The sequence below is a fragment of the Anabrus simplex genome, chromosome 3 (genome assembly GCF_040414725.1).
Source record: "Anabrus simplex isolate iqAnaSimp1 chromosome 3, ASM4041472v1, whole genome shotgun sequence".
Classification (NCBI taxonomy): domain Eukaryota; kingdom Metazoa; phylum Arthropoda; class Insecta; order Orthoptera; family Tettigoniidae; genus Anabrus; species Anabrus simplex.
In genome coordinates this window covers 95172317-95244405 of record NC_090267.1, presented here as the reverse complement: position 1 = coordinate 95244405, position 72089 = coordinate 95172317, and the positions used below count along the sequence as shown (strand labels likewise).

General features: G+C 41.4%; 1 long non-coding RNA gene and 1 other non-coding gene across 2 annotated transcripts; one reads left to right on the top strand and one right to left on the bottom strand.

Annotated features, from left to right (window-relative positions):
- Positions 1 to 44723: 44723 nt before the first annotated feature.
- Positions 44724 to 44797, top strand: TRNAT-AGU (transfer RNA threonine (anticodon AGU)). The gene has a single exon. It is a non-coding gene; the product is annotated as a tRNA-Thr (tRNA).
- Positions 44798 to 47229: 2432 nt separating this feature from the next.
- Positions 47230 to 53375, bottom strand: LOC136867056 (uncharacterized). Its single transcript, XR_010859610.2, has 3 exons — positions 53296 to 53375; positions 47483 to 47667; positions 47230 to 47390 (listed from the first exon to the last, which is right to left on the bottom strand). It is a non-coding gene; the product is annotated as an uncharacterized lncRNA (long non-coding RNA).
- Between the last annotated feature and the right edge of the window lie 18714 nt (positions 53376 to 72089).

The following is a 72089-nucleotide window of genomic DNA, read 5'->3' as shown; positions in this document are numbered from 1 at the left end:
CACAGGTATCAAACTAGACATGCAGATGACTTAGCCTTGTATCACATCCACTCTTCAAAATATGGGAAGAACAGTTGTAAATTCTCAGCAATTCAAGCATACAACAAACTTCCTGCTGACGTAAAAATTGCCCCTACTTTAATAACTTTCAAACGAAAGGCAAAGAAAAATTTATGGAACAGATACTTCATAGGTGAAATATAAATATGAAATGTTTAAAAAAACACTCGCCCTGCTTTGTCAACCTGTTGCATTGTTAGTCACTTGTAGTACTAAGTAGTTTAAGTATCTTAGTATAATTAAGGAACTATAGAATGGTATTTTTATTTTTATTTTTTACACTTTCTGTATTGATGTGTCTACTTTTACTGTTTAAATCACCTGATTATATCATTGTAAGTATTCAGAGTTTGTAGATCCGCCATTGAATTCCTCTGTATGAGCCTTTGGCTCGTTGGAATTAATTATTGAAATAAATATCATCATCATGAATTCAAGGCTCTTTATATTCTCCCACATCAGTGGCAAGGGTCACCAAATCACAAGTAAGAATTAGAGTAAACCTGAGTGATAATCAATAAACTTCATTGTTTAGAAATGATCAGCAGAACTATTCACACAGCCATATAGTTTGTCTCCGCCAAGACACTAACTTGCTCAAGAACTTGCTCAAAGAAGTGGAAAACTGCAAGAATGCCTCTTTCATTGCAACAAACTCTCAACCTTCCATTTATCACTAAAATTCATGTGACTGCCAATTATGTTTACCATCATGTTATTTTTACCTGACTTTTTTGCTAAACTCAATTTCCTTGCAAGTTCCTTTACTCTCTCTTTACTTCCACAACCGTTCCTCAGTTTCTTTCTAACCTGCACCTCCTTCATAATCTCTTTATATCTCTGTTAAAATTGGGTCTTTTGCATTCTTTACCACCTTTAATTACTTTAAATCCATCCCATAGGCTGTTAAGCTTCTTAACTCCCTTGTCCTTACCTACCTGTGTGGTGTTAGGTGATACAGAGTGAGAATGCATGCAAGTGAGGAATGATTTCATCTCTCTGATGCATGTAGCCCAGTCGTGTGTGACATTGTGAACTGAGTGTACTGTGCAGTAGGGTAGTCTGAAGGGAGTCAAGGTAGACAGTTTCTGTCCAAAGGACAATAAGTAGGTAGTGTTAACACCGGTATCTCTCATTAATTGCCGTCATAATTTGAATACCATGAAAAAAATAGCAATATTTTATTTCAAATTACAGTTTCTTCATTCCTAATTTCCTAATGTTCTTCATTCTTCTCAAGAATTTGAAACAAATATTTTAAGCCATACCATAGTCAATGGGAATAAACATTTATGAAGCTATGGATAAGTCTATGTTCTCTGCTCCATAATGTACTGCAACTGCTGTGCTTTCACAAGTCTCCGTTAAGGAAAATCATTTTGCTCGTTGTCTCTTTTGTCCTCTTGTCACAGTATAAAAATCATGTGCATGCCACTTTCGCCTCACTCCTCCTTGCCAGTATGATTCCCAGCCGTGATTCAGTCTGGCAGACATATGTAACCACGGAGCTTTGAACATATCTAGAAACAAGGCCTGCATTAGAAATAGTAGATTCTACTGTTGCACAACTAAAGAGAAGATTTGGAAGATTGAGTAACCTATGTTTTGTTGAGCTGCTTGATCACACGAAATTGAACTGTATATAAGAAAGAATTTCCTGAAGAGTAACTCAAGAAGTTAAGCACTGTATTTCTCAGAATACAGTATTTATTACCTCTACTTTGAAGAATGAATTGATTAATATTTATAATGGTGGTGATAAGACTCTCTCTGATCCTAAATAGCTTACTTACATAAGTGAAAATCAATTGAACCATTTTTTGAGCAAACAGTTAAGTTTGTCATTTACTCAGAAAAGATTATGGTATCAAGGAAAGAGTTATAGATGAAATGAAATGAAATGTCGTATGGCTTTTAGTGCCGGGATATCCCAGAACGGGTTCGGCTCGCCAGGTGCAGGTCTTTCTATTTGATGCCTGTAGGCGACCTGCGCGTCGTGATGGGGGAAGAAATGATGATGAAGACAATACATACACCCAGCCCCCGGGCCATTGGAATTAACCAATTAAGGTTAAAATCCCCGACCCGGCCGGGAATCGAACCCGGGACCCTCTGAACCGAAGGCCAGTACGCTGACCGTTCAGCCAACGAGTCGGACGAGTTATAGATAAATTTGCTCAAATGAAATCACACAGAAAGGAGCTAATCTGCAAGAAAATTAGTTAACAGTGTTATGTAATGTATTTAATAAGTAATTAGTGCACATATTAATTTGTTTACATAATATTTATATTTAAATAATGTTCCTGGAGTGAGTCTCCATGGCTCAGATGGCAGCGTGTCGGCCTCTCACCGCTGGATACCGTGGTTCAAATCCTGGTCACTCCATGTGAGATTTGTGCTGGACAAAGCGGAGGCGAGACAGGTTTTTCTCCGGGTACTCCGGTTTTCCCTGTCATCTTTCTTTCCAGCAACATTCTCCATTCTCATTTCATATCATCTATCAGTCATTAATAAATCACTTTAGGAGTGACGACCCCATCGTACTAATAGCCTATATATGACTCATTCATTACATCCCTGACCCGGTCAATGACTGGAAAACAGGTTGTAGGTTTTCATTTTCATTTTCAATGATCCTGGAATTGATTATGTAAATTCCTCCAAAGAAAGGATGAGGTGCTGTAAATTTAAGGCTCTCAGGTGCAACATACTGTGAATGTTCAGTGATCAAGTAAACAAACAATGTTATGATAACATTCTGTAAAGAAACAAAATTTGAAGTTGACAACATTGACAGAATGAGTGCAACATTCAATGTTGCTATATAGAAACATAAGGCAATGGCCCATGATAATCTGTATTGTCTTTTAAATGTAACTGGAATCAATGCCCTGATCACAGTAGCCTATATTCATTGGTAATGAGCAAACGAAAACAGGAGAATGTTTTTGAAACAACTATCATGGAAGTTAATAACAAAAGAAGAAGGGACAAACTGCAAGAATGCCTCTTCAAATCAAATCAAAATCAAAATCTCTTTATTTGCAAATGAGGTGTCTACCTCGGTGGCAAATGGTACATTAAAATACATTATTGTCAAACACTAAATATTAAATTAACAAGAGAAGAAAATTTTCTTATAATACAATATTATACAATTTACGCTAACAATTTTTTCTATAAAACAGCTCATCCTTAATAAATTTATGTTGTTTACAAAATTCTACTTATAATATATCCTGTACTACTTACAAATATAGTCAACTGATATACAGTATGTGGAATTACTTCAAATGACACTGTACAACTGGTATAAGATTAAAATTTACATTGCATTTATTTACTTTTTTTTTTTACCCATTCTGGAACCTAAGTAGCATAACGACCTGCTGTGTCTTAACCAGAGCCCCTTTTGCCACCACTTTTCAGAGTTCCTGAAGGGCCTTCACAACTACCGTAGTGGTCCCAGGGCCCTCAAAGTCCCCACTGTACTTCACCCCTACAGGCAGCCCCCTACTTTGGCTGTCCAAACTCCTTAGACCAGGGGATGGAATTAATTTATTCACACACATTTTTTTATTTACATTAACCTGCACTGGTTGAATGCCCTCTAACATTTCATTTATTTTCTCTGTTGCTGTTTATTCTCTTCTTGAATATCTGTACAGATTTAGGAAAAGGATCAAACACTACCCCTGGTAAACTGTTCCACTCCTTCACACCCTTCCCAATGAATGAAAATTTACCCCAATCGCTTCTGCTAAAATTCCTTCTAATTTTATATTTGTGGTCTGTCCTGCCAATATAATTATTTTCCAACTGAAGCCTCTCACGGATATCTCCCCATGCTTCTTCTCCTGTATAGGCTCTATTTAATCCTGTAAGTCTAGTTTTCTCCCTTCTCTTACTTAAAGTTTCCCACCCTAGTTCCTTTAACATTTCTGATACACTACTCTTTCTCCTGAAATCCCCTGTTACAAATCTTGCTGCTTTCCTCTGCACACTATCTATTTCTTTTATTAGGTATTCTTGGTGAGGATCCCAAACACTGTTTGCATATTCCAATAATGGACGAACCATACTTAGGTAACTTTTCTTTTTTAATTGTTTGTTGCATCCTTTAAGTAGCCTCATTATGACATGTAATGATCTGTATGCTTTCCCAACAATGTCATCCACATGACCCTTCCAGTGCAAATTACTTTCAAATCTTACACCTAAGTATTTGCAGTTGCCATCTTTTGGGATAACTACCCCATCCAAAGTATATTCAAATTCAATTTTAAAACTCCTGTTTGTAAATGTTGTAACAGTTGATTTGCCTCCATTAACCTTCATATTATTCTCTTCAACCCATTGTTGGATACTCTCAAGGTCCCTTTGTAATTCTGAACAGTCCTCAATGGTATTTATTTCTCTATAAACAATTATATCATCTGCATACAATCTTATTTTTGATGTTATATTATTCCCTGGATCATTTACGTATATTAAGAAAAGTAACGGACCAATTATACTACCCTGTGCAATTCCCTTCCAAACTTTCTCTTCCTGCGATACGTTATTTCCTACTTTGACTTTCTGAACCCTTGAATTTAGAAATGTTTTTACCCAACATGTAACCCTCCTATTCCTTCCAATTTCTTTAATAATATTCCATGTTCCACTCTATCAAAGGCTTTGGAAAGATCTATGGCTATGCAATCTAACTGGCCTCCTGAATCCAATTGATCTGATATGTCCTGCTGAAATCCCACCAGTTGTGCCTCACAAGAATTTTTTTTTCTAAATCTATGATAAATGGAAATTCTAAATTCCCATGGAGGGAATTAGATATTTTTCCGCCAATAGAGCATATCAAAAATCAGATCAAAAATTAGATGTATGGCTTTTCAGGCGTTTGCTCTATTAACCAGCATTTCGTCTTAGGTCTGACACTAGACTCGTCAGAGTGGGATGTGTCAGACCCTACCTACTGATGCTGGGGTGTATGGAGGTGAACTTATCAGAAGCCTATTTATGAGGCACAGTCTGATAACTGCATACGGGAGATAAAACTCCACAATGGAATTAATGACCGCCTAGCAATTCCAAATGGAAATTCTAAATTCCCATGGAGGGAATTAGATATTTTTCCACCAATAGAGCATATCAAAAATCAGATCAAAAATTAGATGTATGGCTTTTCAGGCGTTTGCTCTATTAACCAGCATTTCGTCTTAGGTCTGACACTAGACTCATCAGAGTGGGATGTGTCAGACCCTACCCACTGATGCTGGGGTGTATGCAGGTGAACATCATCATCATCATCATAAGGTTGGTTCATTCCCACTCCTCAAGAGAGGAGGGGGCGGGCCACCAGCTCAACTAAGGAGCTCTTTGGCCGTCGGATGAGAAGGAATAAGAAGAAACAAAAACCTCACAGGAAGTATGTGTCGTACATACTGAAAAGAAGGTTCGGGAGGTGGGCGCAAGGGCACGGTCACAACAAGACAGATCCAGGGCAGACCCGCAAAAACACCCCGCACAAGCCAACCCCCACAAAATACCAGAGAAGAAGGGACAGAGATTTATTTAGACAGCTACGCAGTGTAATTCGGGCCCGCATTCAGAAAAGCAGAATACATAGAATTACAGAAGCATGTTACATAGAGGAAGCGTGTGCAACAGTTGCGGTTGGTATGGAGGTGGAGGAAGGGTTCGGGTAATGTTGTAGGAGAAGATAATAGAGTGTGGTGGTAATGTTCGTGATGGAGGTGGCAAGGAGTCGGAGAAGGTCAAAAGTAGGGAATGGCGAAAGGGAAAACTGTGGTTGTGAGCCAAGAAGGGGAATGTTTGGCGGCGGTGGGGTGGGTGGCGACGAGGGCGTAGGAGAAGGGGGAGACATGAAACGGGTAGATCCAGCAAGCCGTGGTTGGGAGCGAGAATGCTCTACTTGATGGATTCGTCCTCGAAAACGGACGCCGTTAGATGCGAAATACCCGTCGGACAGGGACGCCCTCCTGTTGTAGTTCATGTAGGATATCCTGGTCAAGGACGTCGGGTGCAATCCCACGGATGACACAGCTCGGTGAGAAGAACGGTTGAGAGGCTGGCGTAGTGGCGTCTTCATTTCCTAGGGAGACGTTCGGAGCTGTGATAGTAACATCCAGGGGAGTAGCAGGAGACGATTGGGAAGTAGTTAGGGTCGAAGTGCAGGAGGTCGTGGCTGTGGACATGATAGGAGAGGGGTGACTGTACGTAACAGTAGAGGTAGAAGTAGACGTAACATAGGAAGTTGAGGAAGACTGGGAAGGATGAACAGAAGCAGTGACAGTAGTGACGGTAGTAGTGACAGGAGTAGTGGAAGACAAGGAAGAGCAAACGGAGGTAGTGGTAGGCGGTGCAGTGGAGGGAAATTGACATTGACATATTTGAAACAATTAAACTAATTATGTGATAGTTCTTTTCACAGTCTTCAGGATCCTGAGATCATAATGTTACCTCATTAGTCAGACAACTCACTGAACACAATACAGTTTTACAAATCATCTTCATCTTCATCTTCATTTTCAATTTCAAAAGATCTCGACCTGCAAGCACTAGCACAAACAATAATGAGCTAATTCACAGCAAATCAAATGCATTAGAGATAAACATAAACAATTTACAAATTTACTTGCATTGTATCTATGAATCTATGAGATGAAGCAGGCAGCAGCTCATAACATTTGTATTGAATTAAGGTCACAACACTACTGGATGTCACCACTTCGGAGACAGGAGGAGAGATGGGCTTCTAGCCTCAAGCAAGCTCAAGTTACAGCAAATAATCACTGCCGTGTATCTCTCAGATAACATGTGAATAATGCAGTGTTAATAAGAAATTAAAATGAAGGTCCACCTATTCAGTACAATTTAATACTGTATGATGTCATATAATTACTTATATACTGGAACCAGTTTTGACCCCATTATGGAATCTTCAGCCATTTATATACTAAAATTGACAATATATAGTGCAGATGTCCAAGTAAATACAACCAAATTAATGGTTAAAAATATTTTGTACATTACTGAAAATTATTTTGCATATTAGGCAAAAGAATACTCTCAGTCTATGATATCATAATTAGCTAATTAAAATCCACTAGTCAAATTTGTTTAAAGTGATTTCCTGATAAGTAAGCACATGTACATGTACAATTAAAATATTAACATTGGAGCTGAGCTGTTACACTGGTACATGAAGTTAAAATAACCATCTTGTGTTCTTAATTGATGAAAGTTTGTTGTGCTGTGTAACATATTTCAGTGAGAGTTGTGTCAAATGTCACAGCAGCTGTGGTTGAACAAGTGTTCATAAGATGAATGCACTTGAGATGGTACAATTAAATAGTTTGATGGAAGGGACCTTGCAAAACCAAAAGAACTTAAGTCGAAGTCGAAATTGACGAGGGTATGTGTGCATCGTTTGACATCATGAAGGAACCTATTTGCTCAGCACAAACTTTATTGATAAACAGCTCGTGTTTACTGTAAGCTGTTTCCAAACATGAAAGAGAGAACGTGAAAATGAAGTACCTGTTAAAATGTTGCAAAAAATGAATTATTTCTTTAAAAGTGAATGTGAATTTTCCTTGCCAGGTTCCATTAGCAATAGTGTTACATATAATAGTAAAACCATGTTCGGTATGTTGATTGAAAATTTAAGTGAAAATGCTGCATAAAAGTCAGGGGAATTAATGTAATGTTTAGTGATATTTCAGCACAGAGTGATTTTGAAATCTGTGTTAGTGACTTATCACAACAGAATGATTTTGAAACTGATGGTACAAAATTTCTCCCATAAGTCCAACCCCCCATCCATGCTGTGGGAGTTGGGTAACATCATCAAGTAGGGAATAGCCTGTGGGGTGAAGTACAGTGGGAACTGCATGTGCCCCGAGACTGTTACAGTAGCTGTGAAACTCCTACAGTTCCAAGAAATGTGATTTCTTCACATTGGAAGACGGATTTTGAAGATAGGATAGGTGGGCTTCCAATTTGGCATTGATCAGACATTTAATTTCTTCATTATTTTCATCAAACCAGTCCTGTCTTTTTTCCTCACAAAAACAATTGTTTCCTCAGCTGACTCATTGATGACCTTCTGAAGCGTGGCCCATTCCTGATTTGTACTATCACTGCTGTTTGTTTGAGATTGTATTTATGTAATCTGTAGCAATGGATTCAATTTGAAGTTTAGAAGTATCGAATTTCTTTCTGGGCAGATTGTGGATGGATCTTTTTGGTTTGCGACAGATTGAGATTCTCAACCTGTGAAAAAGGAGCTTATGACCTGTCCAGCAGTCATCTACGTTTCTTTCAGTGCTTGTAACAAGGACATCTTTTTAATCACATTGCCTGGTGATGATACAATCAAGGATGCAGCTGTGCTTTGAGCGAGGATGCATCCAAGTGGTCTTGTAGCAATTAGGCAAGTAGAACTGAGTATTAGTAATGAAGAGTTCATGTTCAACACATAAACCAAGGAGCAGTAGACCATTGGCATTACAGTTGCCAAGTCCATGTTTTCCCATCCATTGCTCCATAATTGGTGATCTTTACCAGCTCTGGCATTGAAATCACCAAGTAGTAAGAGTTTGTCTCTTGGTGGTACTTTGATTATGGTAGTGCTCAGCTGGTTGTAGAATTGGCCTTTAGCTTCTACATCATCATCCAAGATGGGAACATATGCAAAGATCAGTGCCATAGATTTGGCTCCAGAGCATGGGATTCAGAGAGTCATAATTCTTTCACTGACTGCAGTTGGAGTTAGCTGATAATCATTCACCGATATGGTCTTCACAGCGAATCCCACACCATGAATGCAGTGTTCTCCCTCATCTTTTCCCTTCCAGAAGATTGTGTAGCCTGAGCTGAACTCTGTAAGTTTATCTTCGCTGGACAGTCTGGTTTCACTTAAGGCAGCAATATCAATGTTCATTCGTCCAAGCTCAAGGGTGACAAGCGCTGTTTTTCTCTCAGATCTGTTATTATCTTTCAAATCAAGTAAGGTTTGAACATTCCATGTTCCTATAATCAAAGTTTTGGTAATCTTTGTTTTTTGACCGCATAAGGGGTGACCCACCGGGTGCAGCCTCCCAGCCAGCTGAGAGTGTGACTACCGATGTTTGGCCCATATTTTCTAGGGCCTTCCCCATTCAGGGTGGGCAGTGGTGATCCTAAATAGGCCTGCCCAAACACAGATGAAAGACCGATTTCCTGAGTAGTCACGGGGTCTCAGAAAGACGACCATCACACGTCTGCTGCCAACGTGCAGATCCGAACTAGAGGCTTCCATTTTCACCCGAAAACCTGCCTCCACCATCCTTATCCCATCACCATTAGACTTGAGTTGAAGGGAGTGACAGCAGCAAAATGTGCCACAAGCGGGATTTTGTTAAGGTGGATCACAGCTTGCAAGGAAGTGACCCACACACTATGATCTCGGAACTATATACTGCGGCACAAATCAAATGCGACATGCAGGTTCTAGTACCATGACTGCAATGGACTGCTACAGACTCGAAATACCATTGAGTTGAGCCTTCACAGCCAGTTCATCTGGCATGACCTCCACGACCGATGAGAACCACGAAAAGGAGGTTCCTCCATCCGTTTTGTCGTTGGGCCTAAGACACAGATGATGGGTTCCAGTGTCATTTCCTACATTGAGGGGACCATCACCCCACCTAAAGGGGCTCATCTGCCCGAAGCCAATGGCCCCTATGGGGGATTAAACGTAAGGAACTTCATCTTATTTGCCCGTATTGAACTGAGATCACAAATGAATTAAAATCTTGTAGGTTCCACTTTTTCAATACAAAATACAATGTTGTTAGATGGTTTTTTACAACATATATTTTATTTCAGGACTAGTTTCGGTGCTCATTTAGACACCATCATCAGCTGCATAATAAGTAAAGAAAAACTTGGTGATACAACAATGTACAACAACATATTGATATAATTAACTCACAGTTCCAACTAAGTTTCTATATATCAATAAATTTTAGCAATTTATTGAACACAACAAGTTTTTATCTAATAAATGGCTAGCAACGCATCTGTGAAATGAACAATATAGGACTGGATTCAACTCCAGTTTTTTAATTTTAAGTTTGTATATGAACTTGATGTTTACGAGTGCACAGAATAATAGCCATCACTGAATATTGAAGACAACTCATCACCCAGAGATGAGATTTTATAATTTTGACTCACAAGGGTTATCTTGTTGTAAATTAGAGGTTTCAAACTTAACATAAAATAGATATTAAGGAGTTGTTGTTGTACATTGTTATATCGCCAAGTTTTTCTTTACTTATTATGCACCCCTATGGGGGGTCGAGTTATTTACCGCCGCTCGACACTCGGCGTTAGCTCTTTTTACAGCTGGTTGCCAAGCCAGCTAACTCTCCTCCTTTCCCATTCCGGACTTGGCACTGGACAATGGTGGAGTACTATACGTACTATATACCTATCCTGACGTATGCAGAAGAAACGTGGGTAACGAGGCTGAGACGTGACTAGGATACAGGCAAGTGAAATGAAATTTCTGAGAAGCAGGACAGGAGTGACATGAATGTATAAGATGAGGAATGAGAAGGTTAGAGATATAGTAAAAGAAGAGCCACTACAGAACAGGATAGAGGCATATAGACTTAGATGGTATGGGCACATGAAGAGAATGACAGAGGAAAGGATACCGAGTAGGATGCATGAAATGGAGATAACAGGAAAATGACCAAGAGGAAGACCAAGAGACAGGTGGATAAAAGGAGTACAAGAGTTTGTACAGGGAACAGTGATATGGGAGAAGTGGTGGGAAGGCAACAGGAGGCAGACCTGCCCAACAGCTGGAAACTACATATGATGATGATGATAATGATGATGATGAGTGCAAAAAATATAATTGACACTCATTGAGGTCAGTACAGTGGTAAGTTAGACAATATTTGAAAATAAAAATTCATGACCTTTCAACTGTAAAAGAGCTGGCCAAACTTCTGATAGTAGTAAACTTTGTCATTGCTTATAGTGTCTCTGATTTGTGCACTGTGTTCCAACTTTATCTCAGTTTACCGGTCACAACAGCATCTGCTGAGTGACTGTTCAGCAAACTAAAACTTATAAAAACATACCTGGCTTTACTCTCCATTGAAAATTATGAAACCAGCAGTATTAAAGTGGAAAATGAGTTTTTGTCAATGAAACAATGACATTTCAGAAAATTATGATGAATGCCAGTTCTGGTGGGTTTCAGATAATTATAATATATCTCTAGTATAAGGATGCTGTGATTAATGTAGAAAACATCATTCTTGCAGCATTTGAGGAAGCTGAGGATAGGGGACCAAAATATAATGTTGCAGGTGGGCCCATTCTGTTTTACTGGATAGAACTCAGGACAGTCTGTATTTGGTACTTTTATTATTTGAAAGGTCAGAACCCTTCTGTTTAAACAAAACTTTATTGCAACCAATGACCATAAAATGAAATTACTGTAAACTACATCAATAATTCATGTAAGTCTCTTAGTGCTTAGGTTAATAAACAGAATTTCATTATTGTGGTTTTGTCTTTTGGAGCAGTTTGCAATATGGTAACTATCATAGCTCTTCCCACACATTTCACAAACATAATAGGCCTATGTATGAGACATTTGAAACACTTTGTTGGAACACACTCAGTGGTAGAAAACCATGAGTTGCACACCTAGTGATTATACATCATAGTTCATAATCTGCCTTCATCCAGTCCATAGTAATATTGGTGTAGAATATTTCATATTTCTTCCCTTTCAGCTCTGGTTGAATGGGTGGCTACATTTCTGAAAAATAGAACTTAGAGCAGATAAAATGTTGTCTGATTCTGTAATGATTAAGTGGGAAAGTCCCACAGAGCAGTATTATTGGACATTTTATATTTTCTTATGTCAGGTCAGGATCATCCTGCTACTGTATGTGACAGTAGATGGTACTGCTCACGACTATCTGGCCGAGGGTCTGGTGGCCTGTACCAAACGAGGCAAACTAAGAGTGAACCAATAACTGTAGGCAGAGGAGTTTTCCCTAGCAGGATTCGCTGAAACCTACGTTTAGGAAATTGCACACAAATGTATCACCTTGCAACTTGCAATTTATTGCCTTGCAGATTTAATAGGGGACTATCAAAGGCTAAGTGAGATATCCCTGACAGAAAAACTCACCTTGTGTTAGGCCCAGCAAGCCTGCAAGGGAAGGTAATTATCAAATTACTTTCAACAGTAAAATGAGTCTTGGATGTAAACAAAAATCTAGACATAGACCTTCTATGTATAATTCTGGTAAGGATGATGGTTCAAAGATATTAACATTAAAAGTTCCACCTTTACAATACTTACAAAAGTTGTTGTTATTAAAGAGAAGTTATAGGTGCATGTTTCATCCCTCTTGGGGATATCCTCAGCCTAGCGAAGAATGAAAGTTGATTATTTGTAGGAAGGGGCATTAGGAACTGAAATAACTTACCAAGGGAGATGTTCAATACATTTCCTATTTCTTTGCAATCATTTAAGAAAAGGCTAGGGAAACAACAGATAGGGAATCTTCCATCTGGGTGACTGCCCTAAATGCAGATCAGTAGTAATGGATTGATTGATTAATAGACAGGTTTGATGCAGCTCTCCATGCCACCCTATTCTGCACTAACCTTTTCATTTCTATGTAACTACTACACCCTATATCTTCTCTAATCTGCTAGTCATATTCATACCCTGGCCTGCTCCTATCGTTCTTACTGCCTACACTTCTCTCAAAAACCAACTGAACAATTCCTGGGTGTCTTGAGATTTGTTCTATCTCGTCAAATTTCTCCTTTAATTTATGAAGCAAAGTTTTTTGGCACCTTGTATACACAGGGTATTTCATATAAACCCAGACCGAATGCACAGTGTATGTACTCTGGGCCACAGCAGCTGCAGTATGGGAGGCGCGCACATAGTTCTCGACCTTGCAAGCAGCTTGCACGTATTTGACCTGACAAGAATGAGTCGCCAGTCTGAATCTCAGCTGTTAACATGGCGAGACAGTTATCATTGCAGCACCGTATTTTCGTATGTAAAAGTTCTGGTTTCATCTTAATGGTCATGTGGACAGTCATAACTCTCGCTATTGGTGTGCAGGAAATCCTAATGATGTTTATTAAGTCCCCCATTATGATAGGAATATTGGTGTTTGGTGTGCTGATAGTCCAAGACGAATAATTGGGCCTATTTTTTTCATGATGACAGTAAATGCAGAGATGTACCAAGATGACATTTTAATGCCATTCTTCCATCAGTTAACGGAAGAAGAAAAATTGTGTGGGTGGTTTCAACAAGTTTCAGCCCTTGCTCATACAGCAGAAGATTCCCTTCTTATTCTTTCAATCTTGAAAGTGTTTGCAAACAGAGTGATCAGTGCTGGTCTATTTCCCCCTCATTCTCCAGACCTAATAGTCTGTGATTGTTACTTGTGGGGTAAACTGAAAGAGAAAGTATATTGAACAAATCCTAACACACTGGAGGAGCTGAAAGGAACCATTACATTACAGCAGTGGTAAACCTCACTCGCCTCAGCCAGAATGTGGTTACCAGATACAATACCTGTATAACCCAGGAAGGACAACACTTGCAGCATCTTTTATAAGGTGAGATTTCATATAAGATAGTATACATGCTTAAATCAGGGCAGCCACATGCGACATAAGTTCGGCTGAGGCAGCTGCTGTAGTGCCGAGTACAAGCACCGTGCGTTCAGTCTGAGTTTATAAGAGAGACCCTGTATATATATTTTTTTAACTTTTGCATATTTTTTTCAAATCTGTCTGTCTGTTAGGTCCTCAGCTCCTCAGATAGCACCACCAAAGTTTGTGCGGTTAAAAAAAAACTGCAGAAACCACTAGTAGCACTAAAATGAGGCATACTAGACAAGATGAGGAGTGAGGTAGTTTGCCATTGCTTTCCTCACTGCGCCTGAAAGTGCTATTGCAACACAACTGACGCTATGAGCAACATCTTTCATAACAATCATACACACTGCTCATGCTCCGAATGTCATCACTCAGCACTACTCATACCCCAGCAGCTTCCATTATTGTCACAACCATGGATGAGACTGGGACTATGGTGGAATCTATACTTTCTGGCCTGTGCCAAAAGATTTGTTTCAAATAGGAAGCAATATCTTTACAGTCCTTCCCTCTCCTTCCCCCTCTCTAGATTGTTCTTTAATTTTATCAAAAAGTCCCACACGAGTAAGTGTTTGTTGAATATACATTGAATATAGGTATAAGCTATCTTCTTCTTCTCAATTTATTGAGGTCGGTACTTAACGTAGATTTAGCCCCATTTTACAGCCAGATGCCCTCCGTGATGGCAATCCTATGTGGAGGAAATTATTCACTACAGCGTGTTTCTGTGGTACTTGGTAGTGTGACGTGGTGAATGAAGATGAAGCGAAGTGTATTAAGGCGAGCATGAACACCCAGTCCCCGAGCCAAAGAAATGAACCGTATGCAGCCGAAATCCCCGTCTCAGCTGAATGCAGGGTCCTCTGAACCAAAGGTCAGGATTCTGACCATTTATCCAAGGAACCGTACATGCATAAGTGACATCACTTTACACAATTGTAATACATGAGGAAAGGGTCAAGACTGACAGCATCAAAACAAAATTATTTAATGTACATATCTAATTTGACTCCTTATTATTTGTATCCGTTTTTAATTCTTACCTGAACTTTTTGAAGACTTTCGTGTGGAGCATGGCATTGTATTGACATGAAACATATGCAATAACTAGCTCAGAAAGAAAGAGAATACAAGCTTTTGAAACATGGTCTTACAGAAGAATGCTGAAGGTGAGATGGATAGATCGAATCATAAATGAAGGGATGTGTATGTATGGTCCTCAGCCCTAAGGCTGGTTGGATCCTCAACAGCTCTGCCATCAGCTGTCATAGATGGCCTAGGCATCATTGAAGATCTGTACTAGGGAAATTAAGAGGGAGGTAGTTTCCCGTTGCTTTCCTCACTGAGCCAGAAGTTGCTATTTCATATCAGTCTGCCAATCCCACTGAAATGCATGCATCATCCATCCCTAGAGCAACATTGTGACACCATTCATAGCGGGAACTGGCTGCATAAGGAATGGTACTACTAGCATTGCTCATACCTCAGTCACTTTCACATTGTCAAAGCCAAGGATAAGATTGAGACATTGCTCTAGCTTATACCAGAAGACATAGTCCACTGTAAACACTAGGTCCCACCACCAAAAATACTGAGTCAAATTGGTGAGAGGAGATCGATTTGGCTAAATTTGACGAGAAGTAGAATGATAGGGCACATTTTAAGACACCCAGGATTTGTTCAGTTGGTTTTTGAGGGAAGTGTAGGTGGTAAGAACGGTAGAGGTAGACCATGGTATGAATATGACAGGCATATGTAGGATGCAGCAGTTACGTAGAAGTGAAAAGTTTAGCGCAGGATAGGGTGGAATTTAGAGCTGCATAAAACCAGTCTATGTACTGATGACTCAAACAACAACAACAACAACTCAATTTTAACTTACGATTACTACTACTACGAAACGTTTTCATTCCTCCCCTGAAGGGGGAGGTGGGCCTCTTAGACGGTGACGCCGTCTCTCAGACCGGGAGATTTGTTACGGTGAAGATGTGCGGAGAAGGTGAGGGGGTGGGCGGCCGTGGCCTACACTACGAACTGTCCCGGCATTCGCCTTAGTGCAGGAGAATGGAAAACCACGGAAAACCCTTCTCAGGACAGCCGACGGGTGGGGCAAGGCGTAAAGTCCAGCACTGTGCCCCAGGCCCGTCTCCCGAATGCAGAGGCGTAGAGCCACGGTAGAGCCGTGACCACCTTTCCTCTGCTCGGTTGGCCGGTCAGAGTAAAGAGCTGTTGGACCACGGACAAGCCGTAGCCTCTTAAGGGACGAAATCCAAGGGCCGAAACCCACTCTGCATCTACCGACGCTTACGATTGAAAATTAAAAAATGAAAACCTACAACCTGTTTTCCAGTCTTTGACCAGGTCAGGGATGTAATGAATGCATCATATACAGGCTGTTAGTACGATGGGGTCGCCACTCCCAAAGTGATTAATTAATGACTGATAGATGCTATGAAATGATAATGGAGAGTGTTGCTGGAATGAAAGATGACAGGGAAAACCGGAGTAAAACCTGTCCTGCCTCCGCTTTGTCCAGCACAAATCTCACATGGAGTGGCCGGGATTTGAACCACGGTATCCAGCGGTGAGAGGCCGACGCGCTGCCGTCTTAGCCACGGAGGCTCCTACGCTTACGATTATTCTTTTATTATTATTACAAATACATGTTTAGGTAATTCATTATAAAGTTTTAACAATATAATAGGAATCAGTAGAGGGATATAATATGTAACATATATTAAATGAAGACCGGTTTCAATTCACGTTGGAATCATCATCAGTTCAAAACAAATGATGATTAATTCATTAAAATTTCAGCCACAGATGCCCAAGAGAGATCCGGTTTACTCTGTCTGCCATCTAGTAGACCTAGAGTCGAAATTGACGAGCAAACAGCCAGATGGCGTCAAATTGAAATGTCTGCACACGGGTGCTGAGGCCATACGATTATTATTATCTATTATTTAATAAATGTTGTCCGCCTCTGTGGTGTAGTGGTTAGCGTGATTAGCTGCCACCCCCGGAGGCCCGGGTTCGATTCCCGGCTCTGCCACGAAATTTGAAAAGTTGTACGAGGGCTGGAACGGGGTCCACTCAGCCTCGGGAGGTCAACTGAGTAGAGGTGGGTTCGATTCCCACCTCAGCCATCCTGGAAGTGGTTTTCCGTGGTTTCCCACTTCTCCTCCAGGCGAATGCCGGGATGGTACCTAACATAAGGCCACGGCCGCTTCCTTCCCTCTTCCTTGCCTATCCCTTCCAATCTTCCCATCCCTCCACAAGGCCCCTGTTCAGCATAGCAGGTGAGCCCGCCTGGGCGAAGTACTGGTCATACTCCCCAGTTGTATACCCCGACCAAGAGTCTGAAGCTCCAGGACACTGCCCTTGAGGCGGTAGAGGTGGGATCCCTCGCTAAGTCCGAGGGAAAAACCGAACCTGGAGGGTAAACAGATGATGATGATGATGATGATGATTTAATAAATATTACATATTGTCGTATATAAAGTGTTGAGACATCCCTTATATAACTCAAACGTCAACACGGAAATAAAAGTTATAAATTATGAAGTGTTAACAAGCTATAGAAAATACTGTTTGATCCTTGTCTGGTTTTCTGGGGTGAAAGTGTAGGGCTTATTCTATAGTGTTCGTTGTTAATGGACACGGCATTTTATCTATTTTATCTTCTACTTATCTTCTTCCTTGGTGTCACTTCGTGGTTTCCAAGTATTCGCGGGCGTACTGTATCACAACGTTTGTGTTGAGTGGTTCTGCTTTGGTAACTTTGGCAAGGTAAAATTTGTTACGCTCAAACGCCATTTTTCCCCCCTTCTTTTTCAATGTTGAAAACATTCCTTAGCAGATAAAGTAGGGGTCCCCATACTACAAAAAACGTAAATTAAGCAATATCCTCTAATTGTGCCAAAAATTGAAGGGCTAAAGGGCCCGAAAAGGTTCCAAATTGTGAGTCTTGGATAGCTCTATCATACAAAAATCAAATTTCGAAAGTAACTTCCGGCCTAATCTCAGTCTGGAAAAACAGCCTAAAATCGCTGGTTTTCTTACGCGTTTTCGTTTTGATTTAAATCCTAGCCAATTTAACTTATTTACATAATTCATTGTGTAATGTGTTCCTTGGTTCAGTACCCTCAGAATTTTTTGAAAAATGTCCACACCCATTGTAGTTATAAGTGAAACTCTGAATTGACTCATATTAGCGCTCGTAGTGATAGAAAAAGGCAAGCTGCTATTTTTTTACTACTTTGCTTTTCGTCATACCAACACAGGTAAGTTGACGATGGAATAGGAATTGCCCTAGGAATGGGAAGGAAGCGGCCGTGGCCTTAATCAAGACACAGTCTCAGCATTTTCTTGGTGTGAAAATGGGAAACCACGGAAAAACGTCGTCGGGGTTGTCGGCAATGGGACTCGAACCCACTATCACCCGGATGCAAGCTCACAGCTGCACGCCCCTAACCGCACGGCCAACTCGCCCGGTAAACTGCTAATCTAATCGACCGGATAACGGTGATTAAGAACAGGATAGTAAATTTTAGGAATAAATAAAAAAAATATTCTCATACTTTATTATAGGCTATTTTATTTACCTACCATTCGTAGTTCATATCCCTAGGATGTTTTCAACTCTGAGTTGCTTGCCTGATGGGCTAGAACTGTGGATTTTGCGTAGTGGTTAAACGTCGCACTAATACTTTGAAGGTTTTCGGTGATGTAAGGATATGAAAGGGCTAGGATTGAGAAGGAAGCCGCCATTGCCTTAGTTAAAATACAGCCGCAGCATTTGCCTGGTGTGAATATGGGAATCCACGGAAATACATCTTCAGCACTGCCGGCGGTGTGATTCAAATCCACTATCTCCCGAATGCAAGTTCACAGATGCACGACCCTAACCGCACGGTCAACGTGCTCGGTAACCTCAAACGTAGTACACAAGTTGCTGAGATGGCATCAACTCGAGAGATGTGCAATGGGAGTATGAGACCGTTGGATACTGTTTTTAATGATAATGATGTTAGTGGTTTTACATCCCCTCTAACTACTTTTACGGTTTATGGAGACGCCGAGGTACCGGAATTTTGTCTCGCATGAATTCCTGTACGTGTCGGTAAAAGTATCGACGCATAGTATAAAAGTTTGCAATACTTAAGGTGGGGTAAGTGTGAATTTGTATATGACGGTGTTGTATTGTTAAGCTAGCAGTAAGCTCAACCTATAGTATTGTAAGCTGCAGTGTTAAGCACTGGAAACACTTAAGTTGGGTGTGAATTTGTATATTTCTATGGAATTGTTTATTGTACACTTGTTGCTGCTATTGTTGTTGTTGGGTAATTATGTTTTAACTTTATCATCACACTACTGAAAGGGAAATGGCGTATGGCTTTTAGTGCCGGGAGTGTCCGAGGACAAGTTCGGCTCGTCAGGTGCAGGTCTTTTGATTTGACTCCCGTAGGCGACCTGCATGTCGTGATGAAGATGAAATGATGATGAAGACGAAACATACACCCAGCCCTTGTGTCACCGAAATTATCCAATTGTGGTTAAAATTCCGACCCTACCGGGAATCGAACCCGGGACTCCTGTGGCCAAAGGCCAGCACGCTAACCATTCAGCCATGGAGCCGGACATCACACTACTGTAAGTGATCAATGCCACCGGGATATTTCCCAACTGCGATTTATTTGTTAATAATAATAATAATAATAATAATAATAATAATAATAATAATAATAATAATAATAATAATAATCTTACGTATCTGAGCATCTTCCAGTACCACCGACTGGTCCTTGATGTAATCAGCCAACTTAAGTTCAGAATCCCAGAGCTCTATCATTTATTCATTTAAGCTACTCAGCACGGCGGATACTGTTTTTGACAGTTGCAATAGTTCATTATTTTTAATGAAAGGTGTAACAGGTTAAATAATAACAGCTTGAACCACTTATAGGTTTTTAAGAAGTTTTATTTAAAAAACAGAAGTAACAGGGGAAAAGGTACATGGTTGCTATTGTAGCAATGAATGCCCGTGTGGAACGGAAGAAGAAAGTGCTGCTGCCGGTTCGTCAACATTGAGAGACCTGGAAGAAATAAAACATAGAAATAAGTGGCTTATTACAACATGTTAGGGTACAGTTGATCTACGAGAAAAGAAAGACAAAACTGCATAACTTAATTCTGAAAAATGTACTATGAAAACAATTTTTCTTTTAAATATTTATAATATGAGGTGCTACAGCTTAAAAATCTACTTGAAGTACAATCCTGAAAGCTAAACTAATGAATGTTGGTTCTCATTAATATTCTTGAGTAAGGTGGAAAAATCTAGAAAATGTAGAGTGATTACACGTTTTGTAAAATGTGTGGCGCAAAAGGTTAATTATTGATTAATTGGTTAATAATAAAAAAGTAACTCCCACGTAATTGAACATTAACATGAATTTTTTAAAATCTTCCTTTATATATCTTCATCTGGTAGTATTACTTTAAGAAATGGGAGAACGAGTCGAAGTTGATCAAATATTGGTATGCATATAGATTAATTGAAAATCCAGAAAATTATAAAATTCTACTGCTGGTGCTGTATTATTCTTTCAGCTTACATTTCTTTAAAGCCAGCGTAATTTATTCTTAAAATCATTAAAATGTAGAAAAAAATCCTTCAGGCAAGCAACTCAATGTTGAAAACATTCTAAGGATATGAGCTACGAATTTTAGGTAGGTAAATAAAATATAATGGAGTATGAGAATATATTCTTTATATATTCCTAAAAACTACAATCCTTTTCTTAATCCATCGTTATCCGGTCGATTAGATTAACAGTTCGCATTTTTCTACCACTATGAGTGCTAATGTGAGTCAGTGCATTGCTTCACTTGAGCACCACTACGAGCGCTAATGTGAGTCAATGCATTGCTTCACTTGAGCACCACTACGAGCGCTAATGTGAGTCAATGCATTGTTTCACTTGAGCACCACTACGAGCGCTAATGTGAGTCAATGCATTGTTTCACTTGAGCACCACTACGAGTGCTAATGTGAATCAATGCATTGTTTCACTTAAGCACCACTGCGAGCGCTAATGTGAGTAAATGCATTATTTCACTTAAGCACCACTACGAGCGCTAATGTGAGTCAATGCATTGTTTCACTTAAACACCACTACGAGCGCTAATGTGAGTCAATGCAAAGTTTCACTTAAGCACTTATAACTACATTCAGTGAGGACATTTTTCAAAAAAATCAATAAACGCTGCACATTACCGGTATAGAAAGAAATATGTAAATAAGTTAATTTGGCAAAAAATAATACGAGTAAAGAAACAAGCGATTTTAGGCTCTTTTTCCGGAAATGCACTTAGGCCGGAAGTGATTTTGAAATTTGTTTATTTAGTTTGGTAGAGATATCCAAGACTCGCAATTTGAAATCTTCCTGGGCCCTTTAGATCTTCAATTTTCGGCATAATTAAATTGCTTAATTTTTCGAAGTATTAGGGACCCCTACGTTGTCTGCTGAGAAACCTTTTCAGCATTAAAATGTGGAAAAATCACTTTAAAATTTACCTTGGTATTCTTATTATCTTAAGTGACAATTACAAATTTAGAATCCAGAATGACCAAACAAGAAATATTTCAAAATTTTGACCTAATGTACCGTATGTAGGCTAGTATACTACTGCCTCCGAATTCTATTCGTGCTGCTTCATCTACCACTCGTATACAACTTCCATTGCTACGTGCAGGTTAACTTACCAGTTCAGGGAGAGAGTTCATCCAACGTAAGGGTAGGAGTTGGCGTAGTAAGGGTAGGCACCAGCAGTGTATCCAGTGTATCCAGAGTAGGTTCTGACGGCGGCGGGGTAAGCTGCCGAGTAGCCTGAGTAGGCGTAGGGGTAGTTGTAGACGTATTGGGCAGAGGCGGCAGCCAGGATGGCGAGGACAACGAGCACCTGAAACAGAACAATTTCATTAACCCTTTTAATGGTGGTTTGCATGGGTCAAATAGCCATTTAAGTTACTTGATCAAGTAAAATGTTGACGAAGTAATAGTTAATCCAGTACCGGTAGGCGTTTATATTTGAGTGGTTTTCAAGTGACATAAAAATGGACCCTAGGCGACGTGCTGTTGTGCGATCAATCAATCAATCAATCAATCAATCAATCAATCAATCAATCAATCAATCAATCAATCAATCAATCAATCAATCAATCACAGATCTGCATTTAGGGCAGTCGCGCGGGTGGCAGATTCCCTATCTGTTGTTTACCTAGTCTTTTCTAAAATAACTGCAAAGAATTGGAAATTTATTGAATATCTCCTTTGGTAAATTATTCCAATCCCTAGCTCCTCTTCCTATAAACGAATATTTACCCCACTTCGTCCTCTTGAATTCCAACTTTATCTTTAAATTATAATCTTTCCTGCTTTTAAAAACACCACTCAAACTTATTCGTCAACTAATGTCATTCCACGCCATCTCTCCACTGACAGCTCGGAACATACCACTTAGTTGAGCAGCTCGTCTTCTTTCTCCCAAGTCTTCCCAGCCGAAACTTTGCAACATTTTGAAATTGCCCAGAACAAATCGAGCTGCTTTTCCTTGGATTTTTTCCAGTTCTCAAATCAAGTAATCCTGGTGAGGGATCCCATACACTGGAACCATACTCTAGATTTATCTGCCCTCTCCTTTACATCCTTACTACATCCCCTAAATACCCTCATAACCATGTGCAGACACGTGTACCCTTTTATTTACAATACCGTTAACGTGATCACCCCAATGAAGATCTTTCCTTATATTATCACGTACGTGCTTACAGTGATCCCCATAAGGAACTTTCACTCCATGAACGCAGTAATTAAAACTGAGAGGACTTTTCCTATTAGTGAAACTCAGAACCTGACTTTTAACTCCGTTTACTGTGTTACTACGTTTATAAGTAATCAATTAGAGAACGCGATTGAAGAGGAGTTAATACATTTTTTAAATTGGCTTTACGACGCACCGACACATATAGGTCTTATGGCGACGATGGGATAGGAAAGGCGTAGGAGTGGAAAGAAAGCGGCCGTGGCCTTAATTAAGGTACAACCCCAGCATGTGTCTGGTGTGAAAATGGGAAACCACGGAAAACCATCTTCAGGGCTGCCGAGAGTGTGGTTCGAACCCACTATGTCCCGAATGTTAATAAGAAAACAAAGACTTTGGATTAGAGAGTATTTACAAGAACAGGATACTCGTGAAGTCTCAGCTCGCGTTGGAGCATCCACAGAACTACTGTACAAGGCGTGCTTGAACTTGACACCTGCAATTTTTACATTTTATTGGGAATGATAACGACGCATATGCAGCTATCACATACTTCAGAGGGGCTGCCTGGCCAAGGCGGTAAATGCGTGCTCGGAAGGACTTGGCTTCGATTTCCAGTCAGGAAGCCGAAAAATTTAGGAAACGAGATTTACGCTCCCGCTGGTGCACATGGTCCTGAGGTTCACTTAGCCTACACCAAAAATGAGTTTCAGGTTAATTCCCGAGGGCAAAGGCGGCCGGGCATAGTGCTAACCACTCTACCCCAAGTGCCGAGGTTACGGATAGTGGAAGCCTTTACCTTCCACACATTCAAGGGCCTTCATGGTCTGTACGGAGATGACTTTGTTTTGTCTTTGCTTTGCTTTGGGTTTTGCCTAGCAAGAGTAAAACTGAAAGTATTATGGCTTTTGGCTGCAAGGAGTGGCTACAAAATTATCTAACTCTTCTTTTCGTCTGCCAAAAGCTCAATTGCAAACGTTGTATCAGAGGATACGTCTTACATGAGGCAAGTGTAACGTCTTGCCTGCAGTTTGTGGTGGGGTTGTGGAGAACCTACTTGGACAAGTAAGTTGAGTGCTGTTCAACTCACTTGCCTGACCTGGTAACTGGTTCAGGTGCTTGATTGGCTGTTTATACTGTGCAAGTTGTCTGCTTGTTCAAGTAATATGAACCGAGTGAGTTGGTCGTCCGGTTAGGGAAGCGTAGCTGTGAGCTTGCGTTGGCAGACCTGAAGATAGTTTCCAATTTTCACACCAGGCAAATGCTGGGGCTGTACATTAATTAAGGCCATGGATGCTACTTCCCCAGTTCTAGCGCTTTCCTGCCCTTGCGTCTCCGAATCCTTCGATGTGTTAGATATGAAATATGCAAACTACAAGGAACTGAAAAGGAAGGCTGAATAAAGAGAAGAGTGGAAGACTTCTGCAAATCAACCCATGGGTTGAAAACTGAAGAAGAAGAAGGACAAAAATAATAAGAAGAAGACTGCATTTAGGCGTAGCATTAGGCCTACTAAAAGGACTGTGAATTGTATATTCATAAGGCATTCTTTGCAGAATTCTGTGAATCTAAAACATAGGAACGTGACTTTGTGGTTCTAAGATTCAGCATTCATTCGTCTTTCGTCGACACGTCACTATGCATTGATCGCAACTCAAACCACACTCGCCCGAATGAAACTCGTCTAGAAATAGTACTATCATAGAAGAACAGAATCATTTGAATGCCAAAGTGAGTGAATCAGATCTCGGGTGCTCGAATACTACAGCCTCGAGTCCATACGTTTACCGATACGTAAAGTCACTCCTGTAGGACAAAATTCGTGTACCCCAGCATCTCCGAAAATCGCAGAAGGTAGTGGGATGTTGAAACAAAAAATTATTATCAGAATTATTTTAGCCCATCCTGAGGAAATATATTATTATTATTATTATTATTATTATTATTATTATTATTATTATTATTATTATTACGAATAGGAAGTAGAGTTTTTATCACCAATCAAAGTGGTCACTTGTTATTTGCTAGACTGGCAGAGAAATAATCTCTAGATCATTTAGAGGGTAACGCTACTTTAGATTATAAATATTGAATATATTCGAACCCTACTGTCGCCAGGCCTGAAGTTGGTTTTCCGTGGTTTCCCCATTTTCATACCAGGCAAATGCTGGGGATGTAACTTTAATAAGGCCACGGCCGCTTCCTTCCCAGTCCTGGCCCTTTCCTATCCCATCGTTGCCATAAGACATATCTGTGTCGGCCCGACGTAAAGCAATATGTAAAAACAAAAAATATTGATTAGAATCGATTTAAAAATAATTCCACTAAAGTCGATTCTTCCTAAACGCAAACCGGTGAAAAATCCACAGCCTTTTTCCAGTCATTCGACCGGGTCAGGAATGGAATGAATGAAGCGGCGAGGATAGGAAATTTGTGCCGGCTGTCGAAGCCTGTCGCACTCCTTTGGAGTAATTATTAATGACCGACAGATGAAATGAAATGATACTGGAGAGTGTTGCTGGCATGAAAGATGACAGGAAAAACCGGAATACCCCGAGAAAAACCTGTCCCGCCTCCGCTTTGTCCAGCACAAATCTTACATGAAGTGACCGGGATTTGAACAAAGGAGCCCAGCGGTGAAAGGCCGGAGCGCTGCCGCTTGAGCCAACACTCAAGCGCAAACCAATGTAAAATTGAAAATATAGTACAGTTTTACTCTACCATCGACAGGCTACACTGTAGCAAACCTTCCCATAATTTTCTGAATTGAAAAAAAAAAAAAAACCTACAATTAATACAAGACTTAGAGGAACCAGCCTCATAGAGAAATTATACTCACAAGCTTCAGCATGTTGAGAGATGAGTCGTGATTCTTCGGCGGAGAACACTGATGCTGGATCCAGAGATGATGTCCCCTTTTATACTACGAAAACCTACCCGAAGACCTTGAGATCTTGAAAACATCCCTCGTGGTACGGCTTGACCACGCCTAACCAGCACTGGTGTGCAAAAAGACCACGGAGAGCTGCTTTGTTACCTGATGGCTTTGTGTCCCTGACCTTGGCGAGGTCCAGCTTGCGAAGGCGTGGCTTCGCCAACAGCAAAAACTCTGCAGAAACAGACCGCCGCGTCTTCAAGTCCTTCAAGTAGGACGTTAAACCACTCCACACCCAAGCTCCAGATCAGCATTCTGGTTCAGAAGGTAGTAATCAAGTTAGCCACTTCATAATGCCCTCAGGGAGGAGGCAATGAACACTGTATTCTTGAGCGTGAATGATCCTCTGGCTACAGTCGTCTACATCAATTGTCTTTTTTTTTTTTTTTTTTTGCTAGGGGCTTTACGTCGCACCGACACAGATAGGTCTTATGGCGACGATGGGACAGGAAAGGCCTAGGAGTTGGAAGGAAGCGGCCGTGGCCTTAATTAAGGCACAGCCCCAGCATTTGCCTGGTGTGAAAATGGGAAACCACGGAAAACCATTTTCAGGGCTGCCGATAGTGGGATTCGAACCTACTATCTCCCGGATGCAAGCTCACAGCCGCGCGCCTCTACGCGCACGGCCAACTCGCCCCATCAATTGTCTTCAAGCCCTTTTAAATAATAGGTCGTTCTCTCTTTCTTTTCTTTTTGGAAGATTCACGGGCTACATTGATTTGTTATGAATTTGATTCTTATATAATATAAATGTGTTATGATTCCGTCACAATAATATTAGGCACAGACTTAAGTTTGGGTGAAAAATATTCCAACTCATTATGTTCGACGGATTTACACTAAGACTGATTTTGATTTCAAATAACATAATTTTCCAGGGAAGCCTTCTTCTTCTTCCACATTCTAGTGGGGTTGTGAGTGCGAACTGTGTTGCTTAAGTGGGTGGATTTGGTCCTTTTTCATGGCCGGATGCCCTTTCCGACGCTAACACTATGCGTTAAGGCCGGTCTCCACTGATTAACATTTAACACCAACATGTTAAATTTAACATGTTACAATTGACAAGTATATTGTGATTGTGTCTTCCAATTGACTTTGCATGTTAACTCAGAATGTTGAGGTTAACACTTTTAACATGTTGGCGTGTTTTCCCCTCCAAGTGGAAAACATGTCAAGTCAATTCGTTGTTCGTGAGATGTTGGCACAGCTTCGGCAACTTCCTTCCGGTTTCCATGTCAACAGAAAGCCAAACGATGCAAACGACGTGCTTCTTGTGAAGTAGGATTATAGTTACAACACTCCGCAACACTCATTCTCTTTGTTATACGCTACAAATACAGTACTGGTACCGATACGCGCACGTGTGTCATTCTCTGCGCACTATAGTAAAATTTATAGTCAGAAATGGAGTGGAGCCACATTACTTTGGACCTAATTAATAATATAATAGAAAGGCCTTGTTTATGGGATGTCTCATCAAAGGAATGAAGGGATAACGCGAAGGAAGTCAACATTTTACAGGAATTCTAAATTATCTATAATTGTTCCCGCGAGTGCAACGAATAAATTCCTAGCGTCCCTCCGCTCAAAAAACAGTCGAGTATTGCAAAAAAATCGGAAAAGACGGGGCGGGAGCGGACAAAATTTATACTTTAAAGTGGTTTGCTTTTGAAGCAATGAGCAGGATGACGGGAGGAAATGTGTCTAATAGAACTGCATTTCTAAATCATAACAAGAAGCAACAATGACAATAACAAAGGCCAAATCCTCTTCATTTGAGTCCATTGTCCTTGTTTGAAAATACCAGACAATTACCACAAATTGATATGATGAACTACCTATATATAAACAAGGAAAGTCAAGTTTAACATGTTTATTAAGTGTGGACACAATGTTAAATGAAACAGTATTCAACATTTAACATGTTGATGGTGTCACCAGTTAACATTTAACACTTTTAACATTTAACATGTTGTTGTTAAATGTTAATCAGTGGAGACCAGCCTTTAGGTTGAATTGACTATTACAAACATATTCCAGCTTAAAGTCTAGTTTACCGGGCGAGTTAGCCGTGCTGTTAGGGCCGCATGTGGGAGATAGTGGGTTCGAACCCCACTGTCAGCAGCCTTGAAGATAGTTTTGCGTGGTTTTCCATTTTCACACCAGGCAAATGTTTTGGCTGTACCTTAATTAAGGACACGGCCGCTTCCTTCCCACTCGTAGGCATTTCCTATCCCATTGTCGCCATAAGACCTATCTGTGTCGGTGCGACGTAAAGCAAACTGTAAAAAATTCTAGTTAAATGACTAAAAAAGTACATGTTTTGTTCCTCTGATTTGGAACATATTCATCTAAAAACGTGTATTAAGATACAAAAATTGGCACATATGAAATAAAAAACACCTATGATGATGAGATAAAATATTCCTTCATATCCAGTTAAAACACTCAACAAGTCAATGTTCAAGTTTGTAATAAAATCTGTGTGCATAAGGGATCCTAGAAAATGATATTCTTTCTTCAAACTGCTGAAGTTGCCATAGTTTTTGTAGTAGTTACTCTAAATAACTTGTGGATGACGATAGACTTACATTTAAAATACTATAACAGGGGAAAACCCCTTAAGAAAAAACCGAAGTTGAGGTTACTTCTTGATTTTTTGAGGTGTTGAAGGGAGTCTGTAAAAAAAGGAAAGAAATTTTAGCAAACTAGACTTTAAGCTGGAATATGTTTGTAATTACGTAAACTACCCATAAAAAGGAGATAAGTATTGAAAGGTGGGATTCTTTCTTCAACCAATTCGCCAATACGGGATAAGATTTATAAGTTGATATCAAAATTCTGTAGATATTCTTAGATGGACATCTCCCTCAACATTTATTTTCATTTAATTATAATATTATGTTTATAGGTTATTGCGCATTAATCTGATGAACAATAATAGTTGAAAAGCTTATAGAACTTGAGCAAAAAAATACTCAGAACTTTTTTCATGACTGTGATATTTTTGGATGAAATAATTGATTGGGAACTCGAGACGCTAGACCAAGACTGTTGCGTTAGGTTGTAATGAATGAGTGTCTTGTTCTTAGCGTGTGCCTAGTTAGAAATCTCCTATTCTAATGTACATTTTGTTAAAAGTTTCTTGACCCACGCTTACTTAGAAATGACTATATATCTGTATATATAAAAGTGAAACAATGTTTGTTTGTTTGTTGTTTTATTTTGTCCCGAATGGACTCAAAAACTACTGGACCGATTTCGATGAAAACTTCACAATTTGTTCTTGATACTCCTGAGAGTGTTTAGGAAGTGGTTTGAACGAAATCCGATATTTAGTTTTTTATAATGAGTAATTTTATGTAATTAATTTAATTACAAAGCACCACGAGGATTTGATAGACCTTGATGGACAGACTGTATCATGATAATCCGGTAAGAAATGCAGTACTGGTAGGTAGGAGGATGGGGAACACCCCGCCATATTTTATGACATAGTATTGCCTGTTACGCGGAAGGCAACTCATTGCCTGTTATTTGGAAATACAGCAATAATCAAACATGCCGTGATCGATATGTACTTTCATATGTAACTAGGCAACTGATTGCCGCTTATTGCAAAAACAAAAATTAAATGTGTCCTGCCAATGACATGAAAAATTTGACTGCTAATCTGATGGCCGTCTGTGAATCTATAGTCCGCGCACCTTTTAGCGATATTACTTTGTACGGGGGTGAGGTGTAAGGAGGGAGCTCTCCCGGTTCCGGTAATACTGCCAACTAAATGGAAATGAATTCTGAATTGAATCGATAACATGATCAATCAATATGAATTTTCTAAACATTTATTATCTTACGCCAACAACCGTGTCACACATACATTATTTAATATTATATAACATTTCTCGATGCGAATCTTGTTACTAGCATGAATTCTATAGTTTGGCTTTGCTGTGTGAACAACAACAGTTCTAGTGTGTAAAGTTTACGCCAGATGTCGCACAGTGATGTGTAAGCGATTCATAGTTTGTGTTTCAAAGGTTGCCAATGCGAATCTCGAAGATAACCTAGATCGACCGATTCAGCACTAGGGTGCGCATGTATCACTAAAATGTGCGCGTAATGTACTTGAACCACTGCCAGCCATGACACTTGAAGGCAAAACAAATGCTTATTTCCCCTGGTGAACTTGTGTGATGGAGTACAGCCTTTGAGAACGCACACAAGGTGAAAATAAATAAATAAATAAATAAATAAATAAATAAATGTAGACAATGAATTCAGTAGAATGAAGTGAGTCGAGGGTTGACCAAGTGAGGTCCGATAGTAAGATGAAAGCGGTGATGCTTGTAGAACTACCGTATGTGGAAGGAATGCTAGGCCCAGCCAGGGGTCCGGCCCCTTACGGCATGCAAGGGATGCCGTGGAGATATTCTACGCCCCAAACAACGGGCGTATGTTCTGTTTGTTGCACAGGTGCTCTCAGAATGTAGCCATACATGGCAAAAAAGCACAAAAGCTAACAAAATAGAGCAAGAAGCAAAATTGACAATCATAATGAAAATGAAGGTATATTATTAAAAGGCAGTAGTTTCTTACTCTGCACGTGTGAATTCCTTAATTAACTACTGTAGCCTACGTATAATATTTCTTCCTCTAGTGTATGAATTATCCATCTTTCTTCATATGTAATTATACTTATAACCAACTAAATGCCTTCCATATTCACCGCGCTTATTTCATTATAACATTAATGTAATATTAAGAGCGTTTTGAAAATGTCATTCTTATATATGTATATATATATTTTGCAATAACAAACAATCGCATCAACACATTGAACTGATAGTGCGGCTAAAATGTCAAGGCCAAAAAGTGGCAGTCGCCATGACAGTTCCAGGCAACAGTTAGTTCGCTGTGCTTCAACCAGGGGCGCTGTAACGAATATGTTTAGCAGGCTATATATTTCATGTCGTTATGTCCTGCATACATTCTCATTAAATTGGATTTGCTCTTTCCTTCGTCATTAGAATATTTTTTTCAACGATAGAAATCTTTCAACATTCTTTTCTATATTTAACATAACAAAACTGAGTCCTTTCATTTTTTTCAGTATTTTGAGTACATTTACAAAAATTTCACCGAAAATAAATTAGGACTCGCATTGCAATGAACATCATGTAGGCCTATAATGAAAATAAATCATCATTTATGTAAACAATCTTCCAATCTTCCCATTTCTGTGTAGGTAGAGGCGGTAGAGTAACACCCACGGTATCCCTGCCTGTCGTAAGATGCGACTAAACGGGGGCCCCAGGGCCTCTTAAATTGGGAGCGTGGGTTGATGACCACGGGGCCCTCAGCTGAGGCCTGGCATTGCTTCCACTTGTGCCAGAGTCCTCCCTCTCATCTATCCTATCCGACCTCCCTTGGTCAACTCTTGTTCTTTTCCGACCCCGACGGTATTAGAACACTCGAGGCCTAGGGAGTCTTTCATTTTCACGCCTTTCTTGGCACTTGTCTTTCTTTGGCCGATACCTTCATTTTTCGAAGTGGCGGATCCCTTCCATTTTTCTCTCTGATTAGTGTTATATAGAGAATGGTTGCCTAGTTGCACTTCCTCTTAAAACGATAATCATCACAACCACCAGCCTTTTTTTTTTTTTTTTTTTTTTGCTATTTGCTTTACGTCGCACTGACACAGATAGGTCTTATGGCGACGACAGGATAGGAAAGGCCTAGGAGATGGAAGGAAGTGGCCGTGGCCTTAATTATGGTACAGCCCCGGCGTTTGCCTGGTGTGAAAATGGGAAACCACGGAATACCACCTCCAAGGCTGCCTACAGTGGGACTCGAACCCACTATCTCCCGATTACTGGATACTGGGCGCACTTAAGCGACTGCAGCTATCGACCACCAGCCTTCAATCCCCCCACAAGGCCCCTGTGCACCATAGCAGGCGAAGCCGCCTGGGTGAGGTACCGGTCCTATTTCCCAGTTGTACCACCCACCCAAAGTCTCACGCTCCAGGACACCGCCCTTGAGGCAGTAGAGGTGGGATCCCTCGCTGTCCAAGGGAAAAACCAACCCTGAAGAGTAAACGAATTAAGAAAGAAAGAAAGAAAGAAAGAAAGAAAGAAGGAAGGAATCTATAAAGCAGAACGCATTATTTCTTTGTTTCGTAAGTGAAATTACAAGTAAATGTAATAAAATAAATGTAAATAAGAAAACAACCAAAAATAAAGAGGAAAAATATTAATAAAATTACATAAACTAGAATTAATGAAAAACACATTTTATTTATTGAGGTGTAGCAGCGCATGCTGGTTATCAACTATATTTTGTTAAAGAAACGGACAACGTTTATTTTATTTCTTTGCTGCGAAATGTAATCGGTAAGAAAGTTCGACTCGTTGGCTGAATGGTCAGTGTACTGGCCTTCGGTTCAGAGGGCCCTGGGTTCGATTCCCGGCCGGGTCGGGTATTTTAATCTTCATTGGTTAATTCCATTGGCCTGGGGGCTGGGTGTTTGTGCTGTCCCCAACATCCCTGCAACTCAAACACCACACATGACACTATCCTCCACCACAATAACACGCAGTTACCTTCACATGGCAGATGCCGCCCACCCTCATCGGAGGGTCTGCTTTACAAGGGCTGCACTCGGCTAGATATAGCCACACGAAATTATTATTATCGGTAAGAAAGAATTTCGGCTCTCATAAAGAACATTCGCAAAGTGCCTGGCGGGTATTTATCTCATCCTTCTTTAAATGGGGAATACAGTAAATGATCTACGTAATGGCAGCAACGGACGATTTAGCTGTCCATGCTCACGCGCTTATTTTCACTCCATCAACAAAATCTGTTCATAATAAATTTCGAATGAACACGTACAAGTAACAAACATTCCACCTGATGCAACTTTCCTTGTTGAACTTTTTGATGTATAATTATTTCGTCAATGGAAGAACGTCACCAAACATTTTTGAGCGAGTTTTAACATTGATGTCGACCTTCAGAATCGTAACGCTATCATCAACCTTTATGGGCTTGTTCATAATCAGTTTATTGTCCCGATGTTCAATAAACTCCGAATTCTTGGCTAAATGGTGAGCATTGAGGTTTCGGTTCAGAGAATCCCGGGGGGTTTAGGATTTTAATCGCGACTGATTAATTATTCTAGCCGGCTCCGCGGTGAAGGGCTAGCGTGCCTGCCTCTTAACTCTTACCCGGAGGCCGCTGGTTCGAATCCCGGCCAGGTCAGAGATTTTTACCTGGATCTGAGGGCTGGCTCGAGGTCCACTCAGCCTACGTGATTACAACTGAGGAGCTATCTGACGGTGAGATGACGGCCCGGTCTAGGAAGCCAAGAATAACGGCCGAGAGGATCCGTAGTGTAGACCACACGCCACCTCGTAATCTGCAGGTCTTCGGGCTGAGCAGCGGTCGCTTGGTAGGCCATGGTGCTTTGGAGGCTGTTCCGCCATGGGGTTTGGTTTGGTTTGATTAATTATTCTGGCTCGGGGACTTGGTATTTTTGTGCTCTTCATATTCAGACAACACATCACACTACCAACCATTACAGAAACACATAATAGCGAATACATGCCTCCACATCGGGATGGCGTCAGGAAGGGCATCTGGCTGTAAAACATGGCCAAATCCACATGTGCGACACAGTTTACACCCACGACCCCACAGATGTGGAAAAACGGTGGAAGGAGAAGAAGAAGATTAAGTATGCATGGAAGAAAGCTACTCACCGAGCACGTAGCCACACGGTTTGTGTCACGGAGCTATCAGCTTGCATTCGGGAGATAGTGGGTTCGAACCCCAGTGTCTTTAGCCCTGAAGATGGTTTTCCATTTTCATACCAGGCAAATGCTGGGGGCTGTAGCGTAATTAAAGCACGTTCGTTTCCTTCCTATTCATATCGCACCGTCGCCATAAGACCTATCTGCGCCGGTGTGACGTAAAACAAATTGAAAATAAAATAAACAAAAGGAAGGAAGCTAAACTTCCTGTTGAATGTGACACCCTTTTCAATTAAAAAATGTTGACGTTCGATCTTATTCAACGATTCGGCCAGCCTCTCGTTACATTTTCTTATATTTCATAATGGGCCATTTTAATATGATACTAATAAATTTATATGTCATTTTCTACTAATTGTGAATTTATAGACTATGATGAAATGATACATTTGAAATGGACTAAATTCTAATGTTGAAGACGACGCACACACTAATTCCCGAGCTAGAGGAACTAACCAATTAAGGTTAAAATAGTCCACCTCTGTGGTGTAGTGGTTAGTATGATTAGCTGCCATTCCTGGAGGTCCGGATTCGATTCTCGGCTCTGGCACGAAATTTGAGAAATGGTACGAGGGCTGGAACGGGGTCCATTCAGCCTCGGGAGGTCAACTGAGTAGAGTGGGGTTCGATTCCCTCCACAGCCATCCTCAAAGTGGTTTTCCGTGGCTTCCACTTCTCCTCCAGGCAAATTCCGGCATGGTCCCTAACTTAAGGCCACGGCAACTTCCTTCCCTCTTCTGTGTCTATCTCTTCCCATCTTCCCATCCCCCACAATACCCTTGTTCAGCATAGCAGGTGAGGCCGCCTGGGCGAGGTACTGGTCCTCCTCCCCAGTTGTATACCTCCGACCCAAAGTCTCACGCTCCAGGACACTGTCCTTGAGGCGGTCGAGGTGGGATCCCTCGCTGAGTTCGAGGGAAAATCCAACCATGGAGGGTAAACTGATTAAGACAGAAATAAAGAAAGTTAAAATCCCCGACGCGGCCGCGAATCGAACTGAGGGCCCCTTGAACCAAAGGCCAGCAAGTTAAGCGTTTAGCCATGAAGCCGGACAGATGCCATTGATGCTGCCACGGATGCTGCTGACAGTGTTATCTGGGACACTGAAGCTACGAGTTGCACAACTTGCAGCTACACAAATGCATCATTCATCCAGTGTGGTCATTGTCATTTACATTTGAAAGGTCAGGGAAAAAAACAAGCAGGTAAGTCAGCTTCTTATTGTTACTGGGCATCGGACCAAGCTTAATTCACTTTACTGCATTTCGAACTTCAGTTATTCAAAACATATGATTTTATAACTTTTCTAGTCATCATCATCATCATCATCATCATCATCATCATCTTTACAAATCGAAATACTAATTTCTGAGTGCCTTGACACCTGTGTCTTTGCTGGTGTAGCTTCGCCAACCCGGACGATCTTCAGTTTTCCTCAGGGCAGATTGAAAAGATAACCGGTGATAGTCTTCACTTGTCCCATCCACCTGGTTGCAGTCCTTTCCCGTGCTCTACTGCCCTCAACCTCCCTCCATGATTAACTTCTCTAGATTTTATCCAGGTCATCTCCCAATGTGTCCAAAGAACAGCAGTATTATTTCACTGATACGAGAAGAAAGAAGTTTTAAAATCTTCAGCTCCTGAAGAATGGACGCATCGTTTTTTTCTTGCGGCCCAAGGCACATATAGCATTCTACGCCAGCACCACATTTCAAAGACTTCGATGCGTTTCCTGTCCAAACCCTTAGGTGTCCGACTCTATGGCTAAATGGTTAGCGTGCTGGCCTTTGGTCACTGGGGTCCCGGGTTCGATTCCCGGCAGGGTCCGGAATTTTAACCATCATTGGTTAATTTCGCTGGCACGGGGGCTGGGTGCGTGTGTTGTCCTCATCATCACTGCATCCTCATCACGACGCGCAGGTCGCCTACACGCGTCAAATCGAAACACCTGCACTTGGCGAGCCGAACATGTCCTCGGACACTCCCGGCACTAAAAGCCATACGCCATTTTTTTTTTATTTTTTTTTTTTTTTATGGTTCAGTTCTCACAGCCATGAGAAGAAACAGAGAATACAAGGGTTTGAACGAGACGGATTTTGTAGGGCCTATTATTAGTATTTCCCTGTTTTTCCAGATCTTAATTTCGATTCCCAGCCGGGTGAGGGGTTTGTAATTGTAAAGGATTAATATCCCTGGCCTGGGGACTGGGCGTTTGTGTCGTCCTTAACGCTCCTTTCCTCACATTCAACACTCTACACTTCCGCAATTCCACTTACACGCAGGTTCATATCACATGGTGAAAGTAGTGGCAAAAGATCTATAAAGGTCGACGCCACGAACAAATATAATTTTTTTTAAATGTTTTGAAATCAAAATTTCTGGGTTCTTTTTTTTTTTTTTTTTTTGCTAGGGTCTTAGGTACAGCCCCAACATTTGCCTGGTGTGAAAATGGGAAACCACGGAAAACCATCTTCAGGGTTTCTGGGTTCTGAAGGAAGTTGACTTACCTGTTTGTTTCCCCCTGATCCTTCATTTGTACTCAATAGATTTCTACATTAATACGTACAAACATGTTTACGTATATGTAAAAAACAAACTCCATGGCGCAACAGCCCCGAACGGCCATGGGCTACCAAGCGACCGCTGCTCAGCCCGAAAACCTGTAGATTCCGAGGCGTCGTGAGGTCGGCACGACGAATTCTCTCAGTCTTACTGAACCCTTGAACTTACGTAGAATTATGGGTTCAGTACTTATATGTAAGGGCAGATAAAATAAGTAGAATAATCATTCCGCCTCTGTGGTGTATTGATTCGAGTGAATAGCTACCACCCCCGGAGGCCCGGGGTCGATTCCCAGCTCTGCCACGATATTTGAAAAGTGATACGAGAGCTGGAACAGGGTCCACTCAGCCTCGATTCCCACCTCAGCCATCCTCGAAGTGGCTTCCCGTGGTTTCCCACTTATTCTCCAGGCAAATGCCGGGATGGTACCTAACTTAAGGCCACGGCAGCTTCCTTCCCTCTTCCTTACCTATCTCTTCCAATCTTCTCATTCCTTCCACCCCCCCCCCCCCCCCACACGGTCCCTGTTCAGTATTGCATGGTAATTGTCCACTTCCCTGTTGTCTCACGCTCCAGGACACTGCTCTTGAGGCGGTAGAGGTGAGATCCCTCTCTGAGTCCGAGGGAAATCAATCTTGGACGGTAAACGGATTAAGAAAGAAAGAAAGAAAGAAAGAAAGAAAGAAAGAAAGAAAGAAAGAAAGAAAATCATTATTTAAAGCCGAGTTTCCCTTCATTTATACCAATATCTATCTAAGCCCGTAAACATGTTTAATTATCGTTATGAGCAGCTAAACTTGATACAATAAGCAATGATCACAGCTGAACTTGCCATCGTATTTGATTTTATACCATTATCAGTTAAGTACTTCGCGATGTTTCTCGTCAGACGAAACTGTCTTCACATCAGTCTGTTTTCAGACCGCCGGACTGAGAGGCTCGGACGGTTGAGCCGCTGGCCTTCTGAACCCAACTTGGCAGGTTCGATCCTGGCTCAGTCCGGTGGCACGTATTTGAAGGTGCTCAAATACGTCAGCCTCGTGCCGGTAGATTTACTGGCACGTAAGAGAACTCCTGCGGGATTAAATTCCAGCACCTCGGCATCTCCGAAAGCCTTAACAGTAGTTGATGGGACGTAAAGCAAAAATAACATTATTATTATTATTATTATTATTATTATTATTATTATTATTATTATTATTATTATTATTATTATTATTATTTTCAGGCAGACTGTGCTGTACGGGAATGGTTCCGTGGCTCAGGCGACAGTGCGCCGGCCTCTCCCCGCTGGGTTCCGTGGTTCAAATCGCGGTCACACAATGTGAGACTTGTGCTGGACAAATCGGAGGCGAGACAGGCTTTTCTCCGGGTACACCGGTTTTCCACCAACACTCTCCAGTATCATTTCTTTTCATCTGTCAGTCATTAAACATTGTCCCAGAAGAGTGCGACAGGCTTCGGCAGCCGGCACAATTCCTACCCTCGCCGTTCTGACCCGGTCGAAAGACTGGAAACAGGCTGTGGATTTTCATTTCCTGCTGTACGGGAGGGAAGGCTGGGTGTACTCAGGAGTCCTATTCATAAGTTGTAAGCAACAGACATGAAAAAAGCGAGAATTATTGCTGATACAAATAGGGAACAATGACAGGGAGGTACTCGGAATGAGAAGATAGAGACTAAAGAGTAAACACAGTGGCCCCTCTGTGGATGGGAGCGGTAGAATAAGACCCACGGTATTCCCTGCCTGCCGAAAGAGGCGACTAAAAGTGGTCCTAGCGGCTGTAAACATGGGAGCGTGGATTGACGAACACGAGGCCCTCAGCTGTGTTTTGGCATTGCTTCCACTTACTTGTGCCAGGCTCCTCACTTTCATCTATCCTATTTGGCCTCTCTTGGTCAACTTTTGTTCTTTTCCTACTCCGAGGGTATTAGGTATCGAAGCCTAGGTAGTGATTCATTTTCACGCCCTTCGTGGCCCTTATCTTTCTTTGGCCGATACTATCATTTTTCGAAGTGTCGGATCCCTTCCATTTTTTCTCTCTGATTAGTGTTACATAGACGATGGTTGTCTTGTACTTAATCTTAAAAGAACAATCACCACCACCACCACCACAAACATAGTGGATGAAGCTGAAGGCATAAACCAACTTCGGTCGTGGGACCAAGTGAGGCGAATGGAGGAAGATAGGTTACCTAGGCGAACCGAGAGAGTGGCTGCGTGGATTGGGTCACGTGGCTATCAGCCTTCATTCGGTAGATAGTGGGTTCGAACCCCACTGTCGGCAGCCCTGAAGATGATTTTCCGTGGTTTCCCATTTTAACACCAGGCAAAAGCTGGGGCTATGCGTTAATAAAGGCCACGGTCGCTTATTTCCCACTTCTCGGCCTTTCCAATGCCATCGCCGCCATATGACCTACCTGTATCGGTGCGACGTAAAACAAGTTGTAAATAATGGACTCGGCCACAGAAGGTATGAGAAGTACAATGAGACCAGTTTGACAATGGTTAGACTCAGTTTTGAGTGATTTAATGATAGGAATTGTGGAACTAAAGGAGTTCACAGAGCAGGTGCGCCATCTCGTTAGGTTCACTGAACCTCCCTGCCCCCCCCCCCCCCCCCCTGTGGCTAAAAAGCCAGGGAATTGCTGGTTATTTAACTTTTTTGGCTTAGAGCAAAAGGGAGCTATAGCCAACCGAATCATGTGTTTCATTCTGCCGAGCGAAATAGCAAAAACTTCTACAATAGCACTAGGCAGGGAACAAGCGTCAACAGGTATAGGAAAAACGTACTTTTTAAATGCAAAATGTTGTGGCTTCGTACTTCCCAGTCCGCCTCTGTGGTGTAGTGGTTAGTGTCATTAGCTGCCACCCCCGGAGGTCCGGGGCCGATCCCCGGCTCTGCCACGAAATTTGAAAAGTGGTACGAGTGCTGGTACGGAGCCCACTCAGCCTCAGGAGGCCAACTGAGTGGAGGGGGATTCACTTCCTAGCTCAGCCATCCTAGAAATGGTTTTCCGTGGTTTTCCACTTCTCCTCCAGGTAAATGCCGGGATGGTACCTAACTTAAGGCCACGGTCGCTTCCTTTCCTCTACTCTCTCTACCCCTTCTAATCTTCCCTTCCTCCCACAAGGCCCATATTCAGCATCGCTGGCGAGGCCGCCTGGGTGAGGTACTGGTCATCCTCCCCAGTTGTATCCCCCGACCGAAAGTCTCACGCTCCAGGACACTGCCCTTGAAGTGGTAGAGGTGGGAATCTTCGCTGAGTCCGAGGGAAAATCCAACCCTGGAGAGTAATCGGATTAAGAAGGAAAGATATACTTCCCATCTCTGTTACAACTTAGCGTTTCCCTAACACGCTTTCTGTAAACCTGCCTGGAACCAGAGAAATAAATGCAGTGTTCGACTCTGTTTCGTTAACACTTAAAAGAGGCTGGGTGAAAAATTGGTCAATGGATTTCTAACAAAATTATTCTAACTGTACAAGGTTGCCTTTTTATGGTGCAAATTTCTGTGTACGTGAGAAGGGCGGTGTATGTTTTACAGCCTAAAAGGTTTTGTATAATGCGAAAAACAGAGTTATAGCTAGATCAAGGAAGTTAATCAAATCCTTTTTTTTATTTGTTTTACAATTGATTTTACATCGCGACGATGGGACAGGAAAGGGCTAGGAGTGGGAAGGGAGTGGCCTTGGTCTTAATTAATTGCCTGGTTTGAAAATGGGGTTCGAACCCACTATCTCCCGATGCAAGCTCACAGCTGCGCGCCTCTAACTTCTCGGCCAACTCTCTCGGTATGCTTATTTTTTGTTTATCTGGGTGGATATACCGAAGTATCAACGGGATATAGGCCTAAACATGTTTCCGTAGATTTGGAAACGTGAGATCCAGTTATGTTTTGTGTGTGTGTGTCTATTTTAATTTTCGTTGCCTATTTGAATGTTTATTGCCCTCTTCTTTTTGTCTACCTTTTTGAGTTGCTACGGATATTTTCTGCGATTATCTTCTTCTTCTTAATCTGTTTATCCTCCAGGGTCGGTTTTTCCCTAGGACTAAGCGAGGGATCCCACCTCTACCGCCTCAAGGGCAGTGTCCTGGAGTTTCAGACTTTGGGTCGGAGGATACAACTGGGGAGAATGACCAGTACCTCGCCCAGGCGGCCTCACCTGCTATGCTGAACAGGGGCCTTGTGGAGGGATGGGGCGATTGGATGGGACAGGCAAGGAAGAGGGAAGGAAGCGGCCGTGGCCTTAAGTTAGGTACCATCCCGGCATTTGCCTGGAGGAGAAGTGGGAAACCACGGAAAACCACTTCCAGGATGGCTGAGGTGGGAATCGAGGCTGAGTGGACCCCGTTCCAGCCCTCATACCACTTTTCAAATTTCGTGGCAGAGCCGGGAATCGAACCCGGACCTCCGGGGGTGACAGCTAATCACGCTAACCACTACACCACTGCGATTATCTGCATATTAAAATGCATTAGTGTAAATGAAATAAAATATAATTCCATGTGCTGTATTAACATTAAATCCGTCCTGTAGTGGAGGGGTAGATGCCTCAGGTTCAGTTCCCGGCCAGGCCAAGGATTTTTACCTGGATCTGAGGTCTAGTTTCAGGTCCAATCAGCCTACGTGGTTACAATTGAGGAGCTATCTGACTGTGTGATAGGCAATGACAGAGATACACATTGTAAAATCTGTCTCACCCTAAATGGGTCTGGGTTTTCCATATCATTACACAGTCCAGTCAACTAATTTTAATAATTTTGTTTACTTACTAGAATACCTATATAAATGGCATAAATCATACAAGTAGATAGTCAAAGTGCGATCTCGACGAATAAACATTTTTGACACTATATACATTTGATGAATGTAGCTTGGTGTCAGAATTCTTGGAAACACGTATTAATGTTGTTGTTATTATTATTATTATTATTATTATTATTATTATTATTATTATTATTTCGGCATTTTTCCCCGATTCTATATGGGGTCGATGTTTCTGACAGTTCTCTTAGCCCGGTCATGCATATCAGGGGCCGATGACCTAGTCCTTAGGCTCCTTTAAACAGCAATCATCATCATCATCATCATCATCATCATCATACACATCATCCACTGACAGCTGCTTCCTCAGTTCATCTTTCATGGAATCCATCCACTTCGTCTTGTGTCTTCCACCTGCTCTCTAACACTGCATCTCCATCACACTTTTCCCCACATATTTCTGTTATCTTCTCCGCACATCCTGGAATCTTCTTTTTTTCTGTACCTTCTTCGATACTCCAACTACGTTCATTATCCTCTTTTCCTTTTGCTCATTTCTGACCTTGTTCAGTTTTGTTATCCCGCATGTCCACGGGACCTTTTTTATTTGCGTTACATCTAGCTTTTACACCTGATCTTTCTTCACTGGTCATGTGTCCGTAGCGTCCTTGCTGGTCACACTGCCGTCTTCAGTACTCTTCGCTTACCTTAGCTTTGATTTCTGCTGTCACATAGGACTCTTGACACTAGTTGCAGTGTTTTGATCCTTCTTCTAAGAGATACTTCAAGAATTTTAAAAATAAGTCACAATGGTGTAAATGCAGTACGTTGAAAGCAAATAATAACTTACCCGAGAATCTATCACCTTATTTATCGTATGGCTTTTAGTGCCGGGAGTGTCCGAGGACATGTTCGGCTCATCTGGTGCAGGTCTTTTATTTTACTCCCATAGGCGACCTGCGCGTCTGGATTTGGGATTATGATGTAGGTAGAGGGTGAAGCTCAGTGTCGGTATGTAACCTAATCCTCTCGAATAACACCAAGAGTGCTCCTCAAAGCTTTACGTCTCCATCCGACGAACGAATCACCATCAACAGCGACATATGACCTCACTCCATGTGAGCACTGCGGAGAGGTATTTTGGAATTTAATCCAGGCTTTTGGCATGCAATTTAGTGATAATAAATTGTATACCACCACCTCCCCTACCCTGCCGGCTTAAATTCTGATGGTGAATTTTTTTTCGACCAACGGCACTCTAACCGACTAACCACGGAGACTTCACCGCCACCAACTGAGAACTGGTAATTAAGACACAAGAAAAGACAAAAAGACATACTTATTTATTTTCTTCTTTCTTAATCTGTTTAGTGTCCAGGGTTGGCTTTTCCCTCGGACTTAGAGAGGGATCCCACCTCTACCGCCTCAAGGGCAGTGTCCTGGAGCTTCAGACATCGGATCGGTGGATACAACTGGGGAGAATGATCAGTACCTCGCCCAGGCGGCCTCACCTGCTATACTGGTGGGGGATGGGAAGATTGGAAGGGATAGAAAAGGAAGATGGAAGGAAGCGGCCGTGGCCTTAAGTTAGGTACCATTCCGGCATTTGCCTGGAGGAGAAGTGGGAAACCACGGAAAACCACTTCCAGGATGGCTGAGGTGGGAATCGAACCCACCTCTACTCAGTTGACCTCCCGAGGCTGAGTGGACCCCGTCCCAGCCCTCATACCACTTTTCAAATTTCGTGGCAGAGCCGGGAAACGAACCCGGGCCTCCGGGGGTGGCAGCTAATCACACTAACCACTACACCACAGAGGCGGACTGTCTTATTTATTTTCTTCTGTGTTTAACGTATGTAGATCAGTTGTAAATGTCGGCTCCAGGATCACAGGATCGTGTTCAGACGTGTTCAGACACGGTATAGGTACCTGGATTTTTGAATAGCAGATTAAAATGAATCTGGCTCTCTCTTAGAGTAGCCGGTCCCGTGGTTTAGGGGTAGCGTGCCTGCTTCTTTCCCGGAGGCTCCGGGTTCGATTCCCGGCCAGGTCAGGGATTTTTACCTGGACCTGAGGGCTGATTCGAGGTCCACTCAGCCTACGTGATTATAATTGAGGAGCTATCTGACGGTGAGATAGCGGCCACGGTCTAGAAAGCCAAGAATAACGGCTGAGAGGATTCGTCGTGCTGACCACACGACACCTCGTAATCTGCAGGCCTTTCGGCTGAGCAGCGGTCGCTTGGTAGGCCAAGGCCTTCGAGGACTGGAGTTTAGTTTTGATTTGGTTTATCTATTGTTAGAGTAAATTGAAACTTCAAAATTGACACGCAGGTAGCTTAAATGGCATAAAATCAAAACACCTGCACGCAGTAACTGAGGTCATAGGCTATTTATTATTATTATTATTATTATTATTATTATTATTATTATTATTATTATTATTATTATTATTATTATTATTATTATTTACAATTTTTGGAGACGCCATAGCGCTGGACTTTCTTCCCGCAGGAGTTCTTTCACGAGCCCGTAATTTTACCGGCACGTGACTGGCATATTTGTGCGCCTTTAATTACTCCTCGACTAAGTGGGGATCAAACTCATCAACTTGCGTTCAGAAAGCCAGCACTCTACCATGGGAGCCACTGAACTCCGCTGTTATTTATTTAATTATTTATTTAACGTCCCACTAACCGCTTTTGCGGTTTTCAGAGATACCGTGGAGCCGAAATGTTGCACGCAAGAGTTATTTAACGTGCCAGTAAATCTACCGACACGAAACTGTCGTATTTGAGAACCTTCAAATACCCCCTGCCAAGTTGAGCTCAGAAGGTCAGTGCTCTACCGCCTGAGCTACCCAGCCCGACTTCTTATTTATTTATTTATTTATTTATTTATTTATTTATTTATTTATTTATTTATTTATTTATTTATTTATTTATTTATTTATTTATTTACATTTCAGGGTTGGTTTTCTCCCCGGACTCGGCGAGGGATTCCCCCTCAAGGGCAGTGTCCTGAAGAGTGAGACATATGGTCGGAGATACAAGCGGGGAAGAGGAACAGTACCTCGCCCAAGCGGCCTCATCTGCTATGCTCAACAGGGGCCTGTGGTGGGGGATAGGGAGACTGGAAGGGATAGGGTACCATCCCGGCATTTGCCTGGAGAAGAAGTGGAAAACCACTTCAAGGATGGCTGAGGTGGGAATTGAACCTGGGTCTCCGGAGGTGACAGCCAATCACACTAACCACTACACCACAAAGGCGGATAATCTTCTTCTTCTTTCTTTCTTTCTTTCTTTCTTTCTTTCTTTCTTTCTTTCTTTCTTTCTTTTTTAATCTGTTTAGCCTCCAGGGTTGGTTTTTCCTTCGGACTCCAGCAAGCGATCCCACCTCTACCGCCTCAAGGGCAGTGTCCTGGAGCATGAGACATTGGGTCGGGGGATACAACTGGGGAGGATGACCAGTACCTCGCCCAAGCGGCCTCACTTGCTATGCAGAACAGGCGCCTTGGCAGGGGATGGGAAGATTGGAAGGCATAGACAAGGAAGAGTGAAGGAAGCGGCCTTGGCCTTAAGGTAGGTACCATCCCGGCATTTGCCTGTAGGAAAAGTGCAAACCACGGTAAACCACTTCCAGGATGGCTGAGGTGGGAATCGAACCCACCTCTACTCAGATGACCTCCCGAGGCTGAATGAACCCCGTTCCAACCCTCGTATCACTTTTCAAATTTCGTGGCAGAGCAGGGAATCGAACCCGGGCCTCCGTGGGTGGCAGCTAATCATACTAACCACTACACCACAGAGCGGTCAATAATAATAATAATAATAATAATAATAATAATAATAATAAACCGAGATTGATCTTCAGTGAGAATTATAACTTGACTAGTTACTGAGAAAGGGGCCTTAAACAGAATTCCTGCCCTTTAAAGTAATTACGAAGACTTGCTAAAACTACAGTGTACTGAAACAAATGGTTGATATTGCAAAGTAACGATACGTAACGTGCGTGGCGCCGTGGCTTAGTTGGTTAAAGCGCCTGTCTAGTAAACAGGAGATCGAGGGTTCGAATCCCTCCGGTGCCTAGTGTTCGGATTTTTATTCGTGTCCAAGTACTTCAGTGCACTGGTATTGCTACTAAACCAGAAGATTTGACAGTTTTAGATATATTGGTCAATACGTATGAGTAAAATAAAATACACAGTTCTTCGTTATCTTAACTCTTGTCACGAATTAAATGAACACGCAGAAGATTGTCAAAGAAGATAATGAATGGTCTCTTATCTACAACCCAATACTGGCACCTTGAAGAACTCCTGATGAGAAAAAAATCTATTCCTCAGCGTCTCCGAAAACTGTAAAAGTAGTTAATTATTATTAGTATCATCATGGACCTATTTGATGAAGTTAAATTTTTTATCCTGAAGAAGATTCGTACCTACTGTACGTTGTCGGAGTGATCGACTATGGAGCCAAGCTCTACATTCGGGAGACGAGTGTGTTCAAACCCCACCGTCGGCTGTCTTGAGAATGGTTTTCTGTGGTTTTCCATTTTTACTTCCAGGCAAATGCCGGGCCATAACTATTTATAGGTCGCAGACGATTCCTTCCATCTTCTCACCCAATTTAATTCACCATCCTTCTATTCGTCTTCATTAACACCTCAGCTGAGGTTGGCATCAGGAAGTGCATCCGGCCGTAAAAAGATATTTCATAACATTTCATCTCTCCTGATCCGCGACCCCGTATTAGGAAACGGGACTAGGGGGTAGACATAAAACATTATTATTCAATGGCTGAGTTGTCAACGTCTTGGCCGTCGATCCTAGGTACCCCGAGTTCGATTCCCAGCCGGATCGAGGGATTTTAATCTTAAACGCTTGGGGACTGGGTGTCGTGCAGTGCCCAGCATTCCTGCAACTCACAGACTCCACAATGCCAATCCTCCACGACAATAATTTGTAGTGTTCCATCCGTCGGAAGATTTGCCTCCGCAAGGCAATTTTTAATTTCTTATGCTCAAATAGGAAGTTTGATTGAACTTATTTAGTATACTGTTTCTTCCCTATATCTCTTCATACGTTCGTTCAGTTTCTTTTCAGTTCTTCTGTCTATCCATTATCTTTTCGATTACGTTTTTCAACAATTTATTATTATTATTATTATTATTATTATTATTATTATTATTATTATTATTATTATTATTCGTAGTAGTAGTAGTAGTAGTAGTAGTAGTGGTAGTAGTAGTAGTAGTATAGTTACAAACAGAGGATTGTGGTGGCGTGTAGTAAATTCACAGAGGCTTGCAGACAGAACGCTGAAAGACATAACGGGCTATAATGATGACGTATGGATGTTATTATTATTATTATTATTATTATTATTATTATTATTATTATTATTATTATTATTTACTACAATTTGCTTTAGGTCGCACCAACACAGACAGGTCTTACGGCGATGATGGGATAGGAAAGGCCTAGGAATGGGAAGGAAGCGGCCGTGGTCCTAATTAAGGTGCAACCCCAGCATTTGCCTGGTATGAATATGGCAAACCACGGAAAACCTCCTTCAAGGCTACAAACAGCGGGGTTCGAACCCACTCTCTCCTGGGTGCAAGAGCACCGTTGCGCACCCCTTACGGCCAACTCGCCCGATTATTATTATTATTATTATTATTATTATTATTATCGTCCATGTGATGAAACGTTTAGTGTGATTAACTGCCACGATTCCTGTCTTTGCCACGAAATTTGAAACGTGGTACGAGGATTGCAGCCGAGTCCACTCAGCCTCGAGAGGTCAAATGAGGAGAGAGGGAGAGGGCTCGATTCCCACCTCAGCCATCCTCGAAGTGTTTTTCCGTGGTTTCCTACTTTTCTCCTAGCAAATGCCAGGATGTTACCTAACTTTCTATCCCTTCATATATTCCCATTCTCCACAAAGCCCCTGTTCTGCATAGCAGGTGAGGCCGTCAGGGCGAGGTACTGGAACTCCCGAACCCCCTCGCCAGCTGTATCGTCGACTAAAATGTCTCACGCTCCAGGAAAATGCTCTTGAGGCGGCAGAGGAGGGTTGCCTCGCTGAGTCCGGTGGGAAATATCAACCTGGAGGTAAACGAATTTTTAAAAATAATATTTTTATTATCAAAGATGAATGCATAGATTATTATGTTCATGTTCATTAATCATCATAATAAATGCAAGTCGAAGTGTATGTCGATATCCCTGCCTCCACTTTATTTTCGACAATATGAAAGTGACTGAAGAATGTTCGATGTTGGCAACTCCATTCCTTATAGGCCTACAGCCAGTCTTGTTATGCGTGGTGTGAATTTATCGCTTCTAATGGTCTTATGCCAGATGGAATCAGTACGTACGGCTCCTTTGTCTCTGACGTTCTTTTTCTATGAGCGATTTTCAGAACTTGTAATCTCATTCTAATTATTATAATTTTTGAGAATTAGAAAAAGGACTAACAAGGATGAGAATGGAATAAACCAGGTTTGCAACATACATTTTGAGTGTTTGTTTGAGTATTTATTTACATATAATTGTAAAGAGAACCATTTACAAAATATGTGCGGTAAAATTTATGTAACCCATATTGGTGAAGAGGTATCTACGAGATACATAACACCCCAATATAAGCTTCGGCTGTGGTCCAGACTGTAGAAATCTGCAAACGAAGATAAAGAGATATCCATCATTTCTAGATCAGACAAGAAGTACAGTATAATAAAATCATAAAATATAATGTTAATGTCATACTTAGAGAGGTGAGAAGATGTTCATCCAACGTAGGCGTAGTTCCTGGCGTAGTACGGAGCGGCGTATCCAGCTGAGTAGCCAGTGTAACCTCTGACTGCGGGATAGGCGGCAGGAGTGTAGCTGTAGGGGTAGTTGTAGACGTACTGAGCTGAGGCGACGGCCAGCACGGCGAGGATCACGAGCACCTGCAGGTTTAAAAATAGCATCAGTTCTGTGGCGACTGCACGTCTTGGTAACGGGGAGTGTTGAAGATAAATACAACGGCTGAGGTTTCTCAGTAGTATATGTTGGCTAAAACAAGCTCTACATATCTGTGCCTGAGAGAACCAACGGAAGTCACATTATTTTATTCATTTTATGAAACTTAGAGTCATATAAACGTAAGTTCACAGTCATTTTATTTTTATGGTAATAAAATAATAATTAACCATTTTAAGTGTAAATTATATTAATGGTCCGCCTCTGTGGTGTAATGGTTAGTATGATTAGCTGCCACCCCCGGGGGCCAGGTTCGGTTCCCGGCTCTTCCACGAAATTTGAAAAGTGGTACGATGGCTGGAACGGAGTCTACTCAGCCTCGGGAGGTCAACTGAGTGGAGGTGGGTTCGATTCCCACCTCAGCCATCCTCGAAGTGGTTTTCCGTGGTTTCCCACTTCTCCTCCAGGCAAATGGCGGGCTTAAGGCCACGGCCGCTTCCTTGCTCTTCCTTGTCTATCCCTTCCAATCTTCCCATCCCCCACCAAGGCTCCTGTTCAGCATAGCAGGTGAGGCCGCCTAGACGAGGCACTGGTCCTCCTCCCCGAGTTTGTCCCCCGACCCAATGTCTCACGCTCCAGGACACTGCCCTTGAAGTGGTAGAGGTGGGGTCCCTCTCTGAGTCCGAGGGAGAAGCCAACGCTGGAGGGTAAGCAGATTAAGAAGAAGAAGAAGAAGAAGAAGAATTATATTAATGAATTGTTCAAGGATCAAAATTACACAAAATATATCAAGAACAATGATGAACATTTATTTTGTAAGTCAAAATTCAGCAAAAAAATTCAAGTATGTACCGATCTGCCGAGAGTGGGTTTCGAACCCACTATTTCCCGAATGCAAGTTTACAGCTACGTACCCGTATATTATTATTATTATTATTATTATTATTATTATTATTATTATTATTATTATTATTATTAATGTTAAAGAAGAGAAAAATGAAATAGGCCTACATGTAGGCCTACAATCTGTACTTGAGGGCTAAATCAACGTGACATTTTAGTCATTTTACAGGAGAGAGGAGGAACGTCAGTTGAAGAGCATGTTGTGTAGTTTGAGTGTGTTTGAGCAGTTTGTGTAGTTTTGATCACTGAGCACGTTCAGTAATATCATTTACACTTAAAATAGTTAATCATTATTTTATTGCCATAAAAATAAAATGGCAGTGGACTTACGTTTATATGGCTCTAAGTTTCATAAAATGTGATACATTGGTTTAGTTCTCAGTACAGATATCCAGCCCCTGTATCATAGCGTTGTAAGCATCTGCATGCAGCCCTCCCTGGCCCTTTTGGACTGGTCGCCATTGCATCGATTAATCATGTCAGAGCCCTTGGACAATTAGTTATTGTGTAGAGTAATATGTTCGCAGCAGATTCGATTTCGGCCGAATCCGTGATATTTAAAGTTCAGGAAGTCTACAGCAAAGGCTCATAACGCCACTGTCATGTACCTTAAAATAACGATCACCTCCACCATTCCTTGCCAATACCTTATAAGAAGTAGGCTACAATTTCCAAATTTCACGTTTTTTGTACAGCAGTTTGAGCTAAGCATTGATAAGTGGATCCAGCTATTTTCCAGGTGGCAGTGTCCCGAGAATAGATGTGACATACCCACACTGTAAAACTACTCTGATGCGCTGAATAAGAAACGTTGTTGATCGAGCATCAACGGAAATATGAGCTATCCGTTCGTCATCCTCTGTGATAAAATTGAGGTCATCATTACCCCATGTACCACTGGATTCAACGGCTACTGGTACGAATAATAATTTGTCCAACAAACTACTGTATTTTATTCTTATTTTTAAACATTTTCCCTACTCCCGGCTGCACGTCCGGTATTCATTGATGATACAGGAAGATTGGACTGGGCAAATGTATCGGCACAAGCAAAATCCCTATATTGCAAATAAAGGGTACAGATCTCTGCACATGGTTATGAGGGTATTTAGGGGTTTTAGCAAGGACGTAAAGGAGAGGGCATATACGTCTCTGGTAATACCTCACCTAGAGCAAGGTTCCAGTATATGGGACCCTCACCAGGATTACTTGATTCGAGAACTGGAAAGAATCTAAAGAAGAGCAGCTTGTATTGTTCTGGGTGATTTCCGATAAAAGAGTAGCGTTACGAAAATGTTGCAATGTTTAGTCTGGGAAGACTTGGGAGAAACGAGACGAGCTGCTAAACTAGGTGGCATGTTCCGAGCTGTCAGTGGAGAGATTGTGTGGAATGACATTAGTAGACGAATAAGTTTGAGTGGTGTTTTTAAAAAGTAGGAAAGGTCGCAATTTGACGATGAAGTTGGAATTCAAGAGGACAAATTGAGGCAAATGTTCGTTTATACGAAGAGGAGTTTGGGATTGGAATAATTTACCTAGGGAAATGTTCTACAAATTTCCAAATTATTTGGAATTATTTAAGAAACGACTAGGTAAAAAGGAGATAGAGAATCTGCCACCTGGACGACTGTCCTAAATGAAGATCAACGGTGATTGATTGATTGATTGATTGATTGATTGATTGATTGATTGATTGATTGATTGATTGATCGATCCCACAGGAGAGGTCTACACACACCTTTGCCATGGCACATTCTCTCTGGCCTTTCACCATCTGAGCGGCAGCAGCCAGTTGATTTTCGTATAGAAGGAACTTATGCTGAAACGAGGCCCGCAAGATGACATCATTGATAGTGGAGTGACGGATGTGTCTGCGTTAGTTAGACTGCCTGCGTATCATTTTCACGTTCCATTTTGTTCTACCGGATGGCAGAAATAAAATTTCACTTTTTCGGGGTGCGTGAAATATTGTGGCAAAAATCACGATGTAAGTAATTACATTTGGCTACGCAGTCCGGGCAGTGTAGCTGTAAGCTTGCATTCGGGAGAAGGTGGGGCCTCGCTGTCGGCAGCCCTGAAGATGTTTTCTGGTTTCCCATCTTCACGCCAGGCCACGATCGCTCCTTCCCAGTCCTAGCAACGTCCTATCTCATCGTCATCTTAGGCCGCTTTGAACCTGTGCCTCGTAAAACCAACAACAGAAAGAAATAACTACATAAAACTTCTTGCCTGCTTTCTGCCTGCCTTTACGTCAACCCAACCCAATGAAGAAGGATGCATTGAACTATTATGTGCTTCTGTGAGGGTTGGCAATGTAGTGTGTTATGCAGTGGTGAAGCGTTAGTTTTTTGTAGGGGAGGCTGAGATTGAATGAATCTCGAAAGTAACAAACGTGCTGAATTTCTCGAAAATTATAGCATTATTCTACTAGAAGGGCCATTAGAGGTCCAAACTTCCTTCCTATTAAAAGATACACACGTTACTCATACCAGGTATCGAAAACATTAAAGATAGAATAATTATCTTAATTAAATTGTATTTTTCACTTACACATTAATGAGAGAGCAGAAGTGTAATTTCAAATCCGTAATGCGTATAAAAGTAAATTGTGACTGCTTAGAAATTATTATACATTTTATTGATAGGCTTATTATGTTTGGCAATCGTTTAATTAAAAAAACGTATTTTAAGACATTATCGAAGGATTCACCTATTGACGCTGTGAACACGATGAAACATTTTTAATATATCGGCCCAAAGTTGAGTTATATAATAATAATAATAATAATAATAATAATAATAATAATAATAATAATAATAGTAATAATAATAATAATAATAATAATAATAATAATAATAATAATAATAATAATAATAATAATAATGCCGTATTATTCAAAGCAAAAGGGGGGGGGGGTACATGGACTATAAGACCTGCACAGGGTTTGTTTCAGCTCTTAGAAGTATACTTTTCACAAGGCTGCGAAATTTCCTTGATAAGCATTGTAGTATTTATCGTGGTTTAACCATGTCATAAAACTATGCTATCTTGTGTTGAACATCGTCGACAACCCTGTATCCGTTATGGTGCACTATACTGTACTGTTTTAGTTCTCCCAAACACACCTAGATTGTAGTAGTTACTAACAACCGGCTCAGTGGGCAATCAGCGTTGTGGGTTTCTTCCACTACGATGACCAGCAGCTCCTTGGGAAGACAGTAGGCACTATAAACGGCCCTCCATTCCAGGAGTCGTCAGGGTTGCTACTGCTTGTGCGCGAAGCGGACTGAGTTGAGCTGAATGGCTATTGGTTGTAGGCAAAGACATGCGTTAGGCAGCGCGAGTTCAAATATATTAATATTGAAAATATCAATAGAAATACACTAATAAGGGCGAAAGAAAACTAATTTGGGGAATAAAGGGTAGGCTCAGCCTTAGAGCCTTAAGGGTCACATCGCCCCTGGTGTTATGCGTAGATGAACAGATGTGTATTGAGACAAAATATTGTTGAAAATTCCATTTTAACATTTACGGAATGTGAAGATCAAAGCTGCTAACTTTTATATTTGAATGCTCTAATTCAGTTAACATTTCTCAAAATCACAAAGGGATGTTTGTGCTGGATTAATTTTTTGTCAGTTAATAATACAGTAACAGCTTCTATCAAACAGGAACAGCTAGTCCCCAAGTCAGAAGAATTGAGCAGACGCTCCTAAAATCACCGATCCGGCTAGGAATCGAGCCTGAGATCCGATCGCCTCTACATTGACCATTGAGCAAAAGAGTAAGACTGATTATGCTAATAAGATAATCTTAAAATAATAATACCGGGCGAGTTGGCCGTGCGGTTAGGGGCGCGCAGCTGTGAGTTTGCATCCGAAATATAGTGAGTTCGAACCCCACTGTCGGCAGCCCTGAAGATGGTTTTCCGTGGTTTCCAATTTTCACACCACTCAAATGCTGGGGCTAATTAAGGCCACGGCCGTTTCCTACCCACTCTTAGGCCTTTCCTATCCCACCGTCGCCATAAGACCTATTTGTGTCGGTGCGATGTAAAGCAATTGTAAAAAATACTACTACTAATAATAATATCCGCCGCCAATTAGAAGCAAGCTAGTTTCGAAGATAATTTTCATTCCAAAATCCCGAGTGTATTAGCGGGGATTTGAACCACTACAACTCTAATGAGGTGAAGAGGAGAATCGCAATGGTCAAGCAAGTATACATGAAGCAAAGGGTACTGATGAGTGGACCGCTGAATATTGACCTTAAGAAGAGGTTAGTGAAGTGCTTTGTATGGAGCATTGCTCTTTATGGGCCTGAGACTTGGACATTGAGAATGGAGGAAGAAGGAAGATAGAAATCTTTTGAAATATGGGTATGGGAAAAAAAATGGAGAAGATCAACTGGCAAGACAAATTAAAGAATGAAGTAGTGTTGGAAAGAGAATGTGAATAAAGGACGGTAATGAAGAATAAAGAAGAATTGGTTAGGTGTTTATAACACATGCATTAGACGGAAAAGTTGCAGGGAAAAGGTTGATAGGAAGAAAGAGGTATCAAATGATAGACAGCGTGAAAATTAATTTAAGATATTGGAAGACTGAAAGAATGGCAGAAGACAGATCGGCTTGGAAAATGCATGAGAAAACCTGCTAATATGCAGAGAACCGGTGGTGTCGAACCCTAATAAAACTGTGTTCGATACTTACGAACTTCAGCATGGTTGATGTTACGTTGCGAACTGTAGATACAGGAGCAATGATGCTGGGTTCACAGATGAGGCAGATTTTATATCCTAAAAGAGGAATCGTCCTTGGACGTCATGTGCAGAGGTAGCCAAGAACTTGGCATGCGAACCAGGGCCACACCTTGGATAAGTACCTGACCTTAAGTAGGGCAAAGAACTCCTTTGAATATTGCTCTCTCTGCGATAACAGACGTTTCATAACACTGAGACGCCTCAGGCACACTCAGCTCCGTAATTTGTATCTTCACCTAATCAGACATAATGTCCCAGTGCCAGTAACGCCCATCATTCACTTTGTCTCCAGACCACTGTTCCCATTGTTTAAATTCGCATTTTTTGTTTTTTACAATTGGCTTTACGTCTCACCGACACAGGTAGGTCTTATGGAGATGATGGGACAGGAAAGAGCTAGGAGTGGGAAGGAAGTCGCCGTGGCCTCAATTAAGATACAGCCCCAGCATTTACCTGGTGTGAAAATGGGAAATCATAGTAAACCATCCTCAGGTCTGCCGACAGTGGCAATCGAACCCACTATCTCCCGAATGCAAGCTTACAGTTGCGCACTACTAACTACACGGCCAACTCCCTCGGTAAATTCTCATCTAACAGGGAGCACACTAACTACCTAGCCTAACACGGAAAGAGCCTGAAATTCCCGTATAAGATTTTGATGAAATTCTCGAACTTGAAAGATATATACGTATTAAAAACTAGAGTGAAGTCCTACGTTTCGCCCTCGTCTCCAGGCAAGTGGCTGCGCGTTTTTGGGTCAAGTAACAGTGAACTTACATTCGGGAGACAGCGGGTTTGAACTCCATTGTCGACAGCCCTGAAGATGGTTTTCCGTGGTTTCCCGTTTTCACACCAGGCAAATGCTGTCTGGGGCTGTACCTTAATTAAAGCCACGGCCACTTCCTTCCTACTCCTAGTCCTTTTCTATACCATCGTCACCATAAAGTCCGGCTCCGTGGCTAAATGGTTAGTGTGTTGGCCTTTGGTCACAGGGGTCCCGGGTTCAATTCCCAGAAGGGTCGGGAATTTTAACCTTAATTGGTTAATTTTGCTGGCACGGGGGCCATCATCATTTCATCCTCATCACGACGTGCTGGTCGCCTACGGGCGTCAAATCAAAAGACCTGCATCTAGCGAACCGAACTTGTCCTAGGACACTCCCGGCACTAAAAGCCATACGCCATTTCATTGTCAACATAAAAGCTATCTGTGTCGGTGCGACGTAAAGCAAAAAAAAAGTTACGTTAAGTAGAAAACGAAGATGTGTGTTAGTGTGCGTTTCCTAAGTTGATAGGCATTCTGGAAAGAGTTTGGAGTTAGAAAATGATTTCCGGTACATTTTGAAACCACTCCTGTATTTATACATCGTAAAAATTCAGATGGTGTCCAAGCATACCTTAAAGCACAAGGACATATTTGGGAGTGCTTAACTTGTTATAATTAATATTATGCATCTTCATAATGTAAGTTCTAGAAAACTATGTACAGTAAAATCTCGATTATCCGGACTAATCATCAGACAAATTCACATGGATGACTGTAAACACGGATAATACGATTCTGTGCATTTTAATGCTCAATGAAACTTTTAATAATGTTTAATACTGTTTGAAAATCCAATAATGTCAAATAATTAACACATCGAATAACCACTTTTATCAATAAAGTAGGCCAATATAAAGATTGCATATAACGTCTAGTGTTGGTAAAATAATTGAGGTACAAAAAATATACAAAATGTAAGTTTTAATGTTGAAAACGGCAGACACAGTAGGGGTCCCCATACTACAAAACACGATAAATTAAGCAATTTCTTCAATTGACCCGAAAGTTGAAGGGCTAAAGGCCCCGGAAAGGTTTCAAATTGTGGGTCTTGGATAGATCTATCAAACTTCTAAAAAAATCGAAAATCACTTCCGGGCAGTTCCAGATAAACAGCCTAAAATTGCGTGTTTCTTTACTCGTTTTATTTTTTATTCAAATCGTAGTCAGGTCACCGGATTTAAGGCCGTTAGACTTCTGCTTGTGGGGGCATTTGATGAATTTAGTTTACACTGAAGCGCCAGAAAACTCCGACCAGCCCCGGCAACTCATCACGGACGCCTGCCGAGCAATTACCTGGAATTCTTCAGCGCGAAAGACGCTGTTGGACACAGGGCCCAAAAATGTGCAAAACAAAAACGGTCATCACGTCGAGCATTTGCTGCGATAAAACATTGTCAAGGCAGTTTTCCTATTATTTTCGGTCCGTATGTGTCCGACCTGCTAACTAATCGTCTCTTCTTAGTGCCACTAACACATTCATTCACACACAAGTTGCATGGGAGCGGGTATTGAATTTACATTACGTGCGGTACGCATTAAAGAAATATTTCAACAACGTAGAATCTTTGCCCCGGACTCGAAACTCCGACCTTACACGCAAGCGCTCCCCGTCGCGCTTTTACCAACTACGCTACGCTTCGGTTTCGTACGGAGCACTGTGCAGCTTATAGCATGTATTAGGTTTACTGCGGTCACAATATCAATTTAGTGTTTCGCCGGCGTGTCAGGTTCATATGATATCAATATAAATGGTCCGTTATTGGACATTATAAATTTTCATATGATCTAGAAGGCACACGCATGCCTTCCAGTGTTTAATACGAGTATAATCTTGTTTAATGCGAGTATAATATTACAGCGTTCTATCATGGCGAGGTGGTAAATACCAAGATATCTGGTTGTATTGTCTGAGCATACCTACAGGGTAGATGTTTTCAGGACGGAATTAATATTTCGGGTTCCATAAAACTACATTGGAAGGGGCGGCTGAATCACATGGTATATTATAAGAGGAAATAGGTTATCATGTACAGTTCTCTTAGAACGGATATTAAGTATCGTCGGCCGCTAAGTGAGTAGCTTTGGATGTTGTGGCTAAGAGGGAATATAACTCGAAGACTCCTTGCATCTTGTACTACTTCGATACACAAGAGCTTTAAAATGCCCCCGCAAATAAAAGTCTAGTGGGTTTAGGCCCGGAGAGCGTGGAGGCGTTCCCGGACTCATGTCTATACAGCGTATTCTACATGTGAGGGGTGTGTCCTATATCATTTCGAAGTAATCTTGTCATTCTTGTATATTTATTTTTGTGTCACAAACCCGAAGATATATATTACAAATACGGTTGTAACTCTATATTATAGCACAAACATTAATTAAAATTGTCTTGTAGAACAAAACTTACCTAGGAATCATAAAGTCATGTCTATCATCCAGACTTCGGGGTGATTATTTTTATACAATCCTGTTTACGTTTCGAGAAGTTGCGAAATATAGTATTTAAATATGATCATGTTGACTATTTATTTTACCTATGAACATTGCATCACGGTCTTGAGTGGGAACGTCCTGAGCAGTTTTGAATTTGTCCTGGGGTGAGTGAGATCAACTGACAGGTAGATAGCGGACTTTTAGGCAGTAATAGGTTAGAATACAAACTTACTGAAGCGAGTGACAATTATACTTTTGCCTGGACAGCATTTATGCTAAGAGTTTTGCATAAACGTTAGGGGCATGACCCAACTGAACCCCTAGAATTTATGTTAATCTCTATACATTGCGTTACAGAGGGCTAGACGAGGATTCCTAATGCCGGACTGAGTGGCTCAGACTGTTGAGGTGCTGGCCTTCTGACCTCAACTTGACAAGTTCGAACCTGGCTTAGTACGGTGGTTTTTGAAGGTGCTCAAATATGTCAGCCTAGTGCCGGTAGATTTACTGGCACGTAAAAGAATTCCTGCGGGACTAAATTCTGGCAACTCGGCGTCTCCGAAAACCGTAAAAGTAATTTTTTGCTAGGCACTTTACGTCGCAACGACACAGATAGGTTTTATGGCGACGATGGTATAGGAAAGGCCTAGGAGTTGGAAGGAAGCGGCCGTGGTCTTAATTAAGGTACAGCCCCAGCATTTGCCTGGTGTGAAAATGGGAAACCACGGTAAAAGTAGTTAGTGGGACGTTAAGCTAATAACATTTTTATTATTATCACACTTCCTAACAACCAAAATTAATTTGCATTCTAACTTATTAATGCCTAAAGGTTAGGGTCTACTGTTCAGGTTTAATGAACCTGCTGGAGGTTGGTGGTGCTTTTGATGGACAGAGGAGGAATTATCAGATTGTCAGATTGCGGGTTCTGATAATCAGAAGAAAGGAAAGGTCTGAGACAGATAAGAAGATACAAGACTCATTAGGCATCACAAAATTAATACCTTCGGGGTAGGAAGAAAATAAAAGTTTACCAGATATAGTGGTGGTGATTATTTTTAGAGGTCACTTGGACGTGAACAGGCATTTTTTAAGGCATATTTTGCAAGTTTATATCAAAAAGAAGTTATTTGTTCCAAAACCACCAAACTCTTCTCGCTTTTTAACGTCAACTAGTGCTAAATACAAGCATATTATAAGCTATATAGCTCATCGACACGGATGCAAACAGCAACAAATCACATTTCAAAGTTCTTATTCCTGTCATAACTTTGCATACAATTTTAACAAGAGATATTACTTTAATGACTTACTGACTTACTTACTTACTTACTTACTTACTTACTTACTTGGTTTTTCCATGGGACTCAGCGAGGGATCCCACCTTTACCGCCTCAAGGGCAGTGCCCTGGAGCGTGAGATATTGGGTCGGGGGATACAACTGAGGAGTATGACCAGTACCTCGCCCAGGCGACCTCACCTGCTGTGCTGAACAGGGGCCTTGTAGGGGGATGGGAAGATTGGAAGGGAGAGACAAGGAAGAGGGAAGGAAGCGGCCGTGGCCTTAAGCTAAGCACCATCCCGGCATTTGCCTGGAGGAGAAGTGGGAAACCATGGAAAACCACTTCCAGGATGGGTGAGGTGGAAATCGAACCCACCTCTACTCATTTGACCTCCCGAGGCTGAGTGGACCCCGTTCCAGCTCTCGTACCACTTTTCAGATTTCGTGGCAGAGCCGGGAATCGAACCCGCGCCTCCGGGAGTGGCAGATAATCACACTAACCACTACACCACAGAGGCGGACTAATGACTTACGAAAATATATCTTACTGTGTTTATAAGTACTCGCAAAAAGAAAATATTTTTCGTAAAAAAATTGCAGGTGGTTTGTGCCATATTATTAATATTTTAGTGAAACATACATTTTCTTCAAATCTTTCTTGGAGCTTTTAGGTCATTTTAGAAGTGTGCTAAGTTTGAATGCTCTAGCTCAGAGATGCTCACAGTGGGTATTTCGTCCCGCGGGCACACAGCACTGTAAGCTATGGCCAGGCAGCCGATGTGCGCATGCTATTCAACCACAGTGACGTTGTGGTTACGTGAAGGCTGTAAAGTTTGGGCGAAATGTTTCGAGTCACTCTCGATACCCGAGTTTGAAATGGAGGCAGAAAATAATGAATGGAAGAGGACTGAAATCCACGTCATTTTCAATTTACATTGTGAAAGTCATTTCCATTCCTTGAAGTTTGTGTATTTTGACCGGATACAATAAAGAGTTAGGCCTACAGCCTCAAATATTTGTGTATTGTACGTAATGCATTATAATTTTCACTATTACATTTCAAGAGGTACTTTAGAAACATTTATAATATAATACGGAGCTGTAGCTTGTGGTTGCTTGGGTTAAAATTATCTGATAAACTCACCAACAATCCACTCATCCTTACCGAGAATAACATCGGTTAGGTTATTTATTTTTTACGCACTGTACATCTGTTTGGTGGATACATTTACACATTGTACTTTAATCTTGGGTAGTAAATATCTATGTCCTCACTCGTAATGAAACTCCCTCTCCATTAAGAGACTAGTTACTATCATCAGACGCCTGATAAGTTTTAAATACTATTTTCAGAAATTCAGTGAACAGGGAAAGTTACACAACAATACAACACTGTGCGAAATCAAGCAGTAAACGTGCTGAATTATATAAATATATTACTTTTTGCTAAATGAATAACAGGAATGTTACTTTATTTTTTAAAGGGAAATGTCTGCCTCTGTGGTGTAGTGGTCAGTGGGATTAGCTGCCATTCCCAGAGGCCTGGGTTCGATTCCCGGTTCTGCCACGAAATTTGAAAAGTGATACGAAGGCTGGAACGGGCACAGCCTCGGGAGGTCAAATGAATAGAGGTGGGTTCGATTCCCACCTTAGCCATCCTGGAAGTGGTTTTCCGTGGTTTCCTACTTCTCCTCCAGGCAAATGCCGGGATGATACCTACCTTAAGGCCACGGCCGCTTCCTTCCCTCTTCCTTGTCTATCCCTTCCAATCTTCCCATCCCCCACCAAGGTCCCTGTTCAGCATAGCAGGTGAGGCCACATGGGCGAGGTTCTGGTCAGTCTCCCCCGACCCAATGTCTCACACTCCAGGACACGGCCCTTGAAGCGTTAGACGTGGGATCCCTCGCTGAGTCCGAGGGTAAAACCAACCCTGGAGGGTAAGCAGATTAAGAAAGAAAGAAAGGGAAATACTGTCATTCCCACCCAAGGAATTGCAAATCGTAGCTTGTACGTTTAAAACCTGTAAATTCTAACGTGTTAGTTTTCTTTGAATGCATAAATATAAACAAATAAAACTGACTGTTTATATTGAGCGCGGTATAAATCAAACCGGAATATCTTTAAAAGGTCGATTTTCTTGCGATTATAGCGGGTTATTGAAAAAAATACTGTACCCCAATCAGCATTTCGCTGATCAACACACGGAGAAGGACGGAGCGGATTCCTGTCAGCGTGAACCACAACGATACAACAGCAGATGGCGCTGATCGCAATGAACTGTTCAACAGGTATTTCTTCTCAAACTTCTCCCCTCCCTTACAAAACCAACCGCTCCCTCCCGTTGGTACAGCTTCAAACAGAACCCTATCAAGCATAACTACCACACCAAGTGAAGTTCATAACCTTCTTCAAACTCTTCGTACCAACAAAGCTACCGGTGCCGACACTATAGGTCCTCTTTTCCTAAAAAAATACTGCCAGCACTCTTTGCGTCCCTCTCTCTAAATTATTTAACAGATGTTTTGCCGCGGGCTATTTTCCTATTACCTGGAAACAGGCAAATATTGTTCCACTTCTCAAATCAGGCAACGAATTTAATGTTTCATCTTACCGACCAATCTCTATTCTCCCCACACTATCCTTTATCTTTGAAAAAATTATACACCAGCGTCTCCTCGCATTCACTTTGCCGTATATCTCAACCAAGCAGCATGGTTTTCTACCAGGTGGCTCTTGTCTAACAAACCTGGCCACTCTGCATAGCTTTGCATCACACGCCATTGCAGCTAAATCACAGCTGGATATCTGCTACGTAGACATTTCGAAAGCTTTCGATTGTGTTGACCATACTCTGCTGCTCCATAAACTCTCCGAACGATTTAATATACATGGCAGTCTACTGACCCTTCTTGCTGGCTTCCTACATAACCGTTGGCAGAGAGTGGTAATATCAGGCACTTCATCCTCATGGTTACCAGTCACCTCCGGTGTCCCACAAGGCAGTACTCTTGGCCCCTTGCTGTTTTCTTTGTTTATGGACGATCTGCCGTCCGAACTCAACGAAACAGCGAATACCCTACTCTTTGCTGATGACTGCAAGATATTTAGGGAGATCAGGAATCCAGCAGATGCAGCTCTGCTACAGTCATCGCTTAATGCCCTCTCGAACTGGTGCCGTACTTGGAAACTTATCCCCAATCCACAAAAATGCAGCCACATGACCATAACACTGCGTAAATCTCCTCTACCGACACCATATTACCTACTCGACAAGCCCATCACCGTGGTTACGCAACAGCGTGACCTAGGTGTAATATTCGATACAAAATTACAATTTAAGACCCATATAGAAACATATACAACCAAGGCTATGAAATTACTAGGCATTCTCTATCGCTTCACAGAAATTTCTGACCCCGTTGCTCTTCGCCACTTCTTCCTCACGATCGTTCAACCTCTCTTAAACTACTGCTCTCCGATTTGGACAACAGCCGCCCTCTCCAATACCAAGCAGTTAGACAGAGCAGTGTCTTTCTTTGCTGCAATTGTAAGGAACAGAAACCCCAAGCTCAGAAATCTGTCTACGCAGCAGATATTAATGGCAATTAATGTCTCACCGCTGCACATCAGGCGACAGGTAGCTGCCCTGAGTTTCCTCCACGAGATCTTAAATGGATATTACCGCTCGGAACATCTTGTTTCTCTCTTCTCTCTCCGCGTTCCTTCCCGCTCCACCAGAACCAAAGACCTTCTCCACATTCCCCACACTCAGCACTCAATATTTCAACGATCTTTCCTAATCCGCCTCCCAACACTCTTTAACAATATTAATAGGAGACAAGAGCTTGATATATCATCAAATAAAAGTGTATTCGAGAGGTGTGTAAATAGTATCTTAAAGATAAGTTGATGTGAAGGGATTATACCGCCATCTTGACCCACGACGACTTGGCTATGAACATGGACATTCTCATGGTTTTCGATTTGGACAGTTATTAGTAGGATGTGTACCTGATCTTGTTATATTTTGTTATGTTTGTTATATTTTATTATGAAAGTTTAAGTTTGTTAAATAGTCTGTTGACAGTGCAAGTGAAATTTGCTCAGCGTAGCTGTATCTTGTGCTTCGTGAATAAATAAATAAATAAATAAATAAATAAATAAATAAATAAATAAATAAATAAATAAATAAATAAATAAATAAATAAATAAATAAATAAAGAACTTCGTAATTACAATCTAACGTCACTGTTCCCTTTCCTGCAAAGTGTTTCGCTCTCTCGCTTCACTGTGACGTATGCTTGCTACGGAAGCTGCCCGCATTTACGTCAGGCCAGCTTCAACGGGCGCCCAGCTGAGCACCTCTGCTCTAGATCTTAAGGCTCCAGAGAATAGTGCACCTAACTATTAGAAAATGCCACTTATGGAAAAGTAGTTTTAACCAACGGCTGAGGGGAAGTAGCAGACGTGCAGTCATACTTAAAAAACTTTTTAAAATACACTTTTGCTCCAGGAATATACGTACGACTATTATATATTTTCAAATTCAGGAAATTTTATCCTATTAAAAAAACGTGAAAGCCAAAATGTGACTTTTGTATTGCTTTTCAAGTCGAGGTACCTTTAAATGGAAATACAACGAAAAAATAATCCTGTTTTTAAGTCTGAAAAAAGGCGATAAACTTGCAAAGGAAATATTATTTCGGTAGGCAGGTGGTATTTATTTTTAGATCATCTTAGGTGAAAATTTATTTTCTCACATTAAACACTAGCATTCTTTTTCTTTTTGTTGGTACTTAAAAGTATCAGTATTACAGGTTTTCGGTGGCGATGGGATAGGAATGACGTGGACTGGGAAGGAAGTAGTCGTGGTCTTAATTAAGATTCGCTTGCTGAAGATTTCCCCGACTAAAATCCCATTCTAAAGGAAGGAGAAAATTATCATAGAGATTTATTAACTAGTTAATCCACGAACGTTTAACTGCACTTGGTCAGTAAGAGTGTCCTTGTACACTTTGAGAACGAGTTTAAATGGAAACACCCATTAAAAATTATCCTAAACACTACTTGTCATTTCTTCTCAGGTATTAGAAATACGTTTCACTGGAAAAGCGCGTACAGGACAAACGTGTTTTGAAGAGTAAGCCAAGGATTGTTTTGTAATAAAGGACCAAAGCTTATTATTATTATTATTATTATTATTATTATTATTATTATTATTATTATTATTATTATTATTATTATTATTATATTTCTTTGCCAGACTTCTTCGTTTTCTTCTTAGCGTTTTTCCTGTTGGTTTACGGTCTGCTTGACGGATCAAGGAACGTCCACGATCGAAAACATCATTGCGCTGTATGTGGAAAGCTCTCAAGTTGGCGTTGATGACATCCTACTACTACTACTACTACTACTACTACTAAATATCTTCGTTCCTTCCCTGTAGGGCATCTTAGGCGGTGACGACGTTTCTCAGGCCCTCAGGCCAGGACGTATATGGTGATGATGTAGATGTGTGAAGAAGGTGAGAGGGTTAGCGACCGGACCTATACTAGAAACTGTCCCGGCATTTGCCTTAGTGCAGGAGAATGGAAAATCACGTAAAACCATTCTCAGGACAGCCTATGGTCGAGACAAGCCTTTCTCCGTCTCCCAAATGCAGATGTTTGGAACTACGGTAGTGGCCACCTTTCCTCTGCTCGGTTGGTCGGTCCGACAGTTATCTTCCGCCGAATAGCATCGTTTGTAATGTTGTCAAGGCGAGAGATTCCCACCAACCAACGCAATATACACATCTCCAAAAAGTGTAAATGCGGCCAGTATTCAGTAGTCGGGAGATAGTAGGTTCGAACCCCACTATCGGCAGCCCTGAAGATGGTTTTTCGTGGTTTCCCATTTTCACACCAGGCAAATGCTAGGGCTGTACCTTAATTAAGGCCACGGCCGCTTCCTTCCCACTCCTAGCACTTTCCTCTCCCATCGTCGCCGTAAGAAATATCTGTGTCGGTGAGACGTAAAACAAATAGCAAAAAAGAAAAAAAGTGTAAATGGATGCTCTACTCGTCTTGTAACGCAAGGGTGCTCAACTTAATTTGCGGGCGGGCCAAATGTCAGATTCCGAAACGAACCACGAGCCACATTATTTTCCCCTCCCTCTCGTCCTTCTCTAACACATAAATACATCCACACACCCAGCTGTCCCCTTCTTCAATCACCAACCAATTAACCAACCGATCTCTCACATTACTATTCGACAATACAAACAGTAACCTGACACACAATACCAAACAAGCTGAGAAAAGTAAACAACACTTTAACTTTGGATAAATTTACACATTAATGAGAGATCTGGGCGTTCGATTGGAGTGACAGTTTTGAAATGTCTGGAGACAGATTCGACCCAGCCACCTTCAGAATGGAATGTAGGTATTCATCACTGATCCAGAAACGTAAGTTTTCACTTATGAAAATATTTGTTTACAAATGTAAGTACTCCCAAACACACACAAGTACGTTCTCGCAAATTTTAAGAAATCCGGAAAAAATTCATTACGAAGTGCCGTATAAAAGTTAATAAGATTTCAGTCCGCGAACTGTCCCTTAAGTGCGAACAACACTCAAGTTTAAATAATTCGACCTGTAGTTGCAATTACAACAAAGTTCTTACTAACTAATTTTTTCGGTCTCTACGAAAATCATAAACTGAAACTTTAGCACATTATAAAAATTCGGCTAGGGGGCCACATGAAATGCCTTCGCGGGCCGTATGGTGAGCATCCCTGTTGTAACTGAACAGCATTCAGCTCCATAGATTGTGACTGGGTGAACAACAATATGATAAAATATTTACTTAAAATGTAGCAGCATTTTTCTTTCCTGGTTGTATGAGCACCTTTAATGGGCCACTCTCAAATATTTGGGACTGACATCAAGTGTGAATTTTCATAATAATAATAATAATAATAATAATAATAATAATAATAATAATAATAATAATAATAATAATAATAATAATAATAATAATAATGATGGGCCGATAACCTTAAATGTTACGCCCCTTTAAACAACAAGCATCATCAATAATAATGTTACTTTGCTTTACGTCCCACTAACTCATTTTACGGTTTTCGGAGACGCCGAGGTGCCGGCATTGAGTCCCTCAGGAGTTCTATTACGTGCCAGTAAATCTACCGACACGAGGCTGGCGTATCTGAGCACCTTCAAATACCACCGGACTGAGTCAGGATCGAACCTGCCAAGTTGGGGTCAGAAGGCCAGCGCCTCAATCGTCTGAGCCACTCAGCCCGGCAATATGAATATTAACCCAGATTTACAGGCGGGTGCCCTTCCTGACGCCAACGCATTGTTGAAGAACATGTCAAATTATAGCGTGTTTTGTGGGAGTTGGTAGTGGGGTGTGTGTTATGAGAATGAATACAAACACATGCAATCTCAGTCTGAGTCGTTCAGACTGTAAAAAACGCTGAGCCCAGATTGGTGGGTTCGACCTCGGCTCAGTCTGGCAAGATTTCAAGGTGCTCAAATACGTCATTCAGCCTCGTGTTAATAGACTGATGGGCGAAGAACTAATGCGAAAAATTCCAGCACTTCAGCGTAAAAAAAAAAAAAAAACACCGTAAAAATATTTAATGGGACGCAAAACCAATATTATTACTATTATTATTATCTCCGGCTCTATGGCTATATGGTTAGCATGCTGGCCTTTGAACCGAAAGGTCACGGGCTCGATTCCAGGCCGTGTCGGAGATTTTAACCCTCATTGGTTAATTCCGACGGTTCGGGGGCTGGGAGTATGTGCTCTCTTAAGCATTTTCATCATAGGTAGGGCCTCATTCTTACAGACATGCATGTCGCCTATCAGGCATCTACTCGATAGACCTCTCCGGAGGCCACACTCCATTAAATAATTATTTATTAATTAATTTCCGTCTTCGTGGCTGAGTGGTCAGCGTCTTGACCTTCGGTCTTTAGGGACTCGTGTTCGATCCCGACTGAGTTTAGTTATTTCAGTCTTATAAACGGTAAGTTCCCTTCGCTCGGGTACGAGGTATTTGTGCTGTCCCCTATATTCCAGCAGCCCACACATCACACACAACTCTTATCCTCCACCACAATAAGCAGTTTCTCATACGCAACAGATGCTGCTCACTCTCGCCTTACAGAGGCTCCACCAGGCTTGCAGTAGTCACACGAAGTTATTATTATTATTATTATTATTATTATTATTATTATTATTATTATTATTATTATTGATGATGATGATGCTTGTTGTTTAAAGGGGCCTAACATAGAGATCATCGGCCCCGATTCTTCTTCTTCTTCTTATTATTATTATTATCATGCTACTTGTTCAACGTCGCACTAACAAAACGAAGGTTTTCAATGACGGAAGGATTGGAAAAGGCTACGATTGGGAAGGTAGCGGCCTTGTCCTTAATTAAGGCACAGCTCCAGCATTTGCCTGATATGAAAATGGGAAACCACGGAAACCATCTTCAGGGTTGTCGATGGTGGGATTCGATCCCACTATATCCCCAATGCAAGCTCACATCTGCGCGACTCTAACCGCACGGCTAACTTGCTCGGTATTATTATTATAACAGCAAGCAACTACACTGAAGATTATAAACTCAAGAAAATTTCAGTAGGCTGGTCTCCTGCTAAGGAGGCAAGATTACAGGACGACCCAATACATGTCGCCTATCAGGCATCTACTCGATAGACCTCTCCGGAGGCCACGCTTCATTAAATAATTATTAATTACTTTGTCATTATATAAATTTTTCATGTAAACAGTGTTATGTGGCTGAAGATGTTTATAATATACGAAACATGTACCACTTTTAACCAATAAGTTGCCTTAAGCAGTTTGGTATGTTGACATCTACAAGGAATTACCGGGGAGGAAAAGCCACTTGGAAGGTACAAAATATCTGAGAGAATGTGATCTTCAAATTTTTCATAATTAGTAAAAACTCGCTGGACAACTGGCAAGATCTCCTCGAAGGCAGAGTTCGATGAAGTTAGATTGCGAGAGATGTTTGTGTCCCATCTAATTCATTGAACACAAAAATATTTCAATCATTTGAACACCTTACCATTATTAGAGTGGATCGGGTATCTAGACCATATAAAAGACAAGACACTGCATGTAGCCAAACAACTCCCTCCAGCAGTGAAAAAGTGGCCATTAAAATCAAGTTGCGTCATACCTCGGAACCTGTACGGAGCGAAAAAGTTGAATGCATAATAACTTCTGGCAATGAAACAGGTCTTTGTTCTGACGAGCAAACGATGATTCTACTGCACGTAAGGAAAGGTGTGCAGAGCTTTGGGGTTAGCACAGTGACTTCTTTCTAGGTTACTCTGAGTCGATATTCATCTCTGAGGTAGCAGTAAACTATTTCAAGGATGGTCAAATCATCATCATCATCGTCGTCGTCATCATCATCATTATCATCATCATCATCATCATCATATGCAGTTTCCAGCTGTTGGCTAGGTCGGCTTGGATCTTAAGCCTCTCCATCTCCTCTTGTTTTCACACCACTTCTCCCTCGTCACTCTTGCCCAGTCCTCTCCTCTTCTCTGTACACACTCTTCCACTCCTTTTATCCACTTGTCTCTTGGTCTTCCTCTCGGTCGCTTTCCTTTTATTTCAATTTCGTGAATCCTCCTTGGTATCCTTTCCTCTGTCATTCTCTTTATGTGTGCAGGGCCGGTGACAGTGGGGGGTGGCAGAAGGGGCAAATGCCCAGGGGCCCGGGCCCAAATAATGAATTACAATTTCTAAGTTTATATAAATTTAAATGCCAGTACGAATACAAACAGTTTTGTAACACATTTCTTGGGGTAAATACGAAAGAATATGCACCAATTTTGCACCAAAGTGGCACCACGGTTACTCCAAAAATATACCACAATGTTTGCCTCGAAAGATACACCAAAAATACACCGACTTTTTAACCATCATATTAAACACTTTAAGGCCCTTCGAAGGATACCTACCTTCCTTACCTGCATGGGATCTTTCTCTTCGGTCGCTTACGGGTTCTTCGTCACTTGCTTAGGTAAGAGGTGGGTTTCAGTAATTTAAAACTAATGTCTACAATGAGTGAACTTGACGACTGTTTAACTTAAAAGTTTAGGTTTATTGACCATTTGAAACGAAACATGAAAACTTGTGACATTTAACAACAGCTGACCAACGAACTCATACCTGTCCATTAGAAACAAACGAATAATAACAACGATGATGAGAGGTGCTGGCTTTGGAGACCTTAACTCAGTTACCTGAGGGGCATCCTTACTAGAAACCACCATCTTAATTTAAGAATAAAATAAAGAATGTCTGGAGATCACTAAGATCGGCTTCCATGTGAGAATGCATGTACCACCATCATGATTCATGATAATTCAACCCCCCTAACACGAGGTCTGGAGTCTTGGTACAATTAAACCTAATATTGGACATTATAATGAATTAAAATTTTAAAGTTTATATAAATTTAAATGACAATACAAATACAAACGATTTTGTAACATGTTTCTCGGGGTAAATACGAAAGGATATGCAACAATTTTGCACCAAAGTGGCACCACGATTACTCCAGAAATATACCACAATGCTTGCCTCGAAAGTTACACCACCGAGCTCGATAGCTGCAGTCGCTTAAGTGCGGCCAGTATCCAGTATTCGGGAGATAGTAGGTTCGAACCCCACTGTCGGCAGCCCTGAAAATGGTTTTCCGTGGTTTCCCATTTTCACACCAGGCAAATGCTGGGGCTGTACCTTAATTAAGGCCACGGCCGCTTCCTTCCAACTCCTAGGCCTTTCCTATCCCATCGTCGCCATAAGACCTATCTGTGTCGGTGCGACATAAAGCCCATAGCAAAAAAAAAAGATTTTTTTTTTTGCTATGGGCTTTATGTCGCACCGACACAGATAGGTCTTATGGCGACGATGGGATAGGAAAGGCCTAGGAGTTGGAAGGAAGCGGCCGTGGCCTTAATTAAGGTACAGCCCCAGCATTTGCCTGGTGTGAAAATGGGAAACCACGGAAAACCATTTTCAGGGCTGCCGATAGTGGGATTCGAACCTACTATCTCCCGGATGCAAGCTCACAGCCGCGCGCCTCTACGCGCACGGCCAACTCGCCCGGTAAAAAAAAAAGAAGAAGAAGAAGATACACCAAAATACGCCGACTTAACACCAAGATTACCCCAATTTTTAACCATTATATTAAATCCTCTAAGGCCCTTCGAAGGATACCTACCTTCCTTACCTATCAGCAATCTGCATGGGATCTTTCTCTTGGGTCGCAACATCTACATCACAATTAAGGCTGTCCAATCGGTAGGTGCCGCACAGTGATTGTACGGCATGGATCCTTAATTGAATCGATGTAACCTACGACTATGTCATGGACTGACATCTAACTCTGTGATTTCCATTAAAGTCATTGTGGATGATGACTGCAAGAAGAATGATGCTATAATGGCAGATGGCCTTAATCTAAGTCACTGAGGTTGATGACCCCATGACCATCCAAATTTCTAGGCTGAAGGCTGAACTCAATTAAATTAAAGTACAACAAATCAAAATAAAAAAGAAACAGCAACAACAACAACAGCAAACGCTCACAGCACTTGTGGAGGTAAAGTCCCTTACTATCCGACATCTCCTCTCAATCGTTACGTTCATAAGTTAAATTTTCCCAACAAATAAAACTAAGATTTCCAGAATACATTTCAAGTTAGTCACTTGGTTTTAAGCTCATTCTCAAAATATGGTTTCACTTAATTTAATAAATTAATAAATGAAGTAATCTCATAATCCTGATTAACAACAAATTTATCTATCCCGGACGAAGTGCTTTCTATAAACTCCCTAACTGTTTCAATTAAACTTACGTTATCACTTGGACATGTTTACCAGAAACATTCCTTTAAAAGCAAATATTTATCTCTGTTTATTCTCACAGCTTTCTTGTTTCGCAGCTGTAATACGAAAGACAGGGTCATATCTACCGGTTGTTGTTGTTGTTAGTCGTTTAGTCGCTTTCGACTCTCCGTGACCCCATAGACCAAAGTGCGCCATTTCTTCCTGTCGTATACTATTTTCCGAAGTCTTTCTAAATTGAGAGCCGTGGCTTCCTTGATGTCATCAATCCACCTCATCCGTTGTCGCCCTCTTCTCCTGTTACCATCAGTCTTCCCCAGCATTAAGGTCTTTTCCAGTGAATCATGTTTTCTCATGATATGACCGAAGTACTTTAGTTTTTGCCTGAGTATTTGACCTTCCAGTGAACAGCCTGGGTTGATTTCCTGTAATATGGACTTATTAGATCTCTTCGCAGTCCACGGAACTCTAAGGAGTTTTCTCCAACACCATAGTTCAAATGCATCTATTCTTCGGCGCTCAGCCTTTCTTACTGTCCAGGTTTCGCTTCCGTACATTGCTACTGGGAAGACCATAGCCTTCACTATACGAATCTTCGTTCTTAAAGTTACGTCTCTACTCTTGAAAACGTTATCAAGGTTGGCCATTGCCTTCCTCCCAAGGAGCAAGCGTCTCTTAATTTCATGGCTGCAATCGCCATCAGCAGTTATTTTGGAGCCCAAGTAGATGAAACTAGGAACAACCTCCATTGTTTCACCATTTATATGCCAGGAGGTGATAGGTTTAGTTGCCATGATCTTTGTTTTCTTGACATTCAACCTTAGTCCAGCTTTTGCACTTTCTTCTTTCACCTTCATTAGTAGATACTTAAGTTGTTATTCACTTTCTGCCAACAGGGTGGTGTCATCAGCATATCTAAGGTTATTTATATGTATCCCACCAATTTTAGCTCCAGTTTCTGTTTCATCTAATTTGGCATTCCTCATCACATACTCTGCATATAAGTTGAATAAGTAAGGTGACAATATGCAGCCTTGACGTACACCTTTCTCAATCTTGTGCCATTCAGTTGTTCCATATAGGGTTCTCACCGTAGCTTCCTGATCAGAGTAGAGATTTCTCATAAGGCAAATAAAATGATCTGGTACTCCCATAGTCTTGAGTACTTGCCACAATTTATTGTGGTCGACACAGTCAAAGGCTTGAGCATAGTCAATAAAGCATAAGTATAGGTCTTTCTGGAATTCTCTTGCTTTCTCCATAATCCAGCGAATATTAGCAATTTGATCTCTGGTTCCTCTGCCTTTGCGGAAACCGGCTTGTTCTTCAGGTAGTTCTCGATCTACATACTGCCGAAGCCTATTTTGCAGGATCTTGAGCATAACCTTACTAGCATGCGATATAAGTGCGATTGTTCGGTAGTTTGAACATTCTTTAGCGCTGCCCTTCTTTGGAATTGGGATGAACACTGAGTTTTTCCAATCTTTTGGCCACTGCTGGGTTTTCCATATTTGCTGACATATTGAATGTAGCACTTTCACAGCATCCTCTCCTAGGATTTTGAACAGTTCTGCTGGGATTCCATCGTAACCACTTGCCTTATTGTTTGCAATACTCTCTAGGGCCCACTTGACCTCACTTTCTAAGATATCTGGTTCTGGCTCTGACAACAGAGTAACTTCATCATCAGGAGTATTCCCATCTTTCCTATACAAATTGCCTACATATTCCCTCCACCTTTCTTTAATCTCCTCTGCTTCAGTAAGATCTTTTCCATTTTTATCTTTTATCATTATAATCTTAGCCTGGAATTTCCCTCTGATGTCTCCAATTCTTATGTAAAGATCTCTTGTCTTACCCAGTCTGTTATTTTCCTCAACTTCCTTGCACTGTTCATTCAAAAAGGCATTCTTATCTCTTCTAGCTAGTTCCTGAAACTCTGCATTTAATTTAGACATTTTCGATCTTTCCCCTTTGATTTTTGCATTCCTTCTTCTGCTATTTGTAGTGCTTTACCCGATAACCATTTGGCCTTCTTCTTGTTATTTTTCTTGGGAATATGCTTTTCCGCTGTCTCCTTAACAACACAACGTACTTCTGACCATAGCTCTTCTGGAACTCTATCTCTTAAATCTAATCCATTAAATCTGTTTCTAACCTCTACTGTATATTCAAGAGGTATGCTATTTAGGTCATATCTGCTTGATGGTTTAGCTCTGTCAATCCTCTTTAATTTGAGCCGGAATTTGGAAATTAAGAGCTCGTGATCTGATCCACAATCAGCCCC